The sequence below is a fragment of the Amblyomma mixtum genome, chromosome 3, assembly GCF_055824585.1.
Source record: "Amblyomma mixtum isolate Tamu chromosome 3, ASM5582458v1, whole genome shotgun sequence".
Lineage (NCBI taxonomy): Eukaryota > Metazoa > Arthropoda > Arachnida > Ixodida > Ixodidae > Amblyomma > Amblyomma mixtum.
In genome coordinates this window covers 82,477,491-82,538,438 of record NC_143014.1, presented here as the reverse complement: position 1 = coordinate 82,538,438, position 60,948 = coordinate 82,477,491, and the positions used below count along the sequence as shown (strand labels likewise).

The 60,948-nt window shown below is 44.3% G+C and overlaps 2 protein-coding genes across 11 annotated transcripts in view; one reads left to right on the top strand and one right to left on the bottom strand.

Annotated features, from left to right (window-relative positions):
- Positions 1-7,551: 7,551 nt before the first annotated feature.
- On the top strand, positions 7,552-43,641 carry LOC149350801 (exosome complex component RRP42-like). Of its 6 annotated transcripts, none has more exons than XM_089579942.1 (9): positions 7,552-7,895; positions 10,203-10,304; positions 14,366-14,449; positions 15,249-15,343; positions 17,449-17,614; positions 21,649-21,719; positions 33,385-33,508; positions 41,492-41,647; positions 43,488-43,641. In XM_089579942.1, exons 3-9 carry the CDS (start codon positions 14,441-14,443, stop codon positions 43,584-43,586), a joined length of 720 nt encoding a protein of 239 aa, XP_089436068.1. In that variant the 5' UTR covers positions 7,552-7,895; positions 10,203-10,304; positions 14,366-14,440; the 3' UTR covers positions 43,587-43,641. The 6 variants fall into 6 exon arrangements, with proteins under 6 accessions (XP_089436068.1, XP_089436067.1, XP_089436069.1 ...); XM_089579938.1 differs by lacking the exon at positions 7,552-7,895 and adding an exon at positions 7,910-8,750; XM_089579939.1 differs by lacking the exons at positions 7,552-7,895; positions 14,366-14,449 and adding exons at positions 7,911-8,750; positions 13,377-13,424.
- Positions 43,642-47,691: 4,050 nt separating this feature from the next.
- The window catches only part of LOC149350800 (carbonic anhydrase 1-like), an 85,626-nt gene continuing 72,369 nt past the window's right edge, over positions 47,692-60,948 (bottom strand). For 3 of the 5 annotated variants that reach the window (XM_089579937.1, XM_089579934.1, XM_089579935.1), the window contains 7 exons: positions 60,820-60,948; positions 57,372-57,404; positions 57,073-57,191; positions 55,695-55,790; positions 53,487-53,601; positions 50,801-50,907; positions 47,692-49,357 (listed from right to left, as the gene is read on the bottom strand). The exon at positions 60,820-60,948 is cut by the window's right edge and continues 69 nt beyond it. In XM_089579937.1, the coding sequence (XP_089436063.1) occupies positions 49,223-49,357; positions 50,801-50,907; positions 53,487-53,601; positions 55,695-55,790; positions 57,073-57,191; positions 57,372-57,404; positions 60,820-60,948 (734 nt within the window). In that variant the 3' untranslated portion in view covers positions 47,692-49,222. The remainder of the gene's footprint in view (positions 49,358-50,800; positions 50,908-53,486; positions 53,602-55,694; positions 55,791-57,072; positions 57,192-57,371; positions 57,405-60,819) is intronic. The other 2 variants (XM_089579936.1, XM_089579933.1) reach the window with 1 other exon arrangement.

Below are 60,948 nucleotides of genomic sequence, written 5' to 3'. Positions count from 1 at the left end.
ACATCGCCGAAGATGTGCTTTTAGGTGTTGCCTCTATATGGCGCCACTGTTTTGCAGTTCTTGGGTGACGCTGTAAGCACAGTCCACCAAAACTTTCGTCGACGAGGTACGTAACTGTTCCGTAATAGCTTTGGGTGTGGTAACTGAAATGGATGCTACTCTGTATTAAAATGTCTAATTACTGTCTGTGGATTGATATTTATATCATTCATTGATGCATCACTTCTGCTAACGTGCAATCGCCATCACTTTCGCTGATCATGGTTTCCAGCATCGGCCTACATAACAATGGGCGCACGCACTCATCGAAAAATTTTCGGTAAAAATCACCTGCAGCGTTTCTAAAATAAATGCAGAATCGAGCACCTCAGAAAGAAAGTTTTCAGTTGGGCAGGCAAAAAAATTGTGCTTAAAATTCAGTGTTCTATCCTTTAAAATGCACAAGTGATCATACGACGTGGTGCGACAAATCTCCGTTGGCAGTATTGGTTTGCACAATCGGGGACAAAAGTCTCTAGACCACGTCTTCTTTAGAAATAGCCGATAGCTCTATTAATAGCCACAGGCTGGAGATCAAGCTTGTGGAGGTAAAAGCTTAATTCCAGTTCTTTCACCTCCCCGAGCGAGGTCTCTAGCTAGCAGCTAATAAAAGAGCTATCTGCTTCGTTTCCGGAACACGCGGTCCAGATACTTTTGTCCCCGACTACACATTTCATTTCTGCCATGATCGCCTTCCCGTAGCGCCTTTGAACTGTATTTCGCCGTCACTTTTTCGTCCCACTGTCGCGTGGGCTTTTCGTTGGTGGAGGAGTCTGAAGGGTGGAAGGGACTGGTGACGATCACACCTCTTACATCTCTGCGAAGCCCGCCAATGCCTCCTTAGACGCTGGCGTCGACAACGCTTCAACCGCAAATTCCGTCTCCGCATCTCTGCGTTCACACAGGCTGCGGAAGCTTATGCAAAAACCCTCGCTCAAAACAACTGGGCCTCCTTCTGCAGTAGCCTCAAGGGTATAAAACGCACCTGGACCATTCTCCGAAACCTCCGGACCCCACCACCACCGAAACCCAAACTCACAACACCCAACGTCTCCTTAAACTTGAACTTCAAAATGGCTCCGACATCACCCAAACTCTATGAGACATGCATAGGTACATCACGAAAACCATTCCATCAATTGGAACAGAACCGCTTGCCCCCTCTCCCCCTTCGCCCAACCCGGACATTGATATACCCCCCCCCCCCCTTTCGCCTAACTCGTACCTCGACAAGGATATCACCCTGGTGAGGTCAAACGATCACTGATTACCACACGCCGCTCTACATCAACTGGAGTAGACCACATCACATTCAAGGCACTCCGCAACCTTGACATCTCACTTCAGGAACTGACGGGCCGCACTGGGACGCTGCCATCCACCTATAACGTGTACACATCACCTTTATTCACAGCCGCCGCGGTGGCTCAGTGGTGCTGGTGCACGGTTGCTGATCCGAAAGACGTGGGTTAGATCCCGGCCGTGGCGGTTGCATTTCGATGGAGGCGAAATGCTAGAGGCCCGTGTACTGCGCGATGTCAGTGCACGTTAAAGAACTCCAGATGGTCAAAATTATCCGGAGTCCTCCACTACAGCGTCCCTCATAGCCTGAGTTGCTATGGGACGTTAAACCCCATAAACCGAACCAAACCTTTATTCACAAACCCGGCAATGCACCCCTCCCCCAAAATCTTCGCCCTATCTCCCTCACTAGTTGCGTGGGAAAACTGTTTGAACATGTCGTCCTCAACAGCCTGCAAACCTTTCTGGAAGCCTCAGGATTCATGTTCAACAACCGGCTTTCGTACCAATCTCTCGGCACAAGACATACTCCTATCTCTTCATCATCAGCGTCGTCAACCTAACCACGCCTAATGCAAGGCAAAGGCCTCTCCCATGTCTCTCAGACTGACCCTGTCCTTTGCCACCTGCGGCTACCGTATCCCCGCAAACTTAATTTCATTCGCCCACCCAACTTTCTGCCCAGCACATGTGCTATTCTCACCCTGGAAGTTCAATAAGCATTCAACAATACTAGCCACGACCATATACTTCGCTTCATGGCCACCACAGACTGTGGGTCGCGCATATGGCGCTACATCCAAGCATTTTCAACACAACGAACGGCCCATATATATCACCGCCTCTTCTCACTCCGCAACCGGAGCCCTCCACAAGGTGCCGTTCTCTGCACCATTCTATGTAATGTAGCCATAGCCCCACTGGCCAAACAACTTACAAACATGCCCGACCTCCATGACATTATTTTATGAACGGCCAGAAGCTTCACAGGAGAGGCGCAAGATACTTTACAATTGGCAGTTGATGCCATAACTTCGAACCTGACCAATACGGGCCTTAAGTGATTCCCGCTCAAATCAGAACTGCTCATGATCAGACCACTTCCCCGGGATCCACGCATACACCCCCGAATGTACGGTGGCCACATGCCCCTGGCCAAAGACTCAAGGTCCTTGGCTTCTATATACAGGACAGTATGGATGCAACCTTCACTCTACAACTAGAAAAGCAACATACCCAAAAATTCTGGACGAAAGCATTTTTCAAAGGGAAATATTTTATGAACACAGTTTTTTGCATGTATTGTAAGATTTCACTATAGCATTCCATATATCCGCATATCTCCCGTGAGCAGGCTTGCATTTTTTTTGCTATTAACGTCTTTGCGATCACCAGAAACGTTCCCCAGCGGTTTTCTATGGCAGTCTTAACTGCTGGATGCGAGCGATGGACAAATTTTAAAAGAAAGATTTTGCTACGCATCAGAAGAATGGACCATTAACTTCAATATTTCCACAACAGTAGCTTATAATTTGTCCAAGACTGCTGGACATGACCAAACAAATCGCAAGCCTCATCCGCAGTGGCCACACGCAACCACGGCCTGTCGGAGAGGGAAACAGCCATTGACTTATCACCTTCCCTATCACTTGATCACCAAAACGCAACAAGCTGATGTCCCTATTAGAAAGGCGACCACCTCAGCACTCCGTCTACCACAATCGGTTAGCACAAATCACTTACTCGCGACGGGCACCTATATTAATATCTCAGAACTATACTCGAACCCCAACTAAGCAACCAGATACTGCGACTAACCCGCACAGAAACCTGCCAACGCCTACTACGGCCTCTCCACCTGGCATCCACCACCTGCTCCCAACTATTAAATCATCCCACTTGACAACCAGGGCCAACTGCGCACCCAAACTCTACCCGGAAATATGAACCCGCCATACGCCAGGCCCAAGCTGAATATTACACCAAACACAACAAAGGCAGACCCGACATCCTCTACGTGGGCGCTGCTCAACACGCCCGACCAGGCTATTATACTGCTGTCGCCGCCTACCAGGATGAAACCAAATTATGGCACCATCGGGACCGCAGCCACCCTCCACGCCAACACCTCCAAGGAGGTTGAATGCGCGGCCATCGCCTTAGCGCTCATACACGCTACACAAGATCTACACGGAAATCTGCACCGATTCCGAAGCTGCGTACTGTCAATATCGTTAAAGCATAATCACACCAACCGGCCGACGCATTCTCGCATCAAGACATGCGCTTACCTAAGAGATAATTCTCACGTCGGGTTCCTGGGAATGCCTCGATCCCCGTTCATGCGCTGGCCCGAGGACCATCCCTACAGGTCCCGCAAGATCGGACACCCACACCTACGCAGGAAACCTCGCGGGCTCTACTCACCACTAAATCAACACTCACTGCAAAAGCAGCCGCTTCACCTAGCTCCCGTCACTTCACCGGTCACTGGATTCAAAATATAGTGCGGTCTGGCGGCAACTGCAGGCAAACTGCTACACCCTACCTCCTTCATCGCTATCACTTTACCTTGGCCCTCCCACTCTGCTTAACATGTTGGGCGGCCAAAGTCACCTTCATACACTACCTGTGGGACGGCCCCCAACACATGGCAGTACCCCCCACATGCACCCAGCCCGTCCCCCTCCTCGTGGCAGGCCGCTCTGCGAGACGCTCAACGTACCTAGCCGGCCAAACATGGCTAGTGTCTCGATAGAGCTCGCAGTGAAGCCCAGGCCCGTGAGCCCTTGGGCAAATAGGAGCCAACCTTGAGAGCCTTCTTTTATTTTTGCTCCAAAATAAAGTTGTTACCATCATCACCCCCATGGTCACCACGCCTTCCTCCACGCCTTGCTCCCTGCTTAAGCGGAGACTGCGTGACGGATGGAACGGATGGAGGACATAGAAGCATACCCGGCCCTTTGAAAAAGGGCGGTGGCAGTTGCCACCATGCTTGGCTTTTTTCCCTGATATTTATTTTATGGTGTTATCAGTGTAATAAATCGGTTTCTAAATTCGCCATTTTCTTTAAATACAGTTTTTAATCCTGCACTTGTAACCTTATGTCACCTCTCTGCTTTTCAGCCACCGATCTTTCAATCACTTTTTATAAACTTCTACCGCAGATTCATTCACATAACCATTGTTATCTCCAAACCATCTAACTCTAGGGCACGGAGCTCTAGGGCCTCGGGGAGAGTGATTGTGCCTGCATCGACATCTGTATGGACATCACCACATTCTGGTATAAGATGTTCAATTGTTTCTACAGATTTTCCACATACTGCACATGTTTATGTTTTGGGGTAAATTTTCTTTTATAGCTTCGCGTTATAAGACATCCTGAACTAGCTTCAGAGGGTAGAGCACTTCCTAACGATTCCTTCCTGATCTTCCTTTTCCAGTTTCGGTATAGTTCTACAGACTGCTTCTGCGCCATTGAATTAATCCAGTTTCCACTGTTTTCGTTTTTACCTGTTGCTTAAAGCTCTTCATTTCTCCGTTCTTGTTCCCTGCATGCTTACTGGTTAGTTTCCTAGTCCTTTTCCGTCACTGTGAGCCAACGCTCTTTCTGCAAGACTATTAACCACCTCAGCTGCTAGCTTGTTGTCGTGTAGTTTCCTCAGGCGTTCTTATAATATTTTACTCTGGGATTCCCGTGCTTCGAACGATGGCCAGCCCATGTCCTCCTGTATTGCCTCGTTTGTGGAGCCCGCGCACTCACTTCCAGTGACTTCCCGCTCAAGTAGGGCGCTCCGATATTACTTTCTTTGCTGGTGCCTGATCCGTCATCCTGCTACCTAGTGCAGTCAGTGCTCCAGACGTGCCCGTGGTCAGTTGACGTGTCTTTTCCACATCTACTCAGCTTTCATTCATAATCTAACTAGTGTTATGGTGTAATCCTCACGTATCCTCGTGTGCATCTGCACAGCCTATGTCCACACATGAAAATTCGTTTTTTGAGCGAAGGAAATGGCTCAGTAATTGTCTCACTTCTCGGTGGACACCCGAACCACGCCGTAAGGGAAGGGAGGAATGTGGGAGTGAAAGAAGAGAGAAAGAGGTGCCGTCGTGGACGCCTCCGGAATAATTTCGACCACCTGGGGATCTTTAACGTGCACAGGCATCGCACAGCGCACGGGCGGCGTCGGCTCCACCGAAACGCGGTCGCAGCGGCCGGGTTCGAACCCGGGAACTCCGGCACAGTAGCCGAGCGCCCTGTAGCGACTGGGACACCGCTGCAATGAGCAGCCGTGCCGCAAAGCCACAGAGCTCTGTACACCAGTTGGGAAATTCATTTTCAAAAAGTGACTAGTCCCAAGTGCTACTTTCTGAGGACTCACAGATGGCAGCGCCATCTAAAAGCTGTCAATAAAAGCTGTCAGCGTTACCTCTGAAAATTTTGAGAAGCATTTATTTTTCTGCTTCTTTTACCTCTAAATAATGATCATACAATTTCAGCTTTTTAGGGCAGTTAGTTGTCTAAAGTCGTTATTAACAAACGCCTTTGTGGCATTCTGGCAATCTGCGCTTGCCACCTTTGTGTTGCGAATAATGATGATAATTATTTTGAAAACGTTCTTGGTTGATTGCGTTTTTGTAAACAATGCTAATGGCAACCATTAGTGTTCAAAAAAAAAGTTGTACATAATTTTTGAGGCTTTAAAGTTCGTCGTGTCAGAAACGCGGACGACGCGGTGAAAGGAAAAGGCTGTGAGTGCGAGCGCCCCTAGCGGCTATACACGCTTTCTACTCGACTTGCGCCAACTGCGTTTTGATCACCTTGAAACGCTCTTCGCCGAAGCGTACGACTGTCGATTTGCCGTCTTTCGGTACACTTGCTGCTGACTGCTTAAGCGCAGGGACTGAAAATGAACGGTGCTCTACGAAAGGCTACCACCGTGTTTCGGAGTGCTTTAATGCAGAGCCGGTCTACGTCAGTTTCGTCGTACGCAATCTCAGTGCCGAAAGGCATAAAGATGTCGACGGCTGAACGGGCGGCTCATATCTCGGTCATCGTGAGCTCCATTTTCGCTTACCCGGTCTGGGTTCTTCTTCATCTCAGGGAGTACAGGGGCATCCAGGATTAAGGTAAGTATCTACTGAGCTTACGTGCATTTACATTTGCTTAGAAGACCACAGTCTTTAGCTGAAGTGGTGAAATTGCGTCGCCAGCCCTACTCGTGGTTGAATCGAAGGTCGAATTGGTCGAAGTGTTTGACAGTGCTCGTTCCCGAGCGATTCTATGCCTCCAGTGCTCGTTCTCGAGCGAAATAAGCGATTGCATGATCGAGAGTATTCAATGCTGGTGCTGCTGGAGTTTTGTATGGGCGACCTCGATGGGGATATGTGCCGCTGCGCTCGTCGTCATGGCATGTGAGACCTGTTCGCGGCTTCGTAGAAGAAGCTTGCACTACTTAGCCCTGATTAACTAGCTCACGTACGGTAACTGGATGCTCCCGATCACACAATGCAAACGGGACCGTCACCCTGCTATGTATACCAAGTGCGGTGCTTCTCGGTAGTACGGCGGTCAAACCGTGACCGCCTGGACCGCCGTGACTAACACAGAGGCACGTGCCCACAGAGATGCCAACTGGACAGTTGCAGAGGCACCTGGCAAATGTTTTCAATGCATTCGAATCTCCAAAATTGGTTTACAGCATCAGCCTTGCTTGTCGCCAACGTGCTGAGAATATTGCTTGTTTTTGCTGCGCGTAAGGTTCTCCGATAGCCAAAGTTTTCATAATCCCTGCCCCTATGGTGTGGTTCAGGTGGCCACCGAGAGTGAGATACTGCGCCTTTCCCTTCCCTGCAACCAATTATGTAAAGGCTACAGCAGTTCCATTTTGAAGTGAAGGGCGTATATGTCTGAAGGCACGACAGACAGCTCTGTCTGTCATGTCTTTTTACTATTCGTCTGGTGTGGTGCAAAAATGTGACACAGATTTGTATAATTTTTCGCATTTATTGACGTGGTTAAATTGCCTTGCACGGAAATAAACCCAGTTGATTAAATTTTACAATATTTGAAAGACGTGGCCATAACGTTGCCATGTTCTTTGGCACAAAAAGACTAAGAGAAAAAGGTGTTGCGGTTATAAGACCCTGCTTTGCTTTGCAAATGACCCAAGGAATTAATCTGTTCTTACTTACTGTTGCAGCTTCCAAGACCTGGACCAAGCATGGCGTCCTCTGTCGATGCCTGGACATGACCGAGTCACCGCGCGAGGCAATTAGTCAACAGAAGACAGAAATAAATTGTAATGCAGGTTGATTTCGTGTATATTTGTACCTGCCACATTCTGTTGTGATGACATCACTTTTCGGGCTGAATCGGCTAGTGCCATTAATATCTACCATATTTGCGACACACGAAATCCAACACTTCACCAAAGTCCGGGCATTCCTCATCCGTTGACTGTGAAGGCGTCTGGCTTGCTTGCGACTGTTGACTGTCTGAAAACGCGGCTGAAGGCTGCGAGCCCGATGTGCTCCCATTCTGAGTGTCTGTAAGTGCGTCGTGATCTTTTGAGCACTGCACGATTACGAGGGAACTGGGTATGCTGGACACACTGTCACCATTTTCACTAGTAGGCATTGGGTGATACCCATCGTATTTGAGGCACTGTTCAGCAATTTTAAGCATGGTCTTCGTTAAAGCATTCACGAAGGCATCCGAATCATTTACATTTAATGCTGCTTTACAATTTTTCCAAAACTCCGGGTCTGAACTACGCACGGCAACGTTTTTAATCGCGGTGGCACATGCTACAATACATTCCTTTGCTGTTTCTGTTTGTTGCTGTGCCATCGTCTGTTCGGCGCAGACGATGGCGCTGTAATTATTAGAGGCCATTTACAGACGACATAGCTACCACACAATTATTTTGAATGGTCGCAGCAGGCTCCCGCTAGCAACAAATTCGGTCATTGAAACGAGCAAGAATTTTTTTTTTTTTTTGCTCCGAGGGCAAATGAGAAGTAATAATAAAAGGAAGGTAACATCAATCAAAATATTTATCTAAGGTATAGCAATGATATATAAAAAAAGCATTAAGGGTACGGTTGATATGCTTGCTGTATTTCACCCGCAAATCGCGGTAGCTGATGATGATAATTTTGCTTTTTGTGTGTGTGCGGACTTGAAACGCATGGCGGCAATCTTGCGCACATGCGGTTGCTGGCGTTGTTGCATCCTGCACGAAGCTAGCTTCTGGCCGAAATGAAATGAAGCCGGTTTTGTGCTAAGGCCCGAAGAAAGTTTTTCTGTCACTGGGAATCGACTTGTTAGCGAAAGTGTCGTGACAATGGCTGGTGTACTCATCAGCGAAGCTGAGAAGACATACATCGTCCATGGGATACAAGTACGTAACAGTAGCTGTCATACGATCTCTCCCAAATAACTATAGTTGATTAGTAGAAAAAATAACCAGCTAGTCTTTAAAGACATTGGATACCTCCATCACCTGACCAGCGTCGCAGGCCACTGTAGCAATGAATCCTAGCACTCTGGTATTTTGGGCAACAAAAAGGCAGATGAAGCAGCCTGCAATTGTCGCTAGCACCATAATTCCAGGCAGGTTTTCTTTACAAAATCTGACACACCACTATAATGGCAAAAATATACGCCTACGAACGAAGGAATCTGCTCTGGAGCTCGCCATCTCATTATCATGCATTTCTTGATTCCGTAGACTCCCACCTAAAATACGGACTTCCGCATAGACTTGCAGGGAGCGGCGCCGCATGGAGAGAGGGGTCAACCCCGCCACAGAGGGAAGAAAAAGATTGGTTTTTGAGGGTAGGAAATGGCGCAGCAACTGTCTCACACATATCGGTGGACACCCGAACCGCGCCGTAAGGAAGGGATCTCTTTTCAGTCCCTGCCCTCCTTGAAAGTGAATCCACCGGGTTGCTCTCCCGTGTGCTCTTCTTTTTAGCAACCTCTGCCTCCCGATTCTTGGCCTGTCCCCCAGTGTGGGTATGGGCCATCTTTTGAAAGGTTAGCCGCAACAACAGGGCTCCGGAATAATTTCCACCACCTAGGGATCTTTAACGTGCACTGACATCGCACAGCACACGGGCGCCTTTGGAGTTTCCAAGGGATTTTCCCCTTTCATCTACTACCTGCTTTGTCACACTAGCAGGGTCATGAGAATCGGCCGACGCCATTGGCTGGAAGGCGGTCCTTTGATGAGGAAAGAAGTTTTCCGCCACCGACTCCGTTTGAAAGCCGCGTTCACAAGTAGCTATCGGTACCGCTTAAGACGTGCAGTTCACGCTATGGCAACAGGCTGGGTTGAAACAGTGCAGCACGTTTTGTTGGATGCTCAGTTTATAAGACAAGCAGACATGCTACGTGTACAAAATAGAGACTGTAACGTGACTGCCATTAATAATGAAATGTTTTTAGGCCTTCAGCCCTTTGCAGCAGCGCCATGCACAGAACTTGTCTGTGCATCTGAAGGGCACTCAACTTGTTGAGAAACTTCAAAACCTCTATGTGTCCCCCTTGGTATGTATTCACGCCAATTCTAGGACTGCATATTATGTTTTAAGTAATTTTTCAAACTTTTTTTCTGCACCCTTTTTTTATAACCTTTCTCTCCCAAAGCCCCTCCCCTGTGCAGAGTAGCATGTCAACGGTTTTTATATGCTGGCTAAAATCTCAGCTTTTAATTAAAGAGTTCTCTGGCTCATTCCCTCTTTCTCTGTAGTTGATGGAGATAATTGTGTAAGTGGCACTGAATACAAGACAAGCATTGATCAGTAGATGTGCATATATAAATTATCACGTCCTTTCTGTCGGTTTTCAGGAAGATTTGCGCTGCGATGGTCGCAGCTGTTTAGAGTACCGATTTCTGGAGCTCGAGACTGGTATCGTGTCCAACTGCAGTGGTTCATCACATGTGCGGCTGGTAAGTGTTGGAGTTGTTCATTCCTACAGTGCATTGAAGCTATAGGAAAGAAGACAACGTGAGTATACATACCCACAACGTGGGTATACGTGGGTATACTACCCTGTCATGGCTTATGCATTGCTTAAAGGGACCGTGACATCGTTGTTTGACATATTGAAGTCTTGTGTTTCAGTAATGTGGCAGCTCATTATTCTGCCTTGAGCGTAATTATATTCTATATTATGCCTATTATTCTAGTTTGAGCGTCATGGCTGCATTCTTTAGTCTAAAACCTGCTACTGAAAGTAGCCACGAAACTCTTCCCATCGATAGCAACCACCATGCTTCTCGTGACGTCACAAACCAATGTATGCCACCATGTTTTCTGTCTCTGGCAATCTGCTGATACACACTATGAATGCCGAACACTTTCATCGGAAATACGACCTTAGGTACAGTCATGTGATTTATATGTGTGAACACAGGACTGTGTGTCGCTCTTTACAGACAATGCAGTCTGGCGTGCCCTATGAGTGACGTCACGTGTGGAACTCAGGCGGCTACAGCTGTTTGGCAAGCGTGGGCACTCCCCACCGTCTTGTCATTTGTTTTCTCATTTTGCTTTGTAATCTGCAGCCCTCACTGGATACAGCTCTTGATGATAACGGCCAAAAAAGACTCACTCACAAGAGCACTGCGTGCTGCACATGCCCAGTGACAACAATTTTGTAGTGGTGCCGAACTGTCAAACTTCCATGTCGATTTTTTGATAACGATGTAGAAGCTGGTGAAAAAGCTGGTGTTCCTTGACTTCTTCTTTTCTCGCTCCTGTCAATTACTAAATATGAGTGTCTGAGGTCCCGGCTGTTCTAAAGGAAAACATGCTGCCTTCGAGCTTGAAAGTGGCATCAGATTATCGCTTTCAACTTGCCAGGCAAAGTGATGAGGCAGACCTTAAGTGGCTGTGCCTTTGTTATCAGCCATTGGTGTGTGTGGCTGACAGCGTACGCAGCGCACACATGTAGGCACTAGCTGGGAGTGAATCTGATAGTCTAACTGCGAGCTGCGTAAATCCCACATGTATGATCACTTGCTGCACACGCTAGGCTGTGCTGTCTGTACAGCTCAACATGTGTTCCCGTGTTCAAGGTCGTAGATCTCAAGACTGTAGAAGCCATCGCAACTGCTAGTGACTGCTCGGCAGGGTCATCAAAATATTTCATAGGTTGTCATGCAGCGAAGGTTTCATACCTGTTCTGCATTCATCTTTGACACTGGGATGTACGACGACAATGACAGCAACATGGTTGACATGCAGTGACAGCTACATCATTACCAACTCATTTGGGATATTCTGGGTAACAATCTCTTGGCCAGAAAGAATGCATGCGATATTATGCCACTTGGCTAGCCTATACGTGTTTCGTTAGCTGCCAGCAACATTGGATCAATGCAAATGCTGTTGAAGCAGAGCATAATATGTGAAACGCTGCTGATGCAGTTCTGCTAAAACATACTGCAGCATCTTTATGACATTTTAGACAAGTCCTGCTGTATGGTATTCATCATACAGATGAGACTTGCGAAAGGAGACGTGCGAAAGACTTGCGAAGATGAGACTTGCTTGTGTCCCGTCTGCCGCATTTGAGTAAAGCTACATATTTATGTTTCAGGAGAGCCTACTAACTCGGTTACTGCTAGTAAACAAGACTCGAACTACTAAAAGCTGCTGGTGCTTTGTAATTAGCTTGTCTGAGAAATGCATGTTATTTTTAAAACTCACATCCTGGTCACACCGCTCCTTAAAGCAAGGGTGTCTCTTTCACCAGAGCAACAATTTGAAAGGAAATGTAATGGAGCTAAATGGTGCAGATCAAAGGTGGAACGCTTATTGAACTTTTGGCACTACTTGTCATGCGGAGGGTGTTTAAGTGGAAATTTCAAAATTAAAGTAGTGTCATGTTCATTTGTTGAGCCTAGAAATTTATTTCATTACATGAGCCCAATAGCCACAGATTTTGCTTGTCATCCTGGCCACAACAGGCTCTATTGCAACTGCATTTTTTTAGCTGTAAAGTCTGAGTGAAAAGTAACCATCTGTTTAAAAAGAAACTAGAAAAGCCTTTTGATGATTGTAAAATGTTCTTGAACTTTACAAAATCATACTTGGTTTGGTTTGGTTTATGAAGGTTTAACGTCCCAAAGCGACTCAGGCTGTGCGGGATGCCGTAGTGAAGGGCTGCAGAAATTTTGACCACCTGGGGTTCTTTAATGTGCAATAGCATCGCACAGTACACGGGCCTCTAGAATTTCGCCTCCATCGAAATTCGACCGCCGCGGCCAGGATCGAACCCGCGTCTTTCGGATCAGCAGCCGAGCACCGTAACCACTGAGCTACTGCGGTGGGTAAAATTATATTTAATGTAATTTTCTTTTAATTTTTTAAATTTTAATTTGATTTATTTTTTAGCTAGCTAGTGCTGTGATCACAGCATCTTAAAAAAGGTGCTCTCTGTGGCTTCAAAAACCTCAGTCAATTGCTTTCACCTCCAGTGGTTGTTTTTTTAAATGCACAACATTTGGGGCATATAGCTGTGTGTTGTGTGTCTTTGAATCTTTGAACAAGTGGATCTGATTCTCAGTGACCCATGAGGTGTTTGTGTGATGTGGCTATCATATCATACTTACAGGAGCTTACAAGAAAGCTCCCTCCGCTGTGGTGGCTCAGTGGTTGTGGCCGTGAAAGACTCGGGTTCGATCCCGGCCGCAGCGGTTGCATTTCGATGGAGGTGAAGTTTCAGAGGCCCGTGTACTGTGTGATCATTACTGTGCTACTGTGTGATCAGTGCACGTTAAAGAACCCCAGGTGGTCGAAATTTCCGGAGCCCTCCACTACGGCATCCCTCATAGTCTGAGTCGCTTTGGGACGTTAAACCCCCATAAACCGAACCAAACAAGAAAGCTTCCTTATCTATGCTACGATATCTTTAAAGGGGCCCTGAAACACCTGGGGAGGAGAGTACATAAACCTGCTCAATCACTGCGTTGTTTTGTCATCACCTCAGTCAAATAATACACTTCTACATGCAGCAGGGAACCCACAGTCACGTGCGAAAGTTGGTGAGCAAGCCCTTTCCAGTGAGTTTTTGAAACTCTCGCTCTCCTCCATGTCGGTCTGCGTATGTCAGTTAAGAGATAGATGTCTTTTGGTTTGATTATTTCAGATGTCACGGAGCTAGCAATCTCCTATGGGTCAGGAAGGTGATTCCTGCGCGCGTCGGCAGCCGTCGGTGGGGATGGCAGAGGAGCACTGACCTTTCGTCATGAAAAAAGTGACGAGAGGAGAGGGAAAGGCATGAAAATGTTTAAATTCAAATTTTCACTTCAGATCACTCAGCAGCAAAAGGAACAAAAAATTCTTTAGGATATTTGTGAAGTGGCATTCTTTAACATCCCAGGCATACCGCAACTTTATTGAGAGTCCCTTTCAGAGCCCCTTTAAGGTGCATAAAAGAAATTGATGAACATGGGGTGGGAAGGAAGTCTTAGTCTCCCAGCCAGTGTTTCAGTAAGAGAACTTGTCTTCGTCTGGTGTTTTCTGTACCAAATGCACTGCACTAAGGGACTTATGGTAGTGAGTTTGAATCACATGGTGCACAGGTGTTTTTATTTACATTGGTTCTTACTTCGTTCGTTTCATCTTTTACTGGAAGCCATTCCCGGTAGCAAAACCCTAACAATTCAACCAGTGGGCGTATTTTGTTGATGGAAGTGTGAGCTTGTTTTATTTATTTATTGAAGTGCACTCAATACGCTGTGAGCAGGTAGGGGTTTTCTTATTTAATTTTTTTTTTGTGGTTGACTATGAAGATATGCTTGCATGTACTGGTGCAGACAGAAGTAAATGGAGCACGCTATAGCTTTTATCCTTATTTGCACGTACGTTGCATAATGGAAATTTGGAGGTGTGGCATGAACAAGTTCAGCGCATCAATCGTTATATATTTGGTTTTTGCTGTACCACTTAATGCTGCGGAGCCTGTACAGTTGAATGCACAGTAGATGTATTTTCCTTACAGCATTTAAAGGCTACCAGTGGGCTTGCAAACGACTCATACGTGCCACTGTGTGCGCTGCGTGGCTCAACACATCACATGGTCATGGTGTGCTCATTGAAAGCTTTGTTTCATTTTTATTTTGGTTGCACTGCAGCTCGAATTTCATGTGAGAACACGCCACGAAACTGGGTAGAGTCGATGTTGCATTAGCCTTGCGATGATGCAGTACATGATAATGATGAATATTTATGGTGCGAGGGGGCATCTGTGGCCAAAGACCACCATGGCGCAAGGTTTTTTTCTTCTGCACTAGGTGGGGTCGAAGACCCATTTCCCAAGCATTTCACCTTAAAGAAGCCGAGTACTAGGCATGGGAAAGCTTGTACCCATTGTAACACCCGGCAGCACTGGGGATCGAACCCCGCACTTCCCACTTGCGAGGCAGATGCTCAAACGACTAGGCTACCGCTGCGGTTGATGCAGTACAATCAGCGATATTGCAGCATGAATAAATTAGTAGAATTAGTGATACCAACAGAGTGACTGCAATTAAGCAAGCGAGCTTGGGGATAAAGTTGTGGTAGCAGACGATTTTGTTATGATCCTTTGCGTCGACTTCGGAAGCACTCCCTTTGGTTGTGATGTCAGCGATCACGATCTAGAGTTGCCAGACCAAGATTTTCACAAAAGAAATGAGTAAATTGAGTTTCTGAAAAGTAAGCCACACCAAGCAGTTTCCTATTTTGAGAAAGTGTAGTTTGGCCTAGGGAATAAACTGAAATAGGCAGTTTATGTTCGATAATCGAACGTCGTGGCTCCAATAAGTGAAAGAGATGTCATGTGTTGCTTTATAAAGTGTTCCTCTTAACTGAGCAAGTTACATCGTTAACAATTCTTTTTGCAGGCAAATACTGACATCCTGGTTGGCATTAAGGCTGAACTTGATGCACCTGATCCCACTGCACCTGGGCAAGGCCGCATTGAATTCTTTGTCGATTGGTAAGTTGAAAAGTGGGCTTGGTTTCCTTTCCTGTAGTCTGTAAATGTTCCAAAAAACAGGTGGCACTATACCTCTACAAACATGATAGCTTATATCCTTGTATTTGTGGGCTCATCTTACTCTCCACTCCTGATTGAATGATCTGTCCATCAAGAAAAGAAATTTAATGCTCTGTTCTAAACAGTTTAAGGGCGGTATAAGAATGTGACATTATGTGGTGTCTGAATTTAATACAATGACTCTTGATGTTTTCAGTCAGTGGGAGCCTTTTTAATAGACTTGGTGTCGATGGGACTAAAACGTCTCTTCAAAGAAATCGGAGGTTCAAATCATGCGAACTTGAATTAACAAGAGTCCGTTGTGTCAGAGTAATTATGTGCTCATTTGGCTGCTGTTTATTACTGGGAGCTTGTGTGCTGCTTACATGCTTAACGGGACTGACCACTGAATTTGAAGCACTAAATTTTTTTCGCTGCAATAGAAAACTTGCTCTCTCAGGTGCTAGATTTCGCAGTGGTTTTGTTAGAGATGCTGTAGAAGATTTTTACCAAAATTTTTTCGATCGGTGCATGTGCCCATTTTACAGCAAATACCTGTTTTAGGGAGCTCACCCTCACTGGAAGTTCAGTCCCGTCACAGGTGCGCTCGCGCTGCCATTCCACGTGTATTTTGCATGGAAGTTTTTGAAGCTTTTTTTTTTTTTGTACTCTCATGAAGGCAAAGTCTTTCCCCTTGACTTTTCATTGCGGTTACCTCATAGAAAACTTAAGATTGTGGTCTCTACAAGAAATCGGAGAGAAATTTTCACGGTCTTGTGTAAAACTAATGAAATAGCATGCATGAAGAAGCATACATCATAGCCAGTGTTTTGAGCATAGCTGGAAAATTAAAAAGTACTGGTGAAGCAAATACAGGAGTATTGAGCTGAAGGCTGGTTTATTGTTCCACGACACTTGTGCATGCGGCCATTGTGTACTTTTTAAGAAACTTTCTCTTATATCTTTGGCGATGTAATGTGAACGAGCATAATTTCATGACTAATTGTATAATTAAATGATAGCCAAAATAATATTTGTGTGATAAGAGAACTAGCAGAGAAAAGGTGTTGTGTATTTGGCTACTAATGAGGTTGTGGCTGGTAAAGTTCTGCTGTAGGGGAAAAAAAAAAAAAATCAAACGTGGCTGTGGCATTTGCTTTTGTGATGCTACTACTTGAAGTGGCCAGGTATGAAAGAAATAGTGAGCACCAATATAAGGGAAAGGAGACTATTGAATTTCAGGAAGTTCTTTGACCTGCAAAGATTCTTCCTGGATATGCTCTTGGTATACTGAAGACATTGGCCTCATGAAGCATTGGCTGTAGACATTAGGTGTGTTGACATGATTGAGACGCAGGTGTGTTAGTAAGGAGGTGTATTGTTCTTGAATCAGGTATGGAAGAGAAATGTTGCTGAGAGTGATGTCAATGGCATCTTGCATCGCCTGAAAACACAACCCCATCTCTCTGGGTCTGTATCGGTAGTGGATGATGGAGGGTTTATGGCCATAGGTACTGGTGATGTCATGTGATGGAGCCTCATCATACTTCATTGAATGCTATGTGCTTCTTTAGCAAATGGTACCATCTGTATGGGATACAGCAGACTTGAAACCACATGTGTGTCTGTCGCATCCCTGAAAAGATGACTATTGATAGCTTCTGCCTGGTGCCCCTGCATATTAAAGATCAGAAAAGTCGCAGCTTGTGCATTGATTTTTGTGTTGTTTGAGCAGGTTCATTTTCTATTTATTTTTGCAGGAAGCTAGTTCTTCATTTTCTTTCCTTTCTTTTTTTTTGTGAGGACATGCAGCAGCTCATTGTGACTCCACACAACCTGGAATGTTTGCCTGTCTTGGTGGTCACAGTAAGACAAAAGTGTATGTGAGGGTGAATGAGCCACCTGTCATAGTGCCGAGGTTTGGAAGCAGATAATCATCCATCATTTGTTCTTTCCTTGAGTTATGGCAGACATTCTTTGCTCTGTGTCTTATACTGCATAAGTAGTGTAATAAGCTTGTGCATCATTGAGGCACGGTTTAACCCTTTGTTGATTATTGATTTCAGTACTGCTAATGCGGACCCAGAATTTGAGGGGAGGGGCGGAGAGGCGGTTGCCACCAAGATCAGATTGGCCCTGGCTGAAACTTTTGGCTCTCCAAGATGCCTTGACCTGAAGTCTTTGGCAGTTATTCCTGGTCAGCAAGTATGGGTCCTCTATGTGGATGTGTTGGTACGTGACTGTTGTTTAGACTTCTTAAATAAATAAGTGGTGTGTGCAGATAGGGAAGTTGTCGTTTTTGCTAAATATTAAAGCCAGATATGCTGCTAAAGACATTAAAAATCCAAACCAAATCCCACTTGTGCTTTGTCTCAACATGGCCAATCTTTTTTTTCTAAATGTGCAGCATTAAGTGAGAGTTTGATTAGTCAATCATCCTGATTGACTGGTGACACACCCCTGGCATCTGGCCACCTGTGCTCTGCAGCTGCTTTCTTTTTCTGTGCCATCTGTTTTCAGATGTTAAGAAGAAGTGCAGTAGCTTCATTCCACCTCACCTTTATGTGCAGTGGGGTGGAAGCACTGAGAATGAGGCGACAGTAAATTTCCATACTTGTGTTTGGCATGCATGTGTATGATAACAGCCCTCTTGTGGTAGCTGTAGCCTTGTGGTCAATTTCTACTCAACTATGTGCAAGTTGTGAGACAGAGTTTAGCTACACTACATTTCTTTTGAGGTCCGTATATTGTATCACATTTTCATTTCATTCGTTTGCTTGTTCTTTAGTGTATTGCAGATTTATTATGCTTGCTCTTGCATGTCCCCTTCACAAATAGCATTTTAAATCCGCTTGAGCATAATGTAGTACATGCTTAGTTGCTCTGTGTCAATAAATTGTGTCCAAGGCCACAATATTTCCAATTTAAAAGCACTCCTTGGCAATAATTTTCTGTCGTGCCTTGATGTATAATTATGAACATAGGTCCTGTTTTTCGAAAAGTTTTTTTTGCCATGCCACAGCTCTTGTGATGTTCAGTGCTGCCTCTGAAATTGTCCAAGCTTTTACTTAAAAGCAATTATCTCTCTCTTGGAAGAATCCATAGGGCTAAAGTCTGTTTCAGACCAAATTAAGTTTTTCTTATCATGTTAATATAATTCTACCGTGTGAATTAAAATGTGTTTCTTATAATTTTCATGCTTTTTTGAAGTAGCTGTGTCTAACCATGAAATTTAGTCTAAAGACTTTTTGTTGCTGCTGCAGCTGTTAGCTGTTGAACAGCAATGTTTACAGAAGACAGCATTATGTACATGCAAATTATTGCTTATCACTAATGTGTGTTTAGCATTGACATGAAGGCGCTAAGTTGGTATTCTTGTGGTATACACTTAATCAGTTCACTGAACTTGGAGCCATGTACAGGTATCTTCACTATGCAAGGGGACAAAAGATGAGTATTCAGCCAGTGAATACTCCATAAGTATGAGTGACAGGCACACCTTTTGCTGTTTTCTAAGGATGTTTCCTCTGAACATGTACTGTACACAAAACGATAGAATTGGTTTTTGTGCGCAAATGGAGTCTTCCTTTACGTATTGGAGCTACCTGTACATCTAATTTTCACTTTCATTTTAAAGTCTAGGTGGGGTGAACTGGATTAATAATTTATATTTAACAACTAGAAAAAAAGGTGTAGGACCAGAAAAGAGAAGTTGACAGGATGACACTGAAACTTTTTTCTGGTCTTTCACGTCGGGCTAGTTTTAAACCTGAGCCATGTACCGACTTGCACTGTTCACTGTAAATAAAGGTTCGGCTTTTATTTTTCTGAACATTCGGCACTTTTTAATGTTTATTTCAGAACGCAGTTTTCGGTTTTTCTTTCTTTTTTTTTTGGGGGGGGGGGAGGGGTAAATAATACAGTCGAGTCCATTTATAATGGCCAAAGATGTAACGAATGCTTGGTTATTACGAATGAGGGTGGTGCTACCATCAAAATATGTTTGGGACAATGGCAACACATCTCAGATTATAGGAGACGAGGAGGCGCCATAAACTTGCCCCCGAGTCAAAAAACTCGCACTTCCAGCAAGCGCGGAGTACAAAGAGCGTCTTTCATTCCCCGTAACACCACCCTAAAAACAACATGGCTATGCAAAAAAAAAAAGCAATAAATAAGGCGGCATTGAAACTAGATAACCATTGGCCAAGCATGCGGCAATGGCCTGCATGTCAATCATGGCATCCTTACTGGTTGGGCAAAGCATCTAAGTAGAAGGAGAAGCATGGTGGGCACAAGACAGAGGCAATGTCAAAAGCAAAGCTAAACTGAACACGGTCGAGGCTCAACCAGTGGGAGTTATTTGAAAAATTGAAATGCCTTGCTAGCACTGCTTACCATGTGATATGCATTGCCTGCCCAGTCGGCTGTCTGCCTTTTCTGCTGTTACTGCGTGCAGACAGTGCACAGACAGCACACAGACAGCAAACAATGCAGCTGATAGGTTCTGTGCCTATGTGGACTATGCTTCCTTCATAGCTGCATGGGCCCAGGAATGACAAACGACACTGTTGAAAGCAAACGGGATCAGTCACGGGGATTTCTCTTAATGTGTCATAGATGCACAGCTAGTTGGATGTCTCATGAGTTGACTTTGTTTATGCAGACGCCGACATCGCGGAGACGTGCTCTAATGACGCTGTTCTATATGAAGTATGGGCAGTTGCCAACTGTCACGAATCTGGTTAAGGTGACCGAACTCCCACTAGCTACCGTGAATGCTTCATACGCAATTAGTTACAACGTGTTCCTAAAGCACATTGTTAGCAGCAAAGGTCTCCGTGAGGATAACATGGAAAGAACTTGGAAAGTGCTGCAGTAGGGTCAGCTTTGAAGAAGTAGATGCACAGAACTCACTTTTTTTGAGAAATAAATGTCACTCTTGTCGGACTTGGTTTTCTTGGATGCATCATGGGACATCCATTTATTACGAACTTTGGATACAACGAACACTGTCCAGGTGACTGTCAGGTTCATTATAAGTGGTCTTGACTGTATTTCCTACAGATGAAGTCGAGGATTTGACGGAAACCCGTATGGCCAGGGATGGACATGAAGGTGAAGGGGAACACCAACCAGAGAAGAACAGTTCTTGACATTTTGGTTCCTGCATGGGAGCCTTGTTCACAACGATGAATTGTTCACAATGATAAATTAGATTAAGGGTTCCTTTTTTTTTTTAGCTGATAAAAAGTTGTATTGTTGTGCAGCCAAAAGCCACTTGGAATTTTGTTGTCTTTTTTGTCCTACTGATCATTCAATTTTTCAGTAATTAGTGCATAAATTGCCAATAATTACTTGTAAAGCACTTATAGCTGTTTGTAGAAAGAAAATGCTATTGCCAGCAAAAGAGTAACAGAAATTATATGTTGGAACCGTAAGACAGAAGCGCAAGTGGAAGTTTATTTCTAAAAGGGGGGTTGCTGTGTTATCACTGAGTTTCTGCACCATGTTGAACAACAAGGCAAGGCATCACATGGTCTGCAGGCTGACAACAGAGATGTAATTGCCACTTAACTGCCGCGGTAGCCAGAACATGACACTTGTTTGTGATGCTTGTGCATGTTTTCCGGCACTCTTTTATGCTGTGGAGCAGCCTGCTTAACCAAGTAGCTGTCCTAAGGAAGTGATGACAGTGAACAGCACTACACGAGCAGACGATGTTTGGCAACAAGGTGTATCCTCGCAGTGTGCAAAGGCTTGTAAGGTAGCGGAACAGTACCTGAAAGTGTACAACTGCATTACTTAGTACAACAGTTTCACCATGGCCCTGGTTTCCGCACTTTATTAATATTCACCTATGCGTGAGTGTAGCTCTTATTCAATAGCCAGCTAGCTGTGGCATGTCAAGGGTAATTACTTTTTTCAGTTAAAACCGAATTTTAAAAATTGAATTGGCCATATTTTTATCTTTTTCTCTTCTTTTTTTCCACCTTAAACCAGCAAGTCCAACACTTGACTATAGTGAATCCGGGAAAATGTAAGGAAGAGAATGCTATGTCACATGTGGACATAGTTTTGAGGTACTACTTTGTTTTATATGTTTAAGAAGTGTCTTTTGGCCGGCTAGTTGGCGCATTTTGTTCATTTTTAAACTGTGTGAAGCCACGAGGTCAAAGTAAGGAGGTGTGTGTCCTTACTCTGTCCTCATTTTTTCTCACGGTTTGAAAAATTACATGTTCAATATAGATTTCTTGATTTTGCAGATTCTAGAATGCGGAGGAAGCTTGCTTGATGCGGTATCTGTGGGAGTCAAGGCAGCTTTGTTTGACTTGAAGTAAGTGTCAAAACATTGAATAACTGTTTAGATTTTTTGTTGCAAAACATCTTTATTTCTTGTTTACTTTTGAATTACAGCTACGGTTACTTGATTCATTGCATATGTGCTTTTTGGCCACTGCCATGGCTGTAACAAAAAAAGAAAATGCAGGTTTGTTGTCCCTGTTGTATACTGTGTGTGTGCTCTGCGGGCAGTTCAGATTTTACAAGTTTCAGAATTTTGTTAAGAACCTGCCAAGATATAAAAAAAAAACTCCCACTCTTGCCCAAGATCAATTGCATTTCCTGGTAGGTCTTCATGTATCTATTTTGCGATTCAGCACTGACTTCAAGATCTGACTTATACTTCTTTTAATTTATTTTGTTATATGAAGTGGTTACATGAACAGATCAGCACATTTGAAGCACTTTAAAGCACTCATGATTGTAAAGAAGCTAGCTAAACAGGGCCACACACTTACAGCAGCCATACTAGAGGGAAATAGAACATGGAGGTGTCTATTTTGAAAACGATTTTCTGCATTCATTTTGGATGTTTGGTTTGATTGGTTTCTACACGTGGTTTTCCAGTTGACAGTACATTTTATTGCGTCCACATTTGTGGACATTTCAACTTTGAATGTGCAAGATTTGATAGTGTTGAGGTTGTGTCCATGAATATGGATGCAGTGCTTGAAGGGGCTATATGTGTTCCTCAACAACAATCATTTGAAAAAGTAAATATTAACTAGCAACACACAGAAAAAATTGTGCAGTACAAAAATTCTGCAGTACAAAAATTCGCTGTAGGTAATATCAAAACTTTGAAAGATATGCAAATATCAAGAAAGAAAAATGCCTCACATGTATACGGTGCAAAAAAATGGTTTAAATTTTAGCAACTAAGAGCTAGACAAAAAAAATTTAGTTATAGCTTAAAGGGTGTTTGAGCCGTGAAAATAAATCTTCACTGCTGAAGCATTGTGTGCTAGTGGGCTGAACAGTTTCTTGATGTTGTGAAGTACACACGTGCAATATGCCCAGAGGAGTAGGGGAACATCAGGGCATTATCCTGGGAAGAACAAGACTAGAAAGCTCCAGTAGAGGTGTACATAGTGGAAGCTCGATGATGCCCATGTAAATGAGCGAACCAATTAATCTCATCTGCACAGGTGTGATTACTTTTTGTGACCTATTGGCTTCAGCATAAGATTGCTTGCTCAGGATGTGTGCTCAGGCATACTTATTCATTTTGATTAAAATCCTATTGCTACAGTAAAAGCTCGTTAATTCGACCTCGTTAATTCGGAAATCCGAATCATTCGATCTGCTGGCTCAGTCCTGGCCAGTGCCCATGTAAGTCTATGGTGCTGCACGCTCGCTATTTCAGTTGCTCCCAGTAGTCCTTGCAAAAACACATGACTTTTGGCACATTTTTTTCATGCAGCTCAGACAGCGAGGGCATCTAAGCTTCTTCCATGGGAAGGGCCCTCGCTCTCTGAGTTGCGTGATAAAAATTGTGCCGGAAGTCGCATGCTTTCGCAAGGACTTCTGGGAGTATTTGGCAGATGGCGCAGCCAATAGTAACATTGAGCGCAGTGGCATCGTCTGCTTCTTTGTCTGCTATGCATGCGCAAGCGTGTTGAGACAGTGGCCAACTAGCGACAGGGAGCCCTCACGACCGGCTTCAAAAATTTGACATAACAGCCTCTCCTAAATTCTTTCCTTTCTCCGTGGCTTCCATCCACATGGTCCTGTCCTTCCAGCTGTGCGCTGAAACCATGAATGGCCAAAACTACGTGTTCTCATATGCCATTTGCCATTTGTGCGGTGAAGCCTCCTCACACACACACCTGTGCCGCTTGGAGGGGAAGTGACACAGAAGTGGAGCTCCACTGTGTTATATAGTGAAGGATGCTGGGGAGGTCCTTACGATTTTGGAGCAGTTCTGCTTCAACGTTCCCAACAATATGCATGCAATAAACTATTGATGGAAATGTAAAAGGTGGTCATTGCTGTGCTGTTGTCATCTCAAAAGTCAGCAACCATTGTCCAGTCTTTCACCAAATAAATTTACAGTGATGCAATCAGTTCTTAAAAGTTTTCTTCATGCTAATTCGATTATTCTGCCTTTTGGATAATTCAAACATTTTTTCCAGTCCCTTGTAGTTCGAATTAACGAGCTTTTGTATTGTGAAGAACAGCTGGAAAACCTAGATTACTCTTGTGAGCCATTTAGCTTAACTGCATTCTAGGATGCAGGAAGTTTTCTCAGAGGAAACATTTTTTTTTGGCACTGTTTGCTGAGCTGGCAGCAGTGAATCTTGGTCATATAATGTAGATACTTTGTAAATAACTGCTTTGACATTACCGACAACCCTGGCGCATTTCACTGTGCACAAAAAAATCACCAAACAGGGATCAGGCAGAAAACAACTTCTTGGTTGGTAGCAGTTGATGTTCTGGGCTTGTGTTGGGGGCCTTGATCATCTGAACTAAAATCCAGTGATTATTTGATGTCATCCTTGGGCTCGCTGCTACTCTAGTAGCATCCAAATAATTAGCTGAAGACTGAACAGCTTGTGAGAGGGCTCAACTATTATTAAGTCATTAACTGTGTTCATTGATGTGTTGAACTACCCTGTTAACAAAAATTGTGCATTGCTTCTTCAGATCCACGCCACAATTTGCTGCCCCACGGCAATGGAACTAACTTGTTCAAAAACAAAGGTTCTTGGCTTAGACTATGTAATAGATAGCATGACAAGTTTGAAAGCATGTTGTATACTTTGAAATAGTGTGCAGTGCTAATGGGTCACCTGTAGCCTGTGCTTAATGGGCATGGTGAAGAAAAGAGTTAAGCAACTTTATTTTTTGCAGCGTATTAGAATGTAGCTAAAGGAACTCTTTTCAAAGCTGTAAGGAAAGCAGGTTAGTTATTGCATAGCATGAAAAAAAAATTTTCGATTGTCAAAGGTATTACTGAATTTCAGTGCTACTGTAAAGAAAAAAATATACACATGTTGCCGCACAAGATTTTTATGGTCAACAGATTACACTTGCTCAGAATTAACCACTTGGTTCTCTGAAGCTTTCTCCGACTGCATGTTACTATTTTACCATGTTATGCCGTGGATGCAGAGCTATTACAAGTGTCTTCAGTGTATCTGTTTTATTTTCACCACAGGCCATCCTTTTATGGGGCCTGATAGAAGCTCGTGCTCTGATTGTGAACATAGAGAGAGCAATGCAGAGTCAGAAGAACTATGAAAGAACACACACAAGTGCATGCTGCTCCATACTGGCCATGCACCTGTAGTTGTTTTGAATTAATTGGAGGCATGCCCTGTCCTCCTTGTGTGAAGTGTTTTTTCATCAGGCATACAAAAATGTGTCGTGTCCGGTCGCTGTGTTGAATGCAGCGAAAGACGCACACGGTACTTTTAGACTTCGTTTATTTAAAGCTGAAGAGGGTGCGACCAGCGTCGACCGAGGCAGGAGCCGAACTGGCCGCCCGAAGAAAGGGGGGAGCGGAGAAGCGTCCACGGGAGGGAGTGGCTTCCCAGAACAGGAGGAGGGTGCGGGGGCGCACCGTGGGGGGACATCCGGCGACAGCGTGCGACGAGGGGCAAGCGGTCGTTAGGAGGAGGATTGAGTGGTCGTTAGGAGGAGGATGCGAACTGTCGTTAGGAGGGGAATGCGAGTGGTCGTTAGGAGGGGGCGCACACACACAAAAGCAATAAGGGGACACAACACTTCCTTCCCCCTTAGAAAGTTGCCTGGTATCGTGCAGGGGGTCGGCGCTCACGCGTGGAGGCGCGCTGGCTTTGTGCGCTCGGGGGAGAAACACTTGTAGGCTGGCTGTTGTTCGCTGTGTCTCCTAGGTCTGTCCTGGGCGAAGTCTCTTCTTCCGGGAAGAGGTGCCAGGCTATGTGGGAAAATGGTGCACGTGTTCTCTCCGCTGGCGGACAGCTCTCAGACGGCGTCGTAAATCTACGCAGCTGGTTGAGATGTCGGCGTGCTACTGTGCCATGTATGTTGACGAGCCAAGAGCGCAGGCCTATGCGTCTGACAATTGTAGCTTCCTCCCAGCGTGGCTTTTTCAGAAACTGTCGGGCGAGGACGCGCTGCCCCTCATTAAGCGTGCCGCAGCGCGGAATTGCTTTTTCTTCCCGGAACGTCTCTGCCTTTGGCTCGGGGAGGATGGCTGTGAGCTGGGTTCGCATTTCACGCTCGAACATCATTTTCGAGGGGGTCTCGCCTGTTGTGCTCTGAACCGTCGCGTGCTGCTTGAAGAGAAAGCGCGCAAGGCGGCGCTGCAGCGAGCCTGTCTGATCTCTTTCAAGGGCGCGTTTTAGCTCGGCTACGTAGCGCTCGGCTTGTCCGTTTGTCGCTGGGTGGTAGGGGGCCGATGTAACTGATGAGATCCCGTTGTCGCGATAAAACTTGAGGATCTCCGCAGACACAAACGGTGTTCCGTTGTCCGACACTACCTTGCGCGGCAGGCCGAACGTTGCAAATAGTGATCGGAGGTTGTCAATGACTGCTGCCGAAGTCGTCTGTCCCATTTGCCTTATCTCAAGCCACTTTGTGTAGGCATCTACGACCACAAGGAAAGTGCAGCCCTCAATTGGTCCTGCAAAATCAATGTGCAGTGTGTGCCATGGTGTGTCTGGCTTTTCCCATTCTGGGACAGGAGCTTTCGGCGGGGCGCTCCGGCTGCTCTGGCAAGGCTTGCATTCTCGCACCACTGTTTCGATGTCGTTGTCAATGCCAGGCCACCACATGTAGCTTCTGGCACACTTTTTCATTGCAACGATGCCCCGATGTCCGGCGTGGATGAGAGACATAGCTTGTGCGCGTAGTTCTCTCGGCATCACAACTCGGGACCCAAATATGATGCAGCCGCGATGGGTGCTCAACTCTGTAGCTCGCCTGCGGTAAGCGTCGAAGTTGTCCCCTTTGAGTTTATGCACGTTGCCTTGTTGAACAGCTGTGTAAACTAGCCGGAGAGCTGCGCACTTCTGCGTAGATGCTGCAACTGTGCCTGCTGTAAGCGGAGGTTCTGGCAGTGCTTCGAACATCAGAACGTCTCCTGGTGGAAATGGTTCGTCAACAGTTGCGTCTAGTGGCAGACGGCTTAGCGCATCGGCGTTTTGATGTTTACCGCATATCATCACGCCTAGTGGAGAAAACCAGTTTCTCCCTAGAAGGCTTGATCCTGTGCCCTTCACAACAAGCAGAGGTAGCGTATGGGTCTGGCCGTTGTAGTTAACCTGCACGTTGGCAGAGCCCAATAGTGGCAGATTCTGTCCTGACCACGTTCGCAGGTGCGTGTCGTCTTGTTGCAGGGCGGGTGCGTCAGATGGCCATGAAGTTCGGAACGTGTCCTCACTGATCAGAGTACAGGCTGCGCCGGAGTCCACCTCGAACTTAATCAGCTGGTGATGTACGCTTACTTCTGTAAAAATCTTCGGTCGCGTGCCGAGATTCATGGTGTTCAGGTCGTACAACACAGATGGTGTTGCTGATGTTGTTCCATGGAGATCAGATAGCGGCGTATTCTCTGAGGCGTTGACGCTGTGATTAGGCTGGGAAGGTGACTTTATCTTGGCAAGTCTCCGTTTCGTAATGCATGCTCTTTCGATATGCCCTCGCTTGTGGCAAAAATTACACGTTGTGGGGTTTAAAATGGGGGGATAAATGCGTATTCCCCGTTTAAGCGCGGCTGACACAGTTCAAAACCGCGCTGACCCCACCCCGTGGTCGCGTACGCTACTGAGCGCACGCCGACCACGGCGGGCCGTGCTCTACGGGAACAAAAGGACGACACACTGGCTGACACAAACAAGGCATTTATTGCTATAACAACAATAACGCCAGCTAGCAACAAAATACACTGAGGAATCTAGGATGTCCGACTCACCAGCACGGCTACGAGCGAACGTCCGCCCACGGTAGGGCAAAGGGATAAACTCCGAGGTCGAGCGGAACGGGCTCGGCGGGAGTAAGTTCCGGCCGAGGGGCGCCCGTCGACGAAGAGCGAAGCTGCGAGCGAAACGTCCGTTCGCTTCCCGTTGCCGAGGGAGAAGAGACCCCGTAGCTCCCCGCGAGCGCGCAGCAAAACGCCATCCGTGGCGCTGGTGTCGCTGCGACGCGAGCGCCCTCCCCTGTTAGTGGAAAGTCACCGAACCGAGAGGAGTGCTTTGCGGAGGAGCTAACCACAGTGGGGTGCAGTGCGGGAAAGTGAACGCAGGGGACGAAGGCGTCCCCACATCCCCCCAACCTTAAATAGACCCACGCGCCTGCAAGTTACATGCTATGGAGGAGTCTCCTGGTCTTCATGCACTTGAGGCAGGTCGTGCAGCGGAGGTCACGCCGACAGGGTGCACACAGTCTTCCGCGGTATTCCGAAGGCGGCGTGAAGGTCTCCGCTGGGACGACTCGCATGGCCCGCGGGCTAAGTGCCCGCAGGCCCGCGAAGAGGAGGGCCGGTTGACCACTGCAGGCCAAGATTCCGCAGTAGTCGCCAGGGCAACAGCAGCCAGACGTGGCTGCTGTCTGGTCTCGCCACGGCTGCCCCGGATGGATGCGGCGAACAGGATACAGGCCGCTCCGTCGCAGCAGGCGGCAGCGAGACGATGTGCACAGGACAGCAAGCCACAGTGGCTCCGCTGGATCTGAAAGATTGCCAAAACACACTCCGCATGCCTTTAACGTAGGTCACGGGAGGGGAAACGGCGTACACAAAGGCCTGGTGGCTCAATGCTCAACTCGCTAGCAAAACGTGTCGGGCGGCTGTGCAACGCAAAGTTCGAGTGAACAAAGCCCTTTCTTGAGTTGAACGAGAATGCTCGGTTCATGCGAGGTTAAAAAAAAAACAGGCGGCCAGCAAAGTGCGCCCCCTCTCAACACCACGGTCCGGTGGTCGTGTCACTTTTGACATGGCGCAGGCAGCTATGAATAGCCTTAGGCCTCACTGCCACAGTGAAGGTCGACGACCCCAACAAAAGAAAGACCCGAAACGGGTTTCGTGCGCGCAGCCGCGAGGAGACATCAGCGTTGTGGTGTGGTCCTCCCCGCTCACTGCACGAAGCAGCTGCTGAGTGATCGGCGCCCACCGTATCGGACGGTGTCGGAACGCCCGGTGCCGAGCTGCAATACCAGCGAGCTCGTAACAGCACCCGTGGCCCCAGGCCACCCGGCTCCCAGAGCCGCGACTCCCAGAGTCGAAAAAGAGACAGCGAGAAAATATATACAGAAAAACTCGGACCACCCACGCGGCTTCCGTACTCACTCGCTTCGGGCTCGGCAACTCCGCGGGCGCTAGGCCTCGCGCTCCCTCGATGCGGACCAAGTGGTTCTTGAAGATACTCCAGGAAGAAAACTTCACAAAAAAAACATGCTGAGCATGTCGAAAAGTTCAAACATGCTGCAGCGCAATACACCTCGCACTCAAGAAAGCATGCCGCAGGTCCTAGCGATCAAAATTCACTCTAGGCCTACCACTTGTCAAGTCCGGACAAAGAGCGTTCCTCGAACCGCACTGACAGTCGTCCAATGTTCCAAGAGCAGGCCCCACGTTGGGCGCCAGATGTGGGGTTTAAAATGGGGGGATAAATGCGTATTCCCCGTTTAAGCGCGGCTGACACAGTTCAAAACCGCGCTGACCCCACCCCGTGGTCGCGTACGCTACTGAGCGCACGCCGACCACGGCGGGCCGTGCTCTACGGGAACAAAAGGACGACACACTGGCTGACACAAACAAGGCATTTATTGCTATAACAACAATAACGCCAGCTAGCAACAAAATACACTGAGGAATCTAGGATGTCCGACTCACCAGCACGGCTACGAGCGAACGTCCGCCCACGGTAGGGCAAAGGGATAAACTCCGAGGTCGAGCGGAACGGGCTCGGCGGGAGTAAGTTCCGGCCGAGGGGCGCCCGTCGACGAAGAGCGAAGCTGCGAGCGAAACGTCCGTTCGCTTCCCGTTGCCGAGGGAGAAGAGACCCCGTAGCTCCCCGCGAGCGCGCAGCAAAACGCCATCCGTGGCGCTGGTGTCGCTGCGACGCGAGCGCCCTCCCCTGTTAGTGGAAAGTCACCGAACCGAGAGGAGTGCTTTGCGGAGGAGCTAACCACAGTGGGGTGCAGTGCGGGAAAGTGAACGCAGGGGACGAAGGCGTCCCCACAACGTGGCTGACTGGAATCGACATCCCTGGGGGTTGTGTTGGTCGTCACACCGCCAGCAGCGTTGTGCCTTTTTGACCGATTTTACAACAACAGAAGGCTTGCGCACCTGGTTGCTTGTCTGGTGTACCGGCTCGGTGTTCCGGCGAATCCCTCTCTGCTGGTGACCGGCGCTCTCCGCTCGAACGGCGATGTCGTAAGCTTTGCTGAATGTGAGGTCCTTCTCAGCGAACAGGCGCTGCTGCAGTGACTCGTCACTCAGTCCGCACACAAATCTGTCGCGTAACATCACGTCCAAGGGAAGCATGGTGGTGTTAGCAGAAGAAGCTGCGTCTCCCTCCTGCCCGGTAGCTGTTGTCGACAGCGTTCCAAAATTGCAGTCGGCAGCGAGCTTCTTGAGCGCGGCTACGTAGGCGCTCACAGTTTCTCCTCCCAGTTGATCTCGTCGTTGGAAGCGAGCCCGGCTGTAGACCTCGGATGGCCTTGGGTCGTAGTGCTTTTGCAGCGCTTTTACGATGTCGTCGTAAGACACTGCCGCTGGTGTGCTTGGCTGAATAAGGGCGCAGACAGTATCGTAGGTCTGCTCCCCGCACAGCGTCAGCAGGTTGGCCCTCTTCAAGGCTGGGTCTGTGATGTTGTTAGCTTCAAAGTAGAACTGAAGGCGTCCAACCCACGATGACCACGATGAGCCGTTGAACTCTGGTATCTGATTGGGAAACCCTCGCGTAGCCATGGCTTGTCAATAGCGTTGCGTAGCGCGGGTCGAATCCACTTTCTCGTCGCCACTGTCGTGTCCGGTCGCTGTGTTGAATGCAGCGAAAGACGCACACGGTACTTTTAGACTTCGTTTATTTAAAGCTGAAGAGGGTGCGACCAGCGTCGACCGAGGCAGGAGCCGAACTGGCCGCCCGAAGAAAGGGGGGAGCGGAGAAGCGTCCACGGGAGGGAGTGGCTTCCCAGAACAGGAGGAGGGTGCGGGGGCGCACCGTGGGGGGACATCCGGCGACAGCGTGCGACGAGGGGCAAGCGGTCGTTAGGAGGAGGATTGAGTGGTCGTTAGGAGGAGCGAACTGTCGTTAGGAGGGGAATGCGAGTGGTCGTTAGGAGGGGGCGCACACACACAAAAGCAATAAGGGGACACAACAAAATGTATTTATTTTGCTTATTGGCATGGCTAAGCAGGCCACTGTTTCATATGCTTCGGGTAGCTGTTGAGCTTCACGAAGGTGCGTACTGCTGGTCCAGTCTCTGAAGTAGACGGTACACTGGCACGATGGGGTATGCCTTCAGCTTCAAAAACAATCCCAGGCACTATGTTGTTGGCACAGAATGACATGAATGCTTGCAAGTTCTTTTTCACATCTCTCACACTTGTACAAGTGCCTCCAGAAATTTTCAGAAGACAGAAGCCATGAAATGGCTGAATTTTCTTCCTCTTTGGAAGTGCAGCCTAACACTGCGAGGTATGTCATGCAAATCACACAGACAAGTGCAGACCACACCCTTCAGTTCATGGCTGCATGCTTGGACTACAGTATATTATAGGCACACTAATAGCCTTTTGAAAAAATTTATTTTCACCTTTATTTTGTTTTGTGGGTTTCCATGAATAAATATTTTGAATCACAGACAACATACCTGCAAATCAAGCCCTTCGAAATAAAAATATGCGTGAACTATTTGTTATCGCGAGACTCAGCCTCTTCATTTCAAAATAATACTGTCCGTGAAGACACCCAAAGTAATTTTTATCATTCATCTTGGACGTGTCGTAATAACTTGATAAAACTGCTACATGTTTTTGTAGTTAAGAGACCATATCATCGGAATAACAAGCCGGCAGCAAGCGGGCTATGTTTTCTGCTTATCTGCTGCCGCAGGAGTGATACGCTCGCCTCACTTATCTTTTCTTCTGGTGCGTCAGTAATCACTCCACTCTGCCGACAGCAGAGTGGCAAGCCACACGATTAGCTGAAAGACACTCTGTGCATTGCTTTTCGCCATGGCAGTTATGTTACTTGGCTCTCACTATCCGCAGTGAGCTAAAAAAGAAAGGCAGGAGCCGGGATGTTTAATCTGGTTTAATAGGGAAACCAGCCACACACGATAATAATTTGAAGTTTCAAAGAATGCTCGGAGTGTGTAGATGAGTTCCCGCAACAAAAAGACAAACTCAAAATTCTCTTTAGTGCACCTTTAAAGGGACAGTGAGGAGAGCACTATCAATATTTTTTTATAGCAAAATCCGATAGTTCGGCATGTCATGGCTTTGCTGCCACTTGGCCGGCAGCGAAAGATGCATTTATTTCTAAGAAATTTGGATTCGAAGTTGAAAAAGTTTTTCCCGCCGCTCTGATTCAAACTTGGGATTCTCCTATGACGACACAAGACTAAGTGACGTGAAACATGATGTGCAGATGACGTAACACAGACTCCGTGATTTCTGGTGTCCAGCGTCCAGCAGTGCGGCCTAGCAGCAGCCGAAAAGAAAGCTACCGCCGGCCGCACGTTGAAGGCATCTATAGGCTGTTGCGGCCGTCGCTGCAGTCGCTTCGCTTACGTTTGCACTGCCGTTTTGCCAGCGTTACGATGGATTTCGTTCTCGAAGCCATCAACGAAGTTCTCGCAAATAGACACCTTTAGCATACCGTGTACCTTGTTACTGCTAGCGGAATACCAGGAGCCCGCCTAACGCCGATGAGCAGGCGCTGATTGGGCCCCGATGCTTCAGGCGCGCGCGTAGCTGCCGGGTACGTGGCGCCATCTGGCGACGTCAAGGAGATTTGCGCATGCATTGGCTTCGCCTCAGTGATTTGTGGCTTCTCGGGTCCTAGAGTTGCTAGAACCATTGGTTCTAGCAACACTGCTTTGTCCTATGACGTCATAACGCTTGTACTTGCGAGTTTGGCCTGTTGCGGCGATACCTGTATTTTGGTTCTTGCTCTTTTCTACGTTACAAGAGCTTTGTTGTCAGTACGAGTGGCGTTTTTGTAATCAGGAGCTGGTATTCTATCGATACAAGCGAACTTCAATTTCTCCTCAGTGTCCCTTTAAGCTTCTTTGTGGCTTCTGTAGTCTGAAAATTTCTGTAGGTGCCAAACATCATGTGCACTGCTGCCATAGTGTGGGAGTTTGATTGTACTTATTTTTCATGTGGCCTGGTTGTTGTAGGCTTGTTGTCAATATCTTGAAGTCCCTCTATCTAAGGCTTTTTTTTTTTGCTTACCAGGAGAAAAAGAGTAATATTTTATATTTATATTTTGTTAGGCCATCGTGCCTTTTCCTCATAGTATTAATTCTGTTCTGGCTAGTTTTATTTGCCTGACAGGAAAGAAACACCTGTTGCTTCGATAAGGTTCAAGAATTGAGAACTGTATATCGGTGCTCTCAATTTATTTTGACTGCTTTCTATTCCTGAGTGCAGTGTCCTGGTAAGTGATCGCTGCAACAGTGCTTCATGTTATATTAATGAGTTTCATTTTGATTTTCTTCAGGATTCCAAAAGTTTCAGTCACTATGGACGAAAATGGAGAACCAGAGATTGATGTGTCAGATGATCCATATGATGTCAGCAAATTGAGCGTTGCCAATGTGCCTTGCTTCATAACACTTTCCAAGGTTTGTATTTGCTTCTGAAGCAAACATTGCTTTTCAGCCTTATTGAGCATTTGAGTGGTGACTCTGAAGGAACGAAGTTGTTAGGTGTTATGTAATGATTCAGAAAGATGGTGTTATCTAAGCCAGATAGTGTTCTGCAACTGCCTCGTCTGTTCAGCGATTGTTGATGGGCAGACGCCTTCCTTTTTGTGTATCCTACCTCAACCTCGTCTTCAGAACCTTGTCCTTGCCCTGTCCCTTATTACAAAATTTTTTCTCCGCCTTTTCTCACTTTCAACTTGCTAAAAATGCAAGTTTTCCTGCCTTCACTTCCCGCTGTTTTATAGAAACTATGTCATTAATTTTTATGAGTTATTGTGTAGTGCTTACTATGCCAGTGGTGAGTTGACAATATGTATATCCATATTTGATATTATTTCAACAGAAGAATTTTGTGTTCATCAGCCCAGTCTCTTGGTCAGGTAAAAGGTTGATGCAATACATTTAGGGCCCTGTGTTTTCGGGCAAAACCCAAGTTTACCAGATTCTGGCACCCCGAACATGTCTTAAAAGTCGAGTTAAGCCTGATTTCTACCCAGAAATGCGCCTTCCTGACACTGTACATTTTCTAGTGCACAAAGCTGAAGACAGTGCACGAAATTTAATGGATATCTTATGCTTGATCTAGAGGGAGGCTTTTGGTCAACTGGTAATCCTTAACCTCTTTCTTCACCATCATCATCATAATCATCCATCAGCAGCCTGGCTATGCCCACTACAGGACAAAGGCCTCTCCCATATCTCTCCAATTAATCCTGTCCTTAACCTCTTTTAATGGTCTGTTGTTCATTACGCAGCTTAATTAAATATATATTTAAAAAGTATGTTTCAGATATCATGCACCAAATCACGAGAATTGGACAGGCATCTTATCGGCATCACTGTATCAAGCGCTTCCCACACTGACGATGCCCTTCTTGAAGCCTTTGTGCATTTGAATTGGTCACTATGATGTTGAACAAATATTTTCGCGGTGTACAAATAAATGAAAGGCAAGGAGGTCTTGCACAGACACGGAGGTGCTGCGGAGGAGTAAATAATGTACATGGTGGAGTAATTGTAATAGGTGAAAAAAGAACCTGATTTGGTAAACAGTGTTTAGTGCAACCTGCCATTTCCACGTTGCTTATGAAATAATGAGCAACAATTTGGCATTTTATGTCCCGCTCGAAACTGAGTGCCCATAGTCAGTTTTCTCTTGTCACAAAAAAATGACCCAAAAAAACCCGAATTATAAAACTTTTTACCGACTAGCCCGTTTTTTGTCCGAATTTAAGCTAAAAAACATATTGCCCAGTTTTTGCCCCATCAGGAAAAAATAAAAGCTGAATATGAAGACGTAAATACCTTTTACAATCTCATGCATTGGCAGCACTTCAAGGGGGTTATGCAGCTTTGAAATCCCAAAATATGGTGAAGGAAAGTGAGTTTTTGAAAACTGTTGTATCCTCTTGTATGCTAGTTTTTAATGCTGTTCCGTAGTTTCATCGCTGAAATTGGCCGGGAACTACTCTAAAAAAATTTTCATGAACCAAGGCAGCTCTGCATTGTGGGGAAATGCTCAAACAATGAGAGTTTTTCTTTGTTATGGTTTTCTTCCTATGTACTTGCCTTGCGCAGCAGATTTCTTTACTGTTTTGTTTATTTTGACCCCATTTACATTGTTCCATTCCTCAGACTATAATGCAGGTCAAGACAATCTTTATTTTTCAGATTTCTGAATTTTAAACTTTTCATGTGAAATTTTCTCCTCACTAGATATGTCAACAGACACTGCATTGCAAATTCCAAACCAAAGTTTGGGCTTTGTGAAAAAAATATTTTAAGAATGTCTTGACCTCTAGCACGCCAGTAGGAATGTGGTGAATGTTAGACCGGCCTTCTGCCACATTTTCTTAAACCCATATCCTTTTCACAGGATTCAGAGGAAAAATATATATTAGAAACAGTTTTTTTTAGCTGTGGCAATGAAATTTTGAGAGAGTGGTCATTAAAATATTCTTAATGTATGAAATGATAATTTTTATTATAAAAATATCGTAATGAAATTGGGTGTGCATATGTGTTCCTTCTTCCTGTTTTCAAAAGTATAATTAGTTTCAGTATATCTCAATTAGTTACCATGTTATGGAAAAATAACTCAACCCTAATTAGGTAATTTCTTACGGGTAATTAAAACACTTTCCTTCAGTGTTTTTTATTTTCGACTGAAGCGTTAGCCAAAGGCCTACTATGCAGAGCTATGCTATTTATATTGTTATTTACCGTATTTTCCGGTGTATAAGACGCGACTTTTTTTCGAAAATCTTGCTGGTGCGTCCTATACAAGGGTGCGTCTTATATGCGAATTTTTCATCTTTTTTTTGCGAGTTCATCGATTACTCCGGTTCATGCTCAAGCTTTTTTCACCTAAAATATATCACGACCAATAACGCGGTTGTAACACGGTTAATACTTCAATACCGGGACCGCCATGCGCGACATTCAAGGTGATCTTTATCATGAAACGGCGGGGATGACGCCTTCCGGGATCACAAACGCGCGGCTGTTTCGGAGGCCCCAAGCAAAAGTAATGAGAAGCGCCAAAAAATGGTGACAATCGCGCTTCTCGCCATTGCCAAGACAAGCCGGCGTTCTTTTTAGTCACCCTTTGCAACTTTTTTTGCTCCGTGTACGTAGTGCAGGCTTCAGCCGAGTTGCTTCCAGAAATGGGTGAACCTTTTGATAGCGCATCTGAAGGTGAAGACTTCGAAGGTTTCAAGTAGAAATAAAATGTTGTTATGGACATATGGGGAGCTGTATCGTTTTTTCTTTCTTTTTTGCTAAAACATGAACGGGTATGGCGTGAGTGTTGCCTTTATCGATCACATAGCGTTGCTTAAAAATTGCTCACAGGTACGGTGCATTTCGCGATAGTCGCACAAGCGTATTTAATTAGGCCTCACTAGCCTAACTGGGTAAACTGGGGTGCGTCTTATACACGGGTGCGTCTTATATACGAACTTTTTCAGTGACAGCTTGCATATATGGCAGGTGCGTCTTATACAAGGGTGCGTCTTATACACCGGAAAATACGGTAGATATATCATTATATAAGAATGTTCAATTGTGCCCAAGCACCATAATTATGAAATATAGTTAGGTGGCATTATGGTTCTCAAAATTTGTAATTTTCGACTCAGCCAAAAAAAATAGCATAGCTCCTCAGTTTAGTTTTTTCTGAATTCATTGTTCTATAAGGTTAATTGAAATTGCACCATAATAAAAAATTCTGTAAGGCTAGTCATGTTGGCAAAAAACACACAAAGCTGAGAAAATCGTATTTGAAGTGCGTGTGCCAGCCATTCGGAAGCCGTTGTAGAGGTCTGAAAGAAACAGCGGAATGTGGACGTTCCACAAAATATTTCACAGCAGTGAGTAATACCAGGATGTGGGGAAGGAGCCCAGTTTTCAAACAAAACCAAGATGACAGCCATCAGGGACGTGGTTGTGGAAAGCGAGGGATGTGAATTTCTGCCGCATTTTGCTCTGAAATTGGTGTTTCTGCTCTTTGTAGGTGTGAAATATATAGTTTTTTAGTAATTGGAGGTCGAATTAGGCCCTGAAACTTTTTAAGCAGGCACTCTGGAGTGTATAGATCCTGATAATGCCATTTTTGAAAAATTGAAATTTTCGCATTTTTTTATCATTTCAAGACCCATGTCTCCTCTTAAATACATCAATGAAGGTTTAAAAATTTCATCTGAAAAGCTGCGTCCTCCTGTAATTTCACATGCGAAGCTAGACTGTAATAAGGAGGGCAGTAGGGTGCTGCTATGTTACTTCCAGAAGTGTGCTTGATGATGAGGGTTCGCTTGATGAATTTAAGTGCATTGGCTACCTTTTAGGCATTTCTGGCCATTTTAGTTTTAGAAGGCTACTATTTATAGCCATTGAGAAGAGCAAGGAATCCAGAAAATTTGATGGTACCGTTTTTTTTTCAGCTGTTACTTCAAAAGAAAAAATGCACTTGAATGATAAAAACACCGTCTTAGTAATGCACTTGTCAAAATCAAAGTATTATCCAAGGGATTGCATCGGTGCATGCAGTTGAGGGCCAGCCATGTACCTGTAGTTTCAAATACCAGAAGGATGTCTCATTGCAGGTCGGTGAGGCATGCCTTCAATTTGAAGTGCAGTAACAATTTCAAGAACAGTACCTTCAATTTAAAAAAGGTAGTGTGCATATAACAAACAGTCTGGCGTGTACGGCCATTTTAGTTTCTAAAGCAGACAACCTGCATGCTTTCCAATTTCCAATTTTTAGAATAGTCACAGGCACCTGATTGGCCAGCAATGACACATAGTATTTGCATGTTTCCCTTTCATATGCATGTATTTGTACAGATTGCTACATTACGTGCAGTCTATAGAATGGTCAGTATTTCCCCTAGTCTTGTGTACAGTTACAAAAATATAAGAAGGTGAATTCTTCAGTGGGAAAACTGATTCACAGGTGTGAAGAAGCAAAGTTTACACTTCATCTTATCTTCAGTTGAATACTGTTTACATATTTTCTCATCATACTTGTCAGGCACACCACTACATATGCAGGTCGCATCATCAGTTGAATACTGTTTACATATTTTCATATCGTACTTGTCAGGCACACCACTACATATGTAGGCCGCATCATCAGTTGAATACTGTTTACATATTTTTGTATCGTACTTGTCAGGCACACCACTACATGTGCAGGTCGCATCATCAGTTGAATACTGTTTACATATTTTCGCATCGTACTTGTCAGGCACACCACTACATATGCAGGTCGCATCATCAGTTGAATACTGTTTACATATTTTCGTATCGTACTTGTCAGGCACACCACTACATATGTAGGCCGCATCATCAGTTGAATACTGTTTACATATTTTTGTATCGTACTTGTCAGGCACACCACTACATGTGCAGGTCGCATCATCAGTTGAATACTGTTTACATATTTTTGTATCGTACTTGTCAGGCACACCACTACATGTGCAGGTCGCATCATCAGTTGAATACTGTTTACATATTTTCGCATCGTATTTGTCAGGCACACCACTACATGTGCAGGTCGCATCATCAGTTGAATACTGTTTACATATTTTCGCATCGTACTTGTCAGGCACACCACTACATGTGCAGGTCGCATCATCAGTTGAATACTGTTTACATATTTTCGCATCGTACTTGTCAGGCACACCACTACATATGCAGGTCGCATCATCAGTTGAATACTGTTTACATATTTTCGCCTCGTACTTGTCAGGCACACCACTACATATGCAGGTCGCATCATCAGTTGAATACTGTTTACATATTTTTGTATCGTACTTGTCAGGCACACCACTACATGTGCAGGTCGCATCATCAGTTGAATACTGTTTACATATTTTCGCATCGTACTTGTCAGGCACACCACTACATGTGCAGGTCGCATCATCAGTTGAATACTGTTTACATATTTTCGCATCGTACTTGTCAGGCACACCACTACATATGCAGGTCGCATCATCAGTTGAATACTGTTTACATATTTTCGCCTCGTACTTGTCAGGCACACCACTACATATGCAGGTCGCATCATCAGTTGAATACTGTTTACATATTTTTGTATCGTACTTGTCAGGCACACCACTACATGTGCAGGTCGCATCATCAGTTGAATACTGTTTACATATTTTCGCATCGTACTTGTCAGGCACACCACTACATATGTAGGCCGCATCATCAGTTGAATACTGTTTACATATTTTCGCATCTACATGTCAGCCACACCGCTACATATGTAGGTCGCATAACAGGTACATCGTTGATCCTGAAAGTGCGAGCTGGGGTCTCGCTCATTACAAGCTTTGAAATCATATTTGGATCAGCAATAACTGACCTCTTCTTTTTCTGAAAGTAATATTTTGGGGAAGGGCAGCATGTCACTGCTCCTAGTCTCAGCACTGTGTCATCATCATTATGTTCCCTAGGGGCCAGCTGCATATGCATTTTGCAGCAAGCCTGCACAGCCAGCACCAAGCAGTGGTGGCAACAGCATGGCAGGGCATCTCATTTTGGCATGAGAACAGCATGGCTTTGCTATATTCAAGGAAATTTTGCCAGTTCCTAAAGGCAAACATTCTCTCATTCTGGGTTTAGTACTTGTGCTAAACAGTTATGGTGGTAAGAGTCAGTTTTTCATGCTGTCGTCAACTGGTCATTTGCAATGTCATTCAGTTTACAGGTACAAGAAAGATCATTTACACTAGCTGTGGTAACAATATGGTAATCCAGGCTTAGTTCACTACAGTGCCCTGGAATATAGTGCCTAGAGTGTGTCTGCAGCTGGCTGGCTGGTTCTGCCAGTGATGAAAGCTGTGCTGCACATGGGCCTTCTACAATTGAACAGAGAAAAGCTGCTGATATTTCTTTATGCCATTTGAAGATGTCATTGGGGTTGTGTGTTGTGTTTTGAGGGTTAAAGCAGTCTAGTTTTCAGTGGCTAGAATACTTTTCACTCACGAGGAAGTTTATGAATGAAATTTTAATAGAAACTCTGGGCTCTACCCCAGCTTTTCTTTTAAAATTGCAGATTTCCCAAGCTTTCTGCCAACACTGTTTGTGCAGATGTCCCTTCAACCATCAACTTAATAGTACCTGTAAGTTGAGGAAATGAGTCTTTAATTATGCTAAATAGGTACTAAAAGGCTGAACGCATATCACAAGGGTGAAAGGTCAGTTCTCCTACTCACGAGTCCACTGCATGGGATTACTCTGAAACTGCTCTAATACTTAGACTTAAAACACACTGCACAGAAGAGACTGAAGGGGGGGGGGGGGGGGGGGGGGCTTTCTTGCGTAGAAGCATTTTACTTATTTTTTATTTCCGTGACAGTGCCATGTGAACGCCCATGAGTACAGTTCAGCGGTGCCACCATGTTTCGCAGTCACTGCCATCTTAACTGAAGGACAAGCAAAAGAGTTCATCTTAAGCATATTTTTTATTACATTGAATCCTATGGGAAACCAACCATATGGCCTTAGATTGCTAATCTTATCCGAGAATCTTACCCAAGAAATTCTTAACTGAGTTCGTCTTAACGGGAGCCCTCTGTACTGTGTATATAGCATTAGATTCTGATGTTGCTTTGTGCTTGAAGTTTGTTGACAACGCTGCTCTCTGATTTGGAATGTCTTCTCAGTGCAACCTCTGTGGAAGATTTTTAACTGTCATAGTGTTCAGTTGCTGAGCCCAAGGTAGGAAGTTGAATTCCAGCTGTGGAGGGTGCATTTTGAGAGAAGCAAAATGCGAAAACACACATGTGCTATGTGATATCTGAGCACATTAAGGAATTCATCTGGTCAGTGTCTTTCAGTGTCTTTCAGTGTCTTTTTTTTTTTTTTTCTCATTTCAGTATTGGGTCAGCTGGCACAATGACCAAAAAAAATTCATTTTTTATTTTGACAACTACTTCCACTCGGCAACAGAAAACACTGCCTCTTGAATTGTCCTTTTACTTTCAACATTTTCTTTCATCTACATCTATAATTATTCTTGTATCAACCTACGATGGTGCCACAGCGCACTAAGGAACAAAATATTTGCACACTCAGTAAAAGATCATAATACACGCAGTTCGCAAGGGCAAGAAGTGTTTGCTTGGAACATGCCGCCGCCATCACTTCTGCTGAAACAGCACCCTCTCCTAAGACTGCAGACCGCACCCTTTGTTGCCTGCAGTGGACGTTCATCACAAATGGCACCATGTTTCCCATTGTAGAGGGCAGGTGCTCAGCACACTAGCCAGCATTTTCTTGGCACTGTAGTTGCATATTGATAATCTGAAGTTTGCTGCTTTTCTGGCAGAGTACAAAGCAGTCTGTGGTGCTGATGTTCCTCTATCAGTACATGGTGTTGAGCTTGCATTGCAGGTGGGCCAACAGTTTGTGCTAGATGCAACACAAGAAGAAGAAGCCTGTGCTGTGGGTTCATTAACTATGGCTGTGACAGCAGGTGGAAAGATTGTCAGCCTTTTCAAAGGTGGCATTGGAAGCCTCCATCCTGAAAATGTAATGGATAATGTTGAGGTGTGTATCTTTTTCTTTCATTTCTTTTCTTATTTGAGCAAATTGTCAAGGTGGCTTAGATGTGCAGCCTATTTTTATTATGAGAAATAAATCTATATGGTGTCATTATATATGCTTCTTTATATGATTTTTTTATTTGGCTTTAAAGGGACACTGAGGACAACGCTATCAAATTTTTTTTTGCCTGTAAAGTCTGATAGTTTGGCATTTCACGGCTTTGTTTTCGCTTGTCTGGCAGCAAAAGGTGCATTTATTGCTAAGATATTTGGATTCGAAGATGAAAAATTTTTTTCCGCTGCTACGATTCAATCTCGGGACTCTCTGATGACGATATAGGGGAAGAGTGACGTAAAGAGGCAGAAATGGTAAGCGCTCTTACCCTGAGCACTGTGGCCCGGCAGATTTTGGCTACATCGCGCCAAAATACATGCACTTTTAAGAAGCTTGCAGGCAACGCAACCCCTCCAGTGCATGTAACTCGTTCAAATAGCAAAAATTTGTTGGTGCACAGCGCCAAAGGTAACCTCGTTTTCGAAATTATCAGAACTGATACTGATATTACTAATGGGGGGCTACATGCTTTTCAATAATTAAGGAGCCTAACAGTAATAGTTATAAATTAACTATTCAATATTACTTAGCCATTCTGCTAGTTAGCACGTCTTAGCTGTATTTTGATGAACTATACCGATGACAATGCTAACACCAAAAAAGCGCTCTTCTAACTCAAAAAGCCTATTTTTAAAAATTGTGTAAGTCTTAGGTGAAACACCGTGTATATGTACACACCTAGGATGCTTGCATATCTTTTTTAGGGGCACTTCTATGAATAGAAACTTTTGATATATTTTCTGATCTTTTGAGGTTTATTTTGAGGGAAGTCTACTGTATTTGGCCTAAGGTTCTGCAAGTTTTCTGCATGGCTTTTGGCTTGGGAATGGCCTGGTGCCACCTACCTGCATCCCAGTCACATATATCATGGAACAGAGCAGAGTGGAGACATGTTTAACCTCTGCGCAAATTATATTGCCGTGTAGTTGACTGTCAGATCGCTGTGTGTTGTTGCTTATTCAATGCTTAGCCTTGCTATGCTGAAGGTGTGGCTGATACTGACTTGATGTGATAGGTGCTTAACGTGGCTTCAGTGTGACAAACATTTGGGCTGAATGAATCAGAAACATGATTCAGGTTGCTCCACATGCTTCAGCTTGGCATCCATCATGCATCATGCAGTTCAATCTCGTAGCTCTGTGCAAAGCTAGTTACAGCATCCCTGCATTTATTGCGGTCGCAGTTTACCTGTTTTTTGCTTTCTAGCTCATTTTATGAAATGGCTTTTGTGTGTTTTACTTCCATGCTATAGTAACCTAGTCACTATAAATAACTGTGCATTAAATAGTTTCGGCACTACACCACAATTCTGCGAGAATGTGTTGTACTATTTCGAGGGTTACCTATCAATGTATAGTCGCTTGTCTGAAAGCTCCAACTAGCAGTGTGTACTCCATACGTGTTTCTCTTAGCGGATTGTGGAATTTTTAATGCTACAAAGCGACTTGGGCTATGATAGACGCCGTAATAGAGGGCTTCGGAATAATTTAAACCACCATGGGTTCTTTAACGTGCACTAACATCGCACAGCACACAGGAATTTTTGTATTTCACCTCCACCGAAATTTGGCTGTCACAGCCGGGATTGAACTCGCGACCTTGGGATCAGCAGCCAAATGCCAAAGCCACTGAGCCACTGCTGTGGGTAGTATCTCTTGGTAGTCATGCCAGTTATCAAAAAATTGTATATTTACTGTTTTGTAACTGTGGCTTGTTTTCTTGCTTGCAGATAGGAAAAGACATTGGAATTGCTCTCAATGCTGCAGTGATGAAAAATTTGGAGTTGGAAAGCAGTTCTAAAAGAGAAAAGAAAGGATTTCTCCTGTAGCACAGAAATAGTGATTGCTACTGCTGTACTAATAATAAAGACTTTCATCTGAGGATATTTCATTCTGTCTGGTCAGTTTAGCCGCTCAGAACTCTTTCTTGTTTCTGGCGCCCCTTAGTTGCAATGCTCCTTTCACAAACCTTTCCTTCAACCCTTGGACAAATATAAGGACCTCCTTAGCAGAATGCTTATCAGTTGCATGCCATACTCTGAAACACAAAGCAAAGGGGACAGGAGTACTGACTCTATCACTCGCCAATGTGCTTGCTGCACGTGAAGTCATGTACCCACCATGCACACAGTGCACCTATTTGCTGTCTGCCTTCACTGCTGTCCCTTTCCACTACACTCTGGTGCTTGTCCTTACATTTGCTTCTCCCAGCTGCCAGTGCAGATTTGATGCACAATGGCAAGCAAGCAGCAAGCATCTGCAATTCGAGCTGAAGCAGTTGCCTTTGTGAATGGGTGATGAATGCGGTAATGTGGTGGTGCAAAACAGGATGCTTCCAGTGGCTGCTTTGTAGCTTTGACAATGTTGTCAAATGTAAAATGAGTAGTTGAGCTACCAGTTGCCTTATAAGTAGTGGGGCGTTGTTGTTGCCTGAGTCAGTACTGCTGTTTAACTTACTTTATGCTGTGAAGTATTCCAGTGGCCCTTACAAGTTCCTGTCATTGTGCACAATTTCCAGCAGCATTTCTAAGCAGTATGCATACAAAAGGAGTCAGTAGTCATTTAACTTTTTTTTTTAGCTGGTGTTGATTAAAGGAGGAAATGAGCATTTCATATATAGAATATTACAAAGTAGAAGAAAAGGCAACCACATGCTGCTAGTGGGATTTGAACCCACAACAGCCAAGTCACATGTTTTGTATTCTACATTGGTAGGTATTCATGTTACCTGTAAACATACTTTGGGGTGCCACATCACCCGTCCATAGCAGCAGACATGGAAGGTTGTGTTATATTACAAGTGCTGCACATAATGTCGTAGAACAGGGAAAGCAACAGCTATGTGAGAACCCTCCAGTTTTCCCTAGTGGCATAAAGTCTGCTAGAACCATGACCCCTGTGATGCTTATGAGCAGGTATATAGTTATATCATCATAATAATGCATCGTAATCATAATCATAAAAGCATAATGTAATGTAGTAGCAGTTATGATAAAGTAATTGTTGTTATGCTTCTGACGTTTTTTTTTTTTTGTTTCAATTACTGTTAGCTTTTATCATGCTCAGTGTGTGCGTGTGTGCATGTGTGTGTGTTCGGGAAGGGAGAGGGGGGGGGGGGGGGGGGCTCCAAAAACTTTTCAGTCAGTGGCACAAGCACAGACTTCATTTTGAATGAACTCTCCATTTGGTTCATCATGCAGATGTCTGCACAGCATTCGCATTAACATTATGACCACTTTTACTGGCACATGCTCGTTTATATTCATTTATGCCCTCTACTTCACTAACAAGTTTTGCTATTCTTTGCTGAAAATTCTGATACCCCGTCCCACCCCCATGTTGTGTATGCATTTTTGTTGGGCTGGAGTTTTCAACTGTAAAACTGAGTGTCTTTACATAGCACATTTTCACCTTCCTTAGGTTCTGTGATAACAAAGATTAGCTTGGGGTTGGGACTATTCTGTCATAAAGGTCACTGACATGGAACTACTTTTAAGATTTCAGTAACTGACAGCGAGCCAAAGCAACGCAGTAGAAGTAGCATTCATTTCAAAGAGCTGCAACTTCCACTTCCTGCCAGTGCCTTGTAATGCTTTTTGGCAGAGTTTAGGGTCTCAGCATTGTGCGTTGTAACGCAAATCATAACCCAGTGGCTGCCATGGTAACTAAGGTGGCTACATAATGGAATAAAATAATAACAGGTGGCAGCACAATGCCCGAGAACTACAACTCTATATATCCGTCTGACAGGCATCAAGCCGGGCACTTAGTCCCGACATTCGTGTAAAATTTGTTGGCCGACCGTTTGCCGCAGAATGTTCCAGATGATGCCATATGATTCAGCGTTTCATGCAGCATAAACTTACTGGTTAAGTTAGAGTCTAGCTCACGGCAGGAATTCGAACCGGCAACCTATATAGGTATGTTAACACTCGATATTCGATCGCTGCCTCAGCGTCGGCTAATTTTTTTAGGATCCAAAAAAACTGGCAGAGTGCTTTTGTTTTTGTACAGTACTTTCAGGCTATAAGCTAAGTAAGTTTTGAAATGAGAAGCCTTTGATGCAGTCCTGAAAGATGCCCCATCTCCTTTTATTACTCATGTTTGCTGTACATGGGTGTGGGAGGAGAGTACATATTACAGCATGTAGTTTGGTGCAGGGAAAATGTGGTTGGTTGATTTGAGGTTAAGGATACCCCCACTTCAAAGTAGTTCATTTCGCACAAGTTTGTGACGATGAAACTACAACACCTAACATCAGGACAGTATGATTTACTGGCATGGCATAGTTTTGCATTAGTGTATGTGGCTTGCTGAGCAAGACTGGCTTATTATTCTTCAGAACAATATGCCCATAGCCCATCCATAACCATTCACATCTTCTCAGGCTATCTAGATATAGCAAAAAAAGTATTTCTCATTCATGTTCGTGCTCAATTAATCTGAATGGTGCCATATTTTTTCCGATCTACTTTTTGCCATACAAAATGTCTTAAATGCATAAAGGGTGAAGAAGGTGGGTTTACCTAACACTGAAAAGTGTTCCGGTTTGTCTGAGGGCCAAGCTTTTGCCACATAACTCACTGGAACCAGTGGGCTATGCAGCAACCGACCATGGACACTGCCGAGCTGTAAGCACATACATTGGCACTGCAAGGCTCTCACATTCAGGCTTACCGAGACAGGGCTCACAGCTTCGTGGCAAGCCAAGCAATAGCAGCTGTGCATGTTTAGACTACAATTCATTGCAACATGAAGTTCATTAGAGATCTTTAGCCAATGGTTACTCTTATCAAGTATGGTCTCTTACTGCCTACATAAAGCACTGGGATAGCAACTTGACCTTAGATATCAGGGCAACTTTGTGTCTGGTAAGGCCATCATGTCGCAGTCATGGCTTTGTGTTTGTTGGCTGCCATGCATTGCATTTATACTGGTGTAAAGCATAGGGAAGCGCATTCATGAGCACTTCACTATTATGCAGCACCCATACATGTTGCCAATAGTTCAGCAGTGGTATCTCATCTGCAAAAGAACTCCAGCCTGTGTTACTTTCAAATTTCGTTAAACTGTGAAGTCTCACTTGTGCAGTCACGTATGCATGCTCCTTGGTATTGTAGGGTATGGCATGTGGGTTTAACATTGTGAAGCTGCACATGGGTTATGAGGTACTAGTACAGTGGAGAGCTCTGGGTTGATTTCAACCACTTGGGGCTCTTTTAACACATGCTTACACATTTTTGCACGTTGCCTTCACTGAAATGAGGAGAAGTTTGAATCCCATGACCTTGTGCTCAGCTGCCAAACACCTTAGCCACTGTGGCAGAAGAGTAATTCTGTTGATCTCCCCCCCCCCCCCCCAAAAAAAAAAAATCTGCAGCAGTTACAAAACAAGTTAGTTCCAAAGTAGGAACTCCAGCTAACCATGCAACCTTTGTGACCAATGTATACTGCAGTGGCTGCCATTGCCATTCAGCTGGCTTGTGGATGTATTAGCTCAGCAGCAGTGCTTATAAGCTGTATGTTGCACTCAACCAGACAGATTTTATCTGTGTACAGTCAGCTACATTACCATGCACTGCATGTAGATGACCACACAGCATAGTCTGACATGTTGTAGTGATGCAAGCATAAATACTTGCACCACTGCGCACCGGAGTTTACGCACAGAATTTGCACATTACAAAATGCTGGCTTCAATTACTTTGACTCAACAGCTGCAGTGAAAGTGCCATGCATAATACGAAACTGCACTTCAATATGGAAGCATAGCATTTCACCAGGAATGACTAAAGGTTGCATTAGTCTGGCAACTGCAATAAGTAGTTACCGAAAGGAGCACTGGATTGATTACCTGTTGGCATGCCTATTTAAAGCAGTGAAGTGATGCGACCGTGAAGTGTTGTGCACTGAAGCATTAAAACACAAATGCACTTGTGTAGATTGCAACAATATTTTATTAGAAACTTAACAGGCAACTGCATAAAATACTTCTGGCTATGTAATAAAGGCACATGGTAAGAAAAGTCTGCAGTATGCTGTCATTGTCACCTGTACCAAGATGGCAGTATGCTGCATTAATGAAAGAAGCAGTAGAGACAGCATTGGAAATAAGCGAACAAAGGTGCATACCATTTCATAAGCAGCAAAGCTATTGCCCTGCAGATTACCACCTACTGCAAAATGAACAGCTAGTCTGCATTCTATCAACTGCAAATGAGTGCTCTAAACACTAAAATGGACTACACTTCTACCAGTAGTTCGATGCCATGTTATTTCTTGCTGAAATATGTAAATGCAGCCTTGTACTATAGTTCCTGAAAGACCTTAACCTATGCTAAGAATTAAGACATGCACTACAGCCGTTTATGTACAAGAGTAGTTCGTGCAAAGCTTGATCAATGCTCTTTTGAAGTCCTCACGACGTCTTCAATTCTTTACCAATGTTAGCTTTTGATAAAACCATACATATGTTTATATACACATACACACATACTCATATAAAAATATGCATAGAACCTCTGAGAATGCCGTCAACCAAAATAGACAATTGTGCCAAAAGGTCTTGCATACCAACGTGCAGTGTGTAGCTGCATATGTCCTCGGGGCACATTTTAGAGAGAAAAAAAAAAAAAAGAATTGCCAAGTGTGTCTAATGGCTGTTTTCGTACCACTGACTGTTTTCGGCCCCGCAGACGGAGTGCACACATAATGCATCTAAAAAGAGCGACAAGGTGGAAGACATTAATAAAGTACAGTTTCAGCTTCATTATTTGACCAGCAGTGAGCTTACTGTTCAACACCTGCAGATTAGGTGGGCTGGCCATCAGTCTAACTCGCACACTGTAACACATGGAAATGCAATGTCGTTATTGCTGTCGTGCCACTATCAGGCTTTCCTGGACTTTGAAGCTGGATGATGTAGGACACTGGACAAGTACAGAGCACTGCGTCTTAGTTGCAGTGGTTACAACGCACCAAGCCACCCGTAGTGCTGGTATGTCTGAGCAGCAGTGCACCCATGCTGTGTGATCAACAGCAGCATTAGACTATATTTCCACTTTGACTAGATTTTGGTGGGCATTATACCTAATAACAATTAAACAGGGGATAGACGACACAACGTAACAGTTCCACAAATGCACAATACCACCACTTTTCGAGGGGGTGAGAAACAAGACAGCTCACAGCAAGACCTCTTTTCTTTTTTCAATATCTAGCCACACCAAAATTAATGTCTCTGGCACATTCATAACCAGTGCTTCAAAGGAGTGGGAGGGCAAAAAGGAGCATGCAAATTACTGCGCAATATCAACTAGAAAACAAAGCAACTGCTACAAAACGGGAAGCCAATATTCTAAGCCATGTTGTGCAATCTTTCGCCAGCACCAGAGGGTTATTGTAGAGCAAAGTTGGTGCAGGAATGCAAGGCTGTTGCATGTTGTCGTGGAGCAAAGCAGCCAGGCTATTCCGAAGGCTCGCGCACAACACGACCGTTGAGAGGCTGAGGAGGCCGGAAGTTCTTGAGGATTGGCCCATCGGTGGCCACCTGGGGGCCTCCTCCTTCCTTGTAAGACATCAGCTCACGGAATGCTTCGAACTACATGAGTGAAAAAAAGTTTGGGGGAAGGAAAGGAATTAAAACATTTGGACCCAAGTTTGCAAACAAGCCAGGGCACAAGTTTAGTTTTGTATTAGAACATTAAATGCTACTTCCTGGTGAAGCTCTCCTCAAATACAGTGTCACTGGGGTAAACGATTGAAAAGAAACAATTTAATTATAATATGAGATGGGTGATTTTAGTATACACTATATTTCTATACGATGTGTGACATGATACAGGTTTGCTAGGAAATTGTGAACCATGTCAAAACCACGCTAGGAGATCATGAAAATAAATGAACTAGCCTTTTATTAACTGAATCTGGCTGATATTACCACTAGGAAGACTAGTTTTAGTTCAGCACAGAATATTGTGCTTAAGCAAAGTGTTAAGTCAGTCAGCTGCACTTTTGAGCTTCAGAAATGTAAGTGCCAGAGAAATGACTGCCATTCTTGTTTTAAAGTATACTCCCTAGCCATCATAAAACAGTCTAAATACATTGTTATAGTAGCTATTAATTGCATTTCTTAACACAATGAGCACACTCCATACTTTGGTAGCGCACAGATAGGCATCAAGATGAAGTCTGACATTCATCCTTGTCGGACCACCACTGGTAACAGTATAGAGTTCCTTTTTTTTTTTAATTACTTGTGTAACATGCAGTACATCCATCAACGCATTCAAGGACTTGCAAAAAAGCATAATTTATTATGTGGTGTGGATTGTTTCTATTTGATACTTAAAATTGCAGGGGACTGGCTCCCATTCCTCAAAGAGCAATGGCCTCCGAAAAATAGCAAACATTCCTTTAATTATGGGCTTCAACCAGCTGCTGAACTGTGGCATCAGTAAGTGCCTCTGATCACTCAATTACTGATTAGTATTTTCAGCAGTATCGCAAGTAAATAGCATGGGTGTTCAGGAGTTAAATGTGCACCAGTGGAGTAAGAGGTTCATGAAAAGCTGTTTTAGAAACAGGTTACTTTCTTTTGACTGGAGCAGAATTTGTTCTTCGTTTTGCAATTTGACAGCACACAGTCCCTACGACTGGCTGCTTTCATCATCAGGACACAAAAACAAGTGGCTCCCAAGAATTCCTGAAACAACATTTCCGAAGCAACCGCTGCATAGTCTGGCACAAATCAGTTGTCACTCCCTCTAATAGTGCACCTAAGAAATCCAAAAAATTTTCACATATATTGTCAGATAAGTTCTGTAGTTTACCCAATTGCACTAACAATTAAAGTCTCTGCTCAACTCATGACACAGCATTTAACGATACAGCAGAAGGAACAACTTGCAAGAGTTCTACAGCGTCAGCTTATATGCATGTATGCTTCCAAGCATCTCAGTTGAACCATTTTGAATCTGCCTCGACATACTTTCAGCATTTGCTTTGTGTGCCTGAAAAGAAACAAAACACAAAGTAAACTTGCCTGTTCTCGTGACACTTCAATAGGCTCCTTGAAGACAATCCAGGTGACACTCTCATAGCAAGGTGGTGTAGTCAAAGAGCCCTCATATGTCCAGTATGAACTGTTGGCTGATGAAAGTGAAAAGTAGGTTCAGGTTTACACAACAAGGCATCCTGTGCTGCTACAGCACAAGCCTTGCTTGTTAATTGTCACCTCTATTTACTAGCAGTCAGCCATAGCATTAGAAAGTTTTCATATGGTAGAAGTAAGCACAACGCAAAAAGACACCATCATCCCATAAACTCACCTAACAGCGCATGTCTTGCGTTGTACTTTCAATCTGGCATTCACAGTACCGTCTCAATGAAGCAGCACTCAAGTAACGCAGAATGTTGCTCACCATTGCATGGCAGTTGTTACAGGCAGCATTGAGGCAACAAAATATATGTTGCTGTGACTGCCTGTGGTACGTATCATGTTCCACAATTGCATAACAATAACGTTTGTGCCCAACATTAGCGGTATGTATGCCTATGCCTGCAAACATCTCCCCAACGTTTTTGTCAATGTTTAGACGTTGACAGAAATTTGTAACATAATGCTGACAAGGCTAATGATGCACTGGTAATGTGGTCTACTGAACCCTACCGCTTATCGGGAACCCAGTGAATGCAATGTAACTGGAGGATACTAAAGCAACTTATGAATAGGGCTTGGAAAGATGCCTCCTCAAGAATTAGCATGTGGGCTTTTACTGAATGCATCAGCATAATGTTCAAACAAAGACGGCAGCACAGACTAACATGGCTTTTTTTAATAAAAGGTATTAGGAGCATGGTCATGCATTCTTGAGTTTCCAATTTTTGCCATTATAAGTTCAAATATGCACAAAATAACTTTGCTTGACTGGCAAATGTCACTGGCTCTATAACAAGGGCCTTATGTTGGAGATTATATAAGCTCGCTGAAAGTCACTCGTATATCTGTATACAGCGCGATGGGTTCGTAATGGTTCACAATGTTTCTGTGGCGTAGTCTTTCATGCTACGACTGATCGTTTCACTTGATTACCGCAGAAATGCTTGCTGTGTTAATTATGTGCGCTAATGCACTTAAAAAATCGGAACCTTGCCATCAATCACTTTGAAAGGTTCTTTGCACTTCACTTTAGCAAGGCATGCAAAGGGTCATTTTTTGTCACATAGGATGTGTGCGCGTTTTGACCAACTGCTGAAAAAAATTAAGCAGCAACGTTATTCTGTGCATTCCTTGTCAATCCGTCAGGATGTCATATCAATGTTACCCAAATGTAGCAATAACATTAACGTGTAATGTTACCTGGCAATCGGGAAAAGTGATATTACCAAAACTTAGACAACAATATGCACTGACATTTTAACTATTCAGGCAACGTTTGGCAACATTTCGCACTGCTTGAGTCATGCCAGACATCTTCATGCAGAGCACCTGCAAAACCATGCACTAAAACAACTTTTTTTTAATTATTTACGTACATGTACTGCAGGCCCATCTCGGGCCCATGCAAGAGCTTCTAATTCTTTCCTTACACATGCAGTGTTTTTTTACTGTACTACCACTATAAGAGGTAGGTTTGGGCTAATTGGTAACCCATTCTTTACTCGAAGTGAAGACAAGAAAGGACAAACAAGAGCTTGTCTGCATCTGTTCTTGTAATTGCTTTGTGCACGCTTTAGTCAAGTATGATTAAATCTTTTCCAGTACAATGTGATGCTAATAAATGTCAAGATCTTGAAAAGCTAAATCATTCTTAACTTAATGAATGATTTTTTTATGGCAAATTAAGAGTAAACTATGTGTAACATCCTGGAATTAAGAATTACCCTATACAATAAAATTAAATCATGCAAAATATCCTACCCATTCAATAAGAAAGTGAAAATACAGTTAAAACTCAATTTCTTGAAGTGAAGAGCACACACACTAAATATTTTGCTAAATCGTGAAATTCATAAAATCAAGGAAGGCATTTTTCCGCCCTTCGAAGTATAAAATTGTAACATAGCAGCACCCAAAAGCTACCATGGCATCGTATTTGCTGATAACCCACGCCTGCATATATGAAAAGTCTGCAAAGCAGCCTGAATAGTTTGTATGTGAAAGCACCATCTGCTAAAACAGATTTAAATCCAAGGTGGGAAGCTCCGCTGACTGCAGAGTCCACTTTCTGTGCAGCGGGGCAGCTTGCAGCCCTACCAAAACAAAACCAGGGCCGCAATGCATAAGTTGTTACTGCTGGCATGCCGACAAGCTGAGAGACATCGTAGGTAAAATAAGAAATAAATCACTGTTTTACTCATTTCTTTCCAGAAAAACCTCGTTAAATCCGGGTTTAGTGATCGTTTGTTTTGTTATTTTGGGTTACTGAGAACGTTGAACACTATGGGTACTTGCCGGGGAATCGAAATTTGGTCGTTAAATCGGGAACTTTGTGAAACCTGGTTTCGCTGAGCGTTAACTGTATTTTTACAATATGCACTGTGATGGACTCATAATGGGGGCTATAGACTGCTTTTTGACTGGGAGTCTAAACATACACCAAAACTTCAGCACACAAGTGTGTCTGCATTTCACCCCTATCAGAAAGTAGCTGCTAGGCCAAGTTACGAGACCTGATGCTCGGCAATAGCACCTGAGCTGCTAAGCCATCATGGCAAGGCATTCTTACCAGGAATTATTGAGTTGATATCAATATCTTGTTGCAGTGGACATTTCATTCCTTTGAAAGTCACTTTTGACATACAGTCAGTGATCTTTTTCAGCTCGTGATGAGGCTTTCCTTCCTGCAAAAAAAAATAAAAAAATTATTCAATGAAAAAAAAAAGCACCACCTTAAGACCATATATTTGGCTGAGTGTTTTCTCTGCAGTGATGCCTAGGACGTTAGTATACATAGATCAGCACATCATATTCGCCTAAGACCGCCAAAGAATTTATTTAATTTCTTCTCTTAGCTGTTTAGGTTTCAACAGCAGAGCGATGGCTACGACGTCAGAGGTCAACACAGATCATGTGAGGCACGAAAACAAGAACCATAATTGCTGCCTCGTTCTTTTATCTCACTACAATGCTAAAGCCAGCCTGGCTCAAGAGCTGAAGTTGCAACCAGTGAAGCAGCAGCAATTATATTGCAGCTTTATTCATGTCTCACCTGACCTATATTGACCTTTGACGCCATAACCACTGCTCGGCTGTTGAAAATGGATTGATGTGGAGGAAATTCGACAGTATTCCTCTTTCGCTTGCCAAGCTGTTCCAGTTCGGATGCTATTCCAATTCAGAGTTGTTTTTCGCTCCCCAATCTACTCCAACTCTGATTCTATTCAGATTCCAACTAGGAAAAATGTCACATTGTTAGATCAAAGTGAGTCCTCATACCACTACTACTGGCGCAGTGGTTAGGCAAACGCCACTGCACTAGCGCAGGTGGGTGTTTCAGACACAGCCACCAGTGAAGCTTCCGAGACCCAGGTTGCTCTTCCCAAGCAATGCGAGAAGGAATATCTACTGCAAGCCTCATTTTTGCACAGATACTTCTTTAAGAGGCTGTACATTTTTCACGTACGCCTATTGCTGCCAGAGTCATTTGCTTAGCAAAAATGAAAATAGCGGCCATTCTTCATCCAGTGTCTCCCTCCTCTCCCCTACAAGCGGAGGGGGAGAGGGGGACGGTTGACAGCTGGAGAGAGGGAAATCTCCCAAACACGACCTGGCAGTTGAAGGCTTCACACAGAGGCTGCTGAATCTGTCGCTGCTGAACAGTTTTCGCTTTCTTGGCCCTTCTAATGCTGTCATTTAAACTGCCTTCCAGTATGCAAACAAGTTTTCGCAAAATGAGGTGCATAATACAACTGCAGCAAAGCATACATGTAAAAAAAAAACTACTTAGTGTGCACACACACACACACACACGCGCACACAAGAAGACACCAAATTTGTCCTTAGAAAGAAACAAGTTCTTGCGGATTAATGATTGTAAGGGCAACATTATGAATCATACTTGCAAAAGGCAGGTCCTTCTATGGCTCAGCATGCACACAGTATACAGCAATAAAGCAGTAGAATATGATGCTAGCAGTACAATAGCGCCAAATGGAAGCCTGATAAAAACAAAAATAACTGCTTTCAATAGTTTGGTTTTACAGGGCTTAACATCCCAAGGCAACTCAGGCTGTGGGGACTCCTTAGTGGAGGGCTCCGGATAATTTCGACCACCTGGGGTTCTTTACCACGCACAGACATTGCACAGAACATGGGCCTCTAGCATTTCACCTCCATCAAAATGTAACCACCGCGACCGGGATCAAACCTGGGTCTTTCGGGTCAGCAGCCGAGCACCATAACCACTGAGCCACCGCAGAGGCTGTGCTTACAATAATACAGGAGAAAAAGCAATGACGGCAGCAGTCAGAAAAAGAATACTTCTCGGGGTGCACGAGACACACTGAATCAGAATGCTGAAATACTGACAGTGAGACGGTTCATGTGTAAAGAGGGTTCTGCCTGTCCCAACAGTTTAGCATGCTTCAGAAGACATTAAAAAAAAAAGTGCAAATATGGTAGGAATATCCTTGCAGCAATCCAATGCCCAAATAAATCGCCAGGTGCTATAACAAAGAAAACACTTCTAAAATTTTCCTACCTCTAAAAAGGTAAAAAGTTTATATAATGCACACTGTATCAGAAGTATTATCACTTGAATGTGCACCATCAGAAAAACAATAACAATCAGCAGCACATTCTGTGCTTATCAACAGAATGTTAACAGTACTAAAGCTTAATGCAGCAGTGACCCAAGTACACTCACTAGCCATCACAATGGGTGCCAGGTACAGCTGCCATCTTAATTCAGCTATACAATTGTCAAAGCACTCACCTTGAAGAAAACAGCCACCACACTAAGCCCTTTGTCGGAACAGGCAGCTTCAGATGGCTTGTTGTACTTATCAACATTGTAGTGAACCAGATGAAGCTGCACAGAAGAAACTCAGGCATATTTTTTTTTTCTTGTGTTAAGGCGTAGTTCAAGACCTATACTACATTTGCATACCCATAGAGCTAAAAAATTCTTGCCAAAAGTTTACTGTGACACTTGGGAAGTGCCAGGCACTGCATATGAGTAAATTATAAATAATACAAATGCATCAATATATTTACAATTCTACAAGTCTGTTTTCTTTGTTTTCAATACAGCAAGCACTGACTGCATCAGCATTTTCAAGATAACTGGTTGGGGCACTAAAAGTGCTTTATCTAAAACTCAAAGAATATGAGCATGTATTCTGCTGAGTGATTTCTATCTGCCCTGCTGAGGCCTCTCCATACCAAACTGCAAAATAACATATCAACACAGTGTTCCAAATAAACAGTTTGCTTGAACTCTTTCTAGCAGGACTAGGGTAGGTTTTTAGTTTACATGATGCTATACACAATGTCAGGAAAATTTCATTCTGCTTTGGATACTGGTGCATTCAACACTAGTAAACGTGCACGAAGTGTATGTAAAGTTATTGTACAGTGAAACGCACAGAGGATTCAACCTCGTGCCTTTCTTGCGGCCACTATTAGATATTAGTCGAGGCAAAGACAAGCCAAAGGGAGTTAAAAAGTATTGGAGTATGCATTAAAAAAGTAAAGAGCCCAAATTTTTGGTTGCACGCCATTCTTTTTCTTTGAAATTGTGCATAACACAGTGTACATGGATCACCATGTGGAATTTTCCTACACTTACTAAATAAAATATCCAAGTTTGTCCTCTCATATTTCAGCTTCAGCAACTGAAGGGTGGCTATGGTATCACAGGTGAGTTGAGACAATGCTGAGGTGATGAGAGCCACACAGTAAATGATTTAATCGCTGCTTTGTTGTTTTAGTTCACTCTTATGCCAGTCTGCCCCAAGAGATAGCAAGACAACAAGTGAACAAGAAGCTATTACAGCGCTGTTTTTGTAACCCTGAAGTGACCTAAATGTTGTCTGAACTCACATCATAGCCATCATTAAGCTTGTTTCCCCATCGTTAAGCTGTGCAAACAAAAACAAACATGAAAAAAAAAAAACTGAATTACAACTTTTTTTATTCACTTAAGCAAAATGAATGTGGTGATCCATGTTTACTGATGTCTTGCACATCATTGCAAAGAAAGAACAAAATTTGGTACTTGGTCAGCCTACACTGTACAGAGTAAACATACTTGCACAGCACGGATCAATTATGTCAGTTAAGTGTGAAAACAAACCAACGGGGAAACCTACCTCGCCTGCATAGTGTTCTCCATCAACAGTGTGCTCACTGCCAGTCTCGCTGCAGGTGCCCCAGTGGCTGTGGAACTGCACCATCTGGTAGTTGTTGTGCAGTGGTCCCCCACGAAGGTCTGCAAGACAGTTAAATGCACCCTGTAAGTCTCACAAGTCTCACTAAGCAGTCATGCACACATTAGCGATGAAGAAAGCACACCGAGAGGAGCTGAACATGGCTACTCACTGAACTGAAAGGGAAGGTTTTGTGAACATGGCACCATACAAAAAGCACAGGCATTTCAGCTCATACTTACTCAGTCTGATTGGGTTTATTGGTTTTGCATCTCCTGAAGGAAAGGAACATTCACTACATCAAAATTTAGGCAACATACTGCAAGACAAGATAATGAAAAGCACAAGAAAATTTATGAGGAGAATGACAAACTGAACATCACTAGAGGCTAATTTCATTACCAAAAGGCGTGTTGGTCATACACATACCCTTCAAGCAATATTGATACAGGCAGAAACGAAAGTATCAATTCAAGCTTGGCACCTGAAGCAATAATAAAAGTAATGAAAGTTTTATCATGCAACAGAGCCAGCTCAAATTTAACATTTCAAGGTGTAAACAGCGAGCTGGCAAATATACTGCAAGGACACATTTGCGAAGAAATGACAGGACTGACATGATCTGTGAGACGTCTGCTGTTTCAATGAAGGATGCACTCCATGAATGTTTTATATACACGCCAACAAAAAAACAAAAAAAACAAAGGGTACACAGAAATAACAAGGCAGCTAGTGTTTGTGCAGCCACACAAAGAGAGGCAAAAAGTACTCAAATTATACCAAGTCAGACCTTTTACGAGCACTGCGATCTCTTTACCACTAAGGGCAATGCCTGGAGCACTCACACATGTACTGTGGTCATCCGATGCCATGCAGTATGCTACGATTTCCCTGTTTCTGCAATCTCATGATTGATCGAGGATGCATCTGCTGTTAAATATTGGATTGTATGTGCAAAATACAATGCACAGCCTCTTGTTTACATAGAAGTATACTGCATGGCATCGAAAGACCACAGTACATGTGCGAATACACCAAGCAATGACCTTAGTGATGAGATAGAGACGCTTGCAAAAGACCCAACTTAGTATAATCTTCACTTCTCCGAGTGCTGTGAATGTGCAAGCTCTGCCTTGTTACTACCTTTTGTTCTCTGGCCTGTACAGAAAACCTGCACGCAGTGTATTCCACAATTAAAACGGTTGAATTTGCACAGTTAGTGTCAGTACAGTCTCTGCTTTATAAATAATATCTGTCCTAGCAGTAATCTGCCAGCACGCTACTTTAACCATGCTATATCAACTAGCTTGAACTCGTGCCTTCCTAAACACTTGCAAGTTTTGACAACTTTTTAAGTTTCACAGCAAAAAAGCAAAGGATTGATGAAGGTCTGTGGAATGCTGTCACTGAAGAAAAAAAAATATGGCTGTACTCACGTATGCAGTGAGAAACATCACTAGCATTGAATTTGAGGCTCAAGTGCACTACAGGACACAGCAAGGGCCATGCTACTGCCTACACAATTATCAATTAACTGCTTGCCTCTTTATTTTTGACCCCCCTAAGAGCGTGCACAGCACTAGATTTGCTCTGCTGATCAATTCGCGCTACAAGGGACATACACACGGAAACACAAACGGACGAAGCGCATACTTTCAACTCTCCGTCCATTTGTGTTTCCGTGTGTATGTCCCTTGTAGCGCGAATTGATCAGTATGAAGCACAAACTAGCCCCCGCTCTTGCATTGTTAACTAGATTTGCTGTCCGCAACCATACTTTTGTAGCACACTGGCAGAAAAAAGCCTGCCACAAAGCATAGGGTAGTCTCTCCTTCTGTTCTTTTAGAACCGTCATGAAGAGGTAGGTTGTACAGCAGTGAGGAAAGCAAAGGAGACTGTAAGACAAGATTTTCTGGTTGGGATGGATCATGGAAAAAAAGCATCAGGATATCAACCACAACAAAGGCCCGACAGAAGCCAACACAATGGAAAAGCACCTACATAAGACACCTCTCATGTTCTTCCCTCCCTCTTAACCAGTGAAAGTGGAAAGAAAACCAGTGCAAGTGTTGCATGTAAATTATGTGTTCTGAAAGAAAAAACCAGTGGGAGAACGCAGACACAGTGCGGGACACGGACGACACACTATTAGAATTTTAGATATCGTTCAAACCTTTCATAACAACGGGCACCTTTGTTGGACCTATGCTCCGCGAACAAAGAAGGCCTTGTTCATGCCATTCAAAGCTAACCAAGAGAAGCATAGCCAGCCTGTGTTAAGAATACGTTGCAGAAAAGCTGTTATCACACCATGCAAGATAGTTTTCTGCAACAAGAGCAATGTTTGAAAGAGGCGGGGTTCCCCATGCACATAATAAAAGGTATTTCCGAAAAGCTCCTGAAGACAGTTAACGCAAAACAGACTGAGCCGGCAGATAGAAAAAGAAGGAAAAAATGTGAAGTGATGCCTTACGTGCATTCACTGTCGCACAAAATCAAGAAAGTCACCAATCACCAAGGTGTTGAAGTTGTACTTTCAGTCCCACGTAAACTATCTAGTTTGTGCAGGCGCATTGGTAAGATGAAAAATTTGCAGTGCACAGTATATCATGAGTTTAAGTACGTTCCCTGTGTAACGCAAGTCGTTTGTTGTTTGCCTTTACCTTGTGGAAAGATATATGTGGGCCAAACGGGATGGTGCCTGAACGTTCGGCTACGAGAACAAGAAAGGTCCGCACCTTTTGAAGATAGTTTGCCTAAACACTGCCGGGGGCATCATTGCCATCCTTTGCTTAAGAAAACCACCATTCTGGGTAGGGGCAAAACAAAGCCAACGCGAAATTTTGGAGCCATATCACATCAAAAACGAAGATAGTGTCAGTGACAAGTCTATGATATTGTATCAAAAAGAGTATCGTAGATAGAGAACCCATACATAACTTAGCGTGCAGTGACGGGCATTTTTATTTGGGGTTTTTTCTATACGTATGATGTACAGTGTCCACTTGTGGTACTTTGTTGAAGGGTATTTATCTGTGTTTCCTGCGAATAAATCAGTTGCAAGTACAGAGTCATCCTGTGTCCTCTCTGTGTATGCGTCCTTCCGCTAGTTTTTTCTTTAATAACTATGTACCAACTGGCCCAGCTCTCTACCCTACTAATTTGTGTGTACACAACACGAAAATCAAAACTGAAAAGAAAAAAAGCACAACCATGCTGTGCAAAGCTAGAAGATGAGGTGTTTGATCCACCTTCAAGCCATTGGCATTGTTTGTATGCTTCTTCAAGCGCATACAAACAATGCCAATTAAATGTACCGATTTCAGCTGTGAGCCTGCACAAGGCTACCTCAAGCAAACCCATGCTCCTGACTGCATCAGCATGGACATTTTGTCTCCAACAAACAGAAATGGTACCCTGGCAGAAAGCCTCACATTTTCCTTCATTGTTTGCATGGGTTGGGCTCAGGCTCAGCAGCTGATACTGCCAATAAGTAGCTACTTGCTACTTTCTTTTCTTTCCTTTTCCCATCAAACTCCCAATGACCTCTATAGTTGTGTGGCGAAAGCACTGCCCCAGTGACAAGTACAAGTAGCTTGCACTCTATGCTTCATTATGACCTACACCTGCAAGCACGAGTTAGCGCGAAATACTTTTACAGGCAGCCAAAAATACAGAAAGGTCACCAACTAGGTCCTGGTGCGGAGACATCAACTCGCCACCCGGAGCCAGTGTTAAGCAGGCTGGTGCACTGCAGGCCAGTGTATGTCCACCGCAATGGGTTCTCCGTCAGAAAGGGGTCCTGCTGCACATCACTAC

What these genes read in the sequence shown, in the direction of transcription:
- LOC149350801 (XM_089579938.1), top strand. Translation starts at nt 8,694, where the DNA reads ATGGCTGGTGTACTCATCAGCGAAGCTGAGAAGACATACATCGTCCAT. An exon ending in ACATCGTCCATGGGATACAA is followed by an intron (nt 8,751 to 10,202) that starts GTACGTAACAGT and finishes GTCGGTTTTCAG; the next exon opens with GAAGATTTGCGCTGCGATGG. An exon ending in GTTCATCACATGTGCGGCTG is followed by an intron (nt 10,305 to 14,365) that starts GTAAGTGTTGGA and finishes TTTTCCTTACAG; the next exon opens with CATTTAAAGGCTACCAGTGG.